This window comes from Numida meleagris, chromosome 1 (assembly GCF_002078875.1).
Source record: "Numida meleagris isolate 19003 breed g44 Domestic line chromosome 1, NumMel1.0, whole genome shotgun sequence".
NCBI lineage: Eukaryota > Metazoa > Chordata > Aves > Galliformes > Numididae > Numida > Numida meleagris.
This window is the reverse complement of record NC_034409.1, coordinates 74,048,298-74,120,218: the sequence shown is the minus strand read 5'-3', so window position 1 is coordinate 74,120,218 and position 71,921 is coordinate 74,048,298. Positions and strand designations below refer to the sequence as shown.

Genomic DNA, 71,921 nt, shown 5'->3' with positions numbered 1-71,921 from the left:
ATTACAGATGTTTTGCAGCATTAGAAATCAATGTGATCTAGCACTATCTACCTCAGCTACTTAACTTGTGATCTGACATAGCGCTCTGCCGCTGCCCACACTGTGATCCAGGAAACAAGTTATTGGAACAATTATTACCATCATCCTCTCCCAGAATCACCTCATTTTTAGTCCTTGTCTGAGACTCTAGGCTTCAGTTACAGCACAGCACTGTTCAGCTAACAGCGCTTATGGGTTTCAGCAGTTAGAAGGGTAAAACTTAACCTCAGTTCTAGCATACCACTAGGCATGCCTAATCCCTACATGTTAGGATCATAATAAAAATCTCATGGAAGCTGAGAAGAGCAAAAATTGATAGTCATGTCTGCCATAAGAAATAGAGAAGAAGGAAAAATTTAACTCCAAGCACTAACCTCACTATGAACAACAGTGTAGTTTCACATTTATCATTAATGTGCATGCCTGTTTTTTTTTCTTTTTTTTCCCCCTACAGAACAGCGTTATTCGAGTTGGAAAAAGGAATTTTGCTTTACATTTCATCATGAATAAGCTAAGGCTTGAAACTGTGCACGTACTTCCAATAAACCAATTTTCTCTACCATTACAGCAGTTTCTAGAATGCTGTTTAGGAGGCTGCACATTAAGACCTAATGAAGGCCTAAGAACATTCGACAGATACTCCTAAGTTACATTAATGGTGGTACCTCAAGGCAGAATTACAATGGAAATGTTAGATACAACTAGGACTATTCTGAAAGTAATGCCTCCTATTTTATTATGTTGGCCCACAACGTCAGAGGCAGATGGTGGTGGTATGGCAGTAGAGGCTGAGTTTTCCCACACATATTCCATTACATTTTGTTGCCGTGCAACAGATGACAGCTGAGGGACAGTCTGACAAAATGGCATCTGACATGGAAGTGTGTATGAAGCAAAGGTGCATCACTGAATCCTTCCTTGTAGAAAAAAATTACACACACTGACACTCATTGTTGCTTGCTGAATGTTCCTGGAGACCAAAGAGTGGATGCCAGCACAGTGAGGCAGTGGGCAATGTGCTTCAGCAGTGGCGACAGCAGGTAACCTCCACAGGTGTAGATTTTTACGAGCGCTACGTGCAGGCTCCTGTTCATCGCCGTTGAAAATGCATAGCTAATTGTAATGACCATGTAGAAAAATAGTGTTTTGTAGCTGAGAATTTTCTCTATCAAATAGTGTTACTGCGCTCTTTGTATCTGCTGGAGTTTCCATGGAAATAAACAGGAGGCACTACTTTCAGAGTGAGCTGTACAGACTGGTTGATTAGTTAACTAAGGTCTGTATGATGGGTCGTATGCTGCACGTGTGCCACGGATATCTGTCTCACTCTAGTGAGGAGAATAGAGCATTATTCCAAACACCCATAAAGACAACTTTCCTATGTTATAGGGAGAGCAGGTCTAAAAATGGTTCACATCTCTTTCTAGCATAAAGAACAATTAATCCTGTTCCCCACCCAGATACCAGAATAACAATTATCTAAAGAAACACTTAAGGAAATATTTATGGTCGAATATAGAGAGATAAAACTGACATCTTAAACCACTTCTAAAAGTGCTTTATAAAAATAAACGCAATGTAAATCAATTCATTCCTGACACTGCTCCTCCATGGTGATGCTTAAGGACAACCTCAAGAAAAATTCCTCTCCTGCCTACCAGAGACTAGTTTTCATAAAACTGCCACATAATTGTTTGAGCATCTTCGGAGAAAGCCTATTTTTAAAAGTGAAAAATCTGAAAATCTAGAATATTTATTTAAATGCATTTTATATAATATACTGAGCAACTGCAGTACAACTCATCAAGCCCTGCTGCATTATCATCCACCCTCTGTACATGCACTGTAGAATTTAAAGTCACTGCAAGCAGGCAAACCCCAAACACACCTCCCCAAAAGCACAGCCCGATATTCACCTCCCTTGCCATGCAAGATTTGTAGAGTCATAACACATAGAAATGTATTAATCACTCTTATTCTTCACCAGTACAATCCCCCACTCCCATCGACTGGCAAATGCATTCCTTACGATGGCGTTCACCTGCTCTCCCCTACCTTTGCACTGAGCAATGTTAAAGATGCTAGTATAGCAATCCTTCTAGCCACAACTGCCTCTAAAACGTGGGCATCCACACCACCAGCCTTTCCTCACATATGTTCACGCCTGCAAGTAGGTGGTAACATTCCTCATTCACACACCCCAGGTCCTAATCTCCAAGGAATAATCTGCCCTCTTCCCTCTACACCAGGCAAGGCAACATCAGCTGGTCAACAATGGCCAAGATCAGCTATCTTTCCACTTCAATCTCAGTATTTTTTTTTGTCTATAACAGGCTCACAGATTTTTCACCCCCCTTCACCGTGCGTGTGCACACCCACGCAAATAAAACATACGTTTCCTCCCACATCAGCTGTTTTTCTGAAAGAGAGGTTCTTCCATCTCTGTCCAGGTTCCTCTGCAGTGTGGTACCGTACGCTCCTCTCCTCCTGATCTGTGTATGCAAGCCTGTTCTCCCTCCTCCCTTCCCCCACCCTACTCAGTCTGTGCATGCTTCTCCTAGTGCCTGTGGTGGGGGAAGGGAGACATGCACTGCATCAATGAATGGACTGAAAAGACTTACCCGAAATTGGGTGAGGAAGGAGAAGACGACAAAAAAGATGCCAAAAGATAGGTGGGCGCTTCCTTCGGTGTGCCAAGTGCTGCTTCAGTCTTGGCTCCTTTAACGAGGTCACGTGTCTCCGTAAGCACCCCTTTTCCTGAATCCCCTATTGCTCAAAAAGGGAGGGCAAGGAAGTCTCCTGGATGCCTCTCTATGCTGCACTCCAAATATACTAATAAAGCTCCTGCAGCAAGCAAGAAATAACGTTCTCCTGGTACTATAACAGGCAATGCTTAGGTGATGCCTTAAGGACCAAGGTAGATTTCTGTGGGGAAGAGGGTGAGTAAATTCCCAAGCCGTACTCCCCTATGGGAGAAGAGGGATAGGAAAGAAGAATAATACTGGTGGAGAGCAGTAGCTTAGTATGTAATCCTTGTGTCTCAACTTTATCAGAACTAAACCTCTAAATTAGTCTGAAGACACCGACACCTAGGGAAGAAAAAGAAACACCCCTATTAGACATAAACAAACATACAAAGACATATAGTAAACAAATTTCAAAGGAAGAAAAGGTATTATGCAAGACAACAAGCAGAACGAAAAGAAAAAGATCTGATGAACCACTTAGGCAAAACGTGCAACTTCAAATGATTTCCAGAAATACAATATCACAGACACCCATTTTAAGAGGGAAGAAAAAAAGGAAAAAAAAAACAGAAACTAAAGCAGTTTGTTCACTTACTGAGGAATGTGTACTTACTTAAAGGAAAGATAAATCTGTATCCACACATAAAACATGAAGAACTATTTTAAAATCTAAGAAAAGCATTCATGCTTATTTGCGTGACTCTTTAAACACCCCCCCAAGAAGAGCATTTAGAATTTCAATATGAAGACTGCAGAAAAGTACATTACAGGACAGAAGCATAATCCTACACATTAGATCCCCCTCTCCAACAGAATGCATCCTTTATAAACAGTGGCACAAAAAGAGAATTTAGAAGCTTGTTTAAATGACTGAGTTAATTAAAGCATAACAATCGCACACTCTGAAGATGGAAATCCTGGTAGATCCTAAGCCATCAAACCATCAACATGCAATTAGTTCCTTAAACGTTAGGGGAAAAAAATAAAAAAAGAGAAGAAACCTAGTTGTAAAGATTCCATTCTAAGTCTCAACGACAGACACACACTCCCACCTAAATCACGTGAAAAGCTGTCCCCAACAAACACAGGTTTTTGCATTCAGGCACACGGGAGCGGTTTTCGCCCCACCTCAGCGGCTGCTTATACACACCAGCGCGTGTGTGCACGCACAAGGCGTGCAAGAGCGCGTGTGCAAGCACGGAGAGGAAGGCAAGACGCGAGCAGACCTACCCCAACGCGCACACGCGGAGCACGATCCGATCACAGAAAGCGCGGGGTGCGGCGCGCCTTACAGCTGGGGAACAGGGAAGCACGAGGTGCGACCGCCCGCCTCGCGCAGAAAGACCCTGTTTTTCTCTAAGAAACGGCGTCGTGAAGCCACCAAGCCGGTGCCTCGGCTGGCCTGTCCGCACGGGCGCGGTGGGAAGGGGCGGGCAGGTCGCAGCGCTGCCCGCCTGGGCGCCCGGGGATGCACAATCACCACAGGCACTGCGCTGCGCGAGGCGGCGGGGCGGAACGATCCCAACCCCCAGGCAGAGAGGACCCCACCCCCGGGCTCACATCCGCTCAGCCCGATGTCTCACCCACCCCGTGCTCGTGCTCACACGGCCCGCACGCCCCGCCGACGCCCGCCTCAGCGTCGCCCGCGGGGCCGGACCGAGGCCCGGGCAGGCGGCGGCGTGATAAGGGCTGCGGAGAGGCTCGCCCCTTCCTCCCCCTCCTTGCGGGCAGCAGTCACTCAGCGGCGCGGTCCTAAAGGGGAGTGGGCTCGGCCTCCGCCTTCTCCCTCCTCGGACTCCCTCCTCCCCGCGGCTGGGGAGAGCGGACGGCCCGTGCCGGCTACTCCCCGCACCGCCGCCACCTCCGCCCCCCGCGGTCGCCGCTCCGGCCAGAGAGCGGGCGCCGCCGCCTCCCGCGCTCTCTCCTGCCGCTCGACTGACGGATGGATTGAAGCGGCGGCGGCGCTAACGGCCGAGTATGGCCAGGACGCGCGCGGAGAAGAGGGCGCGAGGCGGGGCGCCGGGAGGAGGCGGGGGAGGCAGGAAGGCAGGCCGCGCGCTCCCGCCGGTCGCCACGCGCGCGTCCCTCAGGCGCAACGGCCGCCACTGCGGCTGCCGCACCCGCACGGCCCGGCCGTCCTCCCGCCCCGCCCCGACTAAGGGCACGCCTGCGGTGCCTTGCGCCGCCTCCCGGCTTCCGCGGCCTGGCGACGGCAACGACCTTCCCTTTGGTACTCTTCCGTCTACGGCGGGCTAGATATGCGGTCGTACTGCGCTCGCGCCGCTGTGCCCCAGGCCCGGGACGAGACAAAAAGGGCTCAGGCAGCAGTGGCGCGGCTCTGCCCAGCCTCTCCAGCAGCTATGCGAGGTACTTCCAGCCAGGCTGCTGCGTTCCACGGCTCCGGCTGCTTGCTCCCAGGGCGGACGTGCCACTATCACCCTGCCACTGCGGGGTACTGGCAGCATGGTGCAGGTTAAGCGGCAAACGTCAGGTGGCATGACAAAACGTATGATGACTGTCGTGCTTTTCGCGGCTGCTGCTTCACATGGCACGTACAGCCAAAACCTTTGTCCTTTGTACAGCAGATAAACGTGTGACATATCCCACACACTACTGCCATACATCATCATGTTTGACATAACCAGTATATCACCTGGGCTGCACTGTTGCTATCATTTGTCTAACTGCTGGCAACAAATTAGTATGACACATTCAGTGTGTTAACCAACACCTTGTTTATCAGTTTCTGTAGCACACCTACTCAGCTTCCTCCATAACACACTACAAGACACATATTAGTGCATATTAGGTATGTTTCATGGTGAAAGCGTGCTGCCTCCCAAATGCATGCCGGGCACACTTTGACATATCATATCTGACGCATCAATGACCCTTTCTCTTCCCCATCTCCTATACTTTCATGCAGGATTGAATTTACACTTTCAACATGGCAGTACACATTGAAAGTCCCCTAACTTCTACCTTACATCTGCTAATGATCTTAATTCCTTCTCAGGAATGGCATGACTAAAATACTCCCTGTATGAAACTCTCATACCTTACAACCCCAGTACAACTGGCTGGCTAGTCACCACAACTATTAATAGAATAGTCCCAAGAATTTCTCAACTATGCTATTAATTCATTTGACATGTGCTGTGTTTACAGCACACCCAAACTACTGCCCCTCAAGCACCACAAGGCATGTACACAAATTGCACACAACAGACTGTAACACAGTGGTCTCCATTCCATCGATCACCACAGAACGATGGAAGAGCTGAAGGTGACAGGCATCTCTGGAAGCTGTTGAGTGCAGCCCCTTGCCCTCACTAGGGTCAGACAGAGCTGATTGTCCAGATTCATGCCTAGTTCCATCTTGAGCATCTCCAAGAAGCTCCACAATCTCTAGGATTTGACCACCCTCACATTAAAAATATTTTTTTTTTAAATCAGCAACTTTTAAATGGAGTTTCTTGTTTTTCAGTTTGTGCCCAGTGAATAGACTGCTCACTAAGTACCACTGAACAGTCTGCTTTCACCTTCTTCACTCCCTCCCTTCACATATTTATACATAGTGATGAGAACCCCTGAGCCTCCTTCTCTCCTCCTGGCTGAGCAGCCCCAGTTCTTGCAGAATCTGCGTGTATGAGATGCTCCAAGTCCTTATCCACTGTATCTAAAGCAGTCTTATCTTTGCAGGACCTGTTGAATATGTCCATGTCTCTCATACCGAGAAGCCCAAGAATGGATAAAGTCATCCATATGCAGCCTCACCAGGCTTCAATACACAAACAAGACATATTCAACTTAATGTCCTGACCTTGTCCTGTAGGAAATTCTTATTCATCAAACTTAATAATCTCTGGATAAAACACAAAATATCTGTGTCAAAGGGAAACAACATATATATTGTTTAACAGTGTGTTACACTCTCAACTTTTCAAAGATGGGACATACCCACTTGGTCAAATGTGCTGTTCCCTAACACTCATTCTAATAATCTTGCAAGTAAACAACCTGCTCTCCTCTGCCTTTTAAGAATTAACCCTAACCACCTTAATTCTCCCAACTGAAAGGCAGACACTTATATACTCCATGTCTCCCCCGTGTAATTCGCCTACACTTGATGCATCCAGAACTGTTTCAGAGAGGCTGTAAAACCTGCAGTTGCAGGATAAAGAGATGTGCCATCCAAACCTCTTATGCAGTACCCTCTATGTTTAACTGACATGGTGGAATTGATTTCCACAGCGCTCATGTATATATCCCTATTACAGAATGTCCTAAAATCTGATGCAACGTTCATTCAGTCATACTGCAGAATGATGTACCACAGTATCATACGTTCCTATTTTGTTACACCTGCTGCAGTGTTACAGCTGATAGCTAAAACACACCAACACAAACATCACTGAGCATTTTTAAGACTGCCTTTACTGAAGGGTATGTATGTTTGTTCATTTGGTTCTGCAAACATGCTAGTTCTACTCCCCAAACCTCAGGCATGATTCAGGCAGCTCTTCTGAAAACTTTCTGCCTAGTGAGTAGGCTATGGAAAGGGCTACCTCATGGATGACACTGGTGACCAGCATCCCCATTTACCCAGAATATCACCTGATGCACTGCCCTCCTCTATGCTTAGGTGGCTTGCCAATATTTCTGGCTCCTTAATAGTCAGTCTATGGCTGCAAGCCAGAGATCACTTCTGGATTCCAGGTTCCCATCTGCCTGACTCTGCACAACAGTAAAGGAAAAACACACTACTACTCATTTAAACACCAAAGAAAACTACTTGAGAGAAGGAGGTAATTGTAGGCAAATCCCCCTGGGGTAAATAAACATAAATAAATAAAACACAAAAATGCCAAACAGTTTTTGGTTTTTTTTTAGTTTTATATTAGCAAAACAACATATTCTTTGGCAGAATTACTGTATTCTAAGCTTTCTGGAATAGAGTTCACACATACTTCAAGTTCACATTTTCAAAAGCTCCAGTTTCACCTTGTGAGGTGGAAAGGTTTGTTTACACAAGAAATTTACTAACAAAAATCTACTGCGCTATTACTACTATACTGAAGATGTGTGTAACGAAGACACATTTAGCATACGTTTCAGAATAAGAATTCTTCTAGATTAATGTTTGCTGTTTTAAAAACAATATAAATCAAGAAGAGAATGTGCACATTAGGATTTACATAGCTGTAACTATAGTGATGTATGCCAGATACATAGCAGATTTTTTTTCTTTTACATTCCCTTAAGCAGACAAGGTTTAAGGCAGGCGCCCCTGCTTCCCAAACATAACTAGCAGTTTGTAGAAAGAACTGCACAGCTGGGAAATTCTGCAATGTAGATTTTGGTGCACAGAAATACATGTTTGGTTATAAGACATCTGAAAGAAAGTCATTCCACAAGTACAGGAAAGACGCTCAGCTTGGTGATGTTAAAACATTTGATCTACACCTCAAACTGTTCAGGATATTTCATATGGATCTCATGATTATTAGCAAGAATTTATTCCACCAACTAACATTTGCCTTCTCAGCTCTCTTCCATGCAAAATGTAGCCACTGATTACCTTTATTACTTTTTTTTGAGCTGCTAGAGTTCTAGTACACTGAACTCGGGCACAGCCTTTGACTTTGATGGAGTCAGTTGAAAGAGGAGGATGGCTAACACCTCTCTAGAATAGTTTCCCATGATCTAGAAACTTAAGTTATTTTGGAGGGTGTCCTCAAATTCTTTTGCTTTTTCTCTGAAGCACTGAACAGATGAAAGCACCAATTTACTGCTCAGAATATTCTCACCCAGGACATGCCCACTGCTTCAGAAGCTTTTGAGGTGTTTTTTCTAAACAGTTGTTACTGCAGCTGAGCTGTGTGTAGATGTTATACTTTTTTTTTTTTTTCTTTTTTTGGTCAGCAAAGGTGAGGTCTCTAATCACTTATAAATCTGTTCTTACAGATTTATTCTGTTCTCACTGATAGCGGAAGGAAAACATTTTCTAGTGCCCTCAATGTCAGTGGTCCAGAAGACTGCCTAGTTTTAGTTTTACCCTTCAGGAAATAAATTGTATTATCAGCAAAGAATGGATGCCTCTGCACACTAAGCATTCCTGACACCCTTCTTTCGAGATTTTTCCCATGCACTCTGAAATGGAGAAGGACTAGTCCAAAGCCTTAATGTATGCAAAATCTGATTTCACGGTTGATTCCATGAAACATCTTTTGTCACTGGGTGTACTAAAAATGCAGAACAGCTGTTTAGTTCTGAAGCCAAAGTCTGCAGGGCATTATTCTGTTACTGACATCAGAAAGTTCCATATACTGTCTCTGTTTGAGTGTATGAGACTGTGATGAGAAAAATGGTAAAAAAAATCTAGCCTGCAAAAGTTGTAAAACCTAACTATTTATATCAGCTTGCTTAAGCCCGTACATCACCAGTGTCTGCAGTGGCTACAAATTTGGCCAAATCTCACAGTGATGTTTCTGCTTCCCACTTGGATGGCTAAGTGATAAATAAAAAATATAAGGCAAGGTAAAAATGCCTTTGTTCACACATGAATGCTTGGGTTCACACGTGGACTCAGATGCTCCCATGGAGGGAAACAATTTTTGGACTGTCTCTCAGTGAGAAAGTAGCTATATCATTCTTGTTTCACACTAGGCAAAATGAGAACGATACATAATTGTGCAAAATGACCTTGAATTTCACAAAACCACAGACTCTCCTTGGTTCCAACTCTTATACTAGTTCTTGTTCTGAATAAGCCACTGTATGACAGCAGAAACAGAGAGACCGCAGCCAGGGGAGCAGACTCACGGTGAGAGCAGTGTGCCATGAGCTCCAGGTTCCTGATGCAGCCAGCTGCTTCCAGCTCCAACCTCTAGGACTGTGACAAACAGCACCACACATCCCCTTGAAGGGCAAGGCATCCAGATTTGCGCACTGACCCACACCGCACGTAACCCACCCTCATCACGCCAAACCCACCGCTGCGACCCAGCACGTCCCGCCCGCCGCCCCCACACCGAGGCCCACACTCCCAACTGGTTGCCCTTTCCCCATTGGCCGCACCACACCTCGTTGCGCGCAGTGCTCCCAGCGAGCGAGCAGCATTTCTTCCCGTAGCAGCCGCAACCGCGGCAGGCAAGCAAAGGCCGGCAGCGGGCCGGAAAGACCGAGGTGCTGACGGCAAGAGCCACGCGGTGCGTGCACCGGACCGCAGGCAGGCACCGCTCGACGGGCCTTGAGACCGCATATGCGGCACACACACCCTCGGCAGCGGAGCACGCGCGCGCCTATCTGGCCTGGCGCGAGCGTGTGGAGGCGTGTGGTTGCGTGCGACTGCGGACCGCCCCTGTGTGCGGTCTCAGTTGTCAGCCCGCTCCGCTGGCGGTAGCAGCCGGCTGGAACCGGCGGCGGTAGAGGTCGGTCTGCGGTCTCCCGGTCTGCGGTCTCCCGCTCCGCTGCACCGTGTCCCCACCGCGTCAGGGATCGCTGTCTGAGCTCAGAAAATGCTTACGCGGCAGAGGCGCCGACGGGTTGGGACCGGTATACAGGAGTTGTATACCGGTCGTTTGTCCCCGTTTCTAACCCTTTCTTTCCTCACTTAGCAGTGGGGAGGGAGCAAGCAGGCTGATCAGGCGGGAAATAATTCCTGTGGTGTGAACGCTGAGGCAATACAAACGGCAGGAGAGGGACTGAAGCCGTGGTACAGTTCTTCCTAAGGGAGGAGTGGGAGCCCCGTTGTGCCCCAGAGCCTGAAACCAGGACTGGAGAAGCCTGAAGAGCAGTGCTGAGGGGCCGGCAGGGCTCCTGCATGGAAGCGGCCGTCCGGAGCTGGCGGGGGAAAGCACGCATCGCAGTGATGGGTAATGGAAAGGGCAGGGGCTTCTGCTGCCCTCCTGGGCACCGTCTGAACGGAAAGACACAAAGCAGCTGAGACAGGCAGTTATACACGGAAACAAAGGGGCGGATGAACAACAGCTGGCGGGCTTCAAGCCCTGCTGCATAGCCAGCTCTAAAAGAGAGCAGTACATCTCTCCCTGCTAAGTGCAGTTACACTGCATAGAAACAGGGAACAGCACTGAGGAGCTGGACAAAGGGGAAAAGGTAACCCTTGAGGGATGTGATAATTCAGAAGGAAAGTGTTTCCTGTCTCCCTTCTGTCTCTTCTATTCATCTACCTGGCTCCTCTTCCCCAGCTATTTTTCTCACTCTATCCATTTTTCCTCTACCAAGTTGAGAAAGTTTTTTTTTTCCCCTTCTTTCTCCCTTTGTTTATTTCCAGATCCTTTCCCTCTTTTTCATTCCTGTTCTGCCCTCTTCTGTGTCTCGTTCCCCATTTTCTTTTGATGAATGCTGTTGCAGTGATGACTTGCAATTTCAGTGCCTGTTGGGAAGGTTATGATGCAGCCACAGGGTGGCTATACCTTGCAGGCACTTTGCCACATTTAACCTGAAGGAGAGATGTTTATGAGTCTTAAGAGCATGCTGTTTCTCCCAGTCGTTTTGGTGTTTTCCTTCAGTGCCCAGCAATTCTGTGTCCGGAACTGATGAGTCAGTGTTACAGGAAATGTTTTTCTTCTCCCATTTGTGGAGAGCAATTTCTTCTGCTCTGCAGTAAGCCAGTGAAGGAGATGAAGGGCGGCAGGCGCAAGTACCTCAGCTCTTGCTCTCCCCCCTTGGCAGGGTGTACACCATGACAGACTCAGTGCCCCGAGGCTACCCGCAGTGCATGATCCCCTTTCCCCGCTCTCCTTGCAGCTGGCATTGTGGGGATGGAATAGTCCTGCAGGGGGGCAGAATTGGGTCAGCGTGGCTGGAAACCGCAGCTGGTGCAGCGCGATTCCGGATGGCGGGGAGGGAGGTGGTTGTACAGGCAGCCAGCAGGAGCCAGAGGGGAAAGTACGAGACAGGGCTTCATGTCGGAAGGGGGTTTCTCCGGCAGGTTGCAAGGGGACAGCCTCCTGCAGCTGGGCAGGCACTCTCGTCCTCCTGAGCTGCAGCTCTGCCGCGTGTCAGCCCCACTCCCTTTGAAAGCGCTGCACCGCAGCCCTGCAATCCCCGGTCTGGGGAAGGCACAACGGAGACCTGACACTGCACTGGCACTGAGCTGGGTCTGGGTGCAGCAGGAGGAAGTCCACCGAAGGAGAGAGGATGGAGGGTGATGGAGAGAAAGATACTGAGGGGAGAAGGGAAACTGTGTGGAAACAGAGAAAAATCTGGCCAGCGAATAATGAACATATGGAGAAGCATAGAGAAAAAATGAAGAGGAGAAGCACAAGGCAAGAACGAGTAATGTTTCAGCGCTTGTAGTCGGTGCTGTGGAGACGTTGTCTGCATTCCCTGTGGTGCCCAACAAAAAGGGCACACCCTCCTTGCCAAAATCCACATGGCAACAAAGCTGCTGCAGCCAGATGCTGCCACCACGCTTACCATCACCAGTACTCAGAGATACTAATGTACCTCACTGCTGCCCAAAGGCACCCTTCAGAGTACAATGGAAGCGAACTTCAGTAAGGTTTGCAGTTCACCTTGTTTGATTGACCTTTTAAACGTACCTACATTTCAATGTTGCCTCCCCTGTTACAGCTCCAAAGAAATTCAGGTTCTAAGAGCTGTGTTCTTTTACCATTGCTGTGCAACCCAAGCCTTACTTTCTCTCTCCCCCCTCCTCTTTCTCCCTCTCTTCCATTTTCCCTTTGCTTTTCTATTTTCTGTCTGTCTCCCCAGCGCCCTGTGGCAGCCTTGCCTATGCTGCTTTTTCCCATCTTTGGCTCAGCCTCCCTTCAGACCATGTCTCTCCAGGCTGCTCAGCCAGAGCCAGAAAGGTGCAGCCTGCAGAAACGCCCTCCTAGACATCCCCCCCTTCCCCATATTGCACTCCCTCTCCTCTGTCTCCACCACTCCCCACTCTACCCTTCCAGTCCTGATACTGGCAACCTGTCTTCTCCCTTCACTCCCCATCCCTCCCCTCCTCTCCCTGCAGTACTCCCAGCCCTTGCTGCAGTGTGATCCATCACTCCCAGCCAGGGTCCCCATGCAGGGCTGGGGGTGGGCAGGAGCATAACTGTCTTCTTTGCTGAGTAAGAAATGCCATGAGAACACGGAAGCTTCTGCAACTGAAACCTTCTGTCTGCTTCTAGCTATTTATTCAGTTACTTATTTAGCCTCTTTGTTTTCAAAGACAAAAAATATTTCTGCCAACATTCCAGTGGAGGTTACTGAACAGAAACCGGGGAGACAGAGAGAAAGCAGAGTTGGAAAAGCTCAGACAGAGAAACTGGGAGAAAACGCAGGAGAAAAAAAATAGAAAAGAGAGGGGGAAAAAAGGCATGCACAGAAGAGGAGAGAAACAAAGGAAGAAATATGGAGATAAAGAGGGGAAGAAAAAATATTAAATACAGGAAAAAAAAATGTAGGGGGAAAAATGGATGAAATTAGAGAGAATACCCAAGATAGCAGGTGAGGAAGTGGAACTAAAGGGTACAATAAGTAGCCAAAGGCTTGCTAAACAGACTAGGTTGTTATGAAGAAATAGCATTTGTATACTAAAACAGGCAAACCGAGCATGTTTTGATTTCAGTGCAAATATTCTATATAGCTGCATGCAAATGAAATTCTAGTACATTTTTATTCTGAGAACAATTACAAATGAGGAAATAATAAATTAATGGTTGAATTATTTTTTAATTACAAAATAGGTATTAGGGCAGCTGCATCACTGGATAAAAGCAGAAAATATTAGAATAAAAACTAATTGCTGGGGGGTAGTCACCTGTGTTGTTTTCTTTTTACAGATATCTTGTTTATATTGGTGCAGAATGGTCTACTTTTAGTGCTGTTTTAGCTGAGATTAGTTAAATTAGTACGGTCCCTTTCCCTTTAAATGCATGCATATCACATTTGGACATTTTTGTTAGCATCATATGCCTTGGTTTCAGTCTGCCTTCAAATCAGAATAGTGACTACACATGGGAAAGGACAGAGAAAATCTGAGTAACCTAAGCTATACTTATAGAAGAGACAGCAGTTTATGTTTATTGTAGTTGCAGTAATGCCTAAAATCTTCATTTGCTCAAATTCCCGTAACGTCAATTGTGGAATAAAACATAACTGAGAATTTAAAAAATAAATCAGGCTTTACAGTCTCTGTGGAGGAATGGGAAATAGAGGGGTAAAAACCAGAAAGGTGGTGGTTCCTAATTTTTCATATAATATAAACTCTTATCACTTTATCTGCTCACATGTAGCATCATTTGCATTTCTTCCACACAGTACAATTGCTGTTCTCCCTTCTTACCTCCTTCCAGCAGCAGGGTAAGTGCTGTCATCACTGACACCAAAAAGGACTTCAACTGTTTGTGTATTTTGGATGTGGACAGATTTTTTCAAAAGCCCTTACAATAGATGTTTTTCTAAATGTTATAAAATGTAAAGCAAACCATCACACTTGTCCCCATCTCTGATTATGTTTAAAAGCTTATAGGGGTATCACTTTTTTTTTTTTTTTAAACTAAAAAGTGCTTAAACTGGGCATTACTGGCTATCCTGCTTTCATTGCATCTTGTAGCAGCCAGTGCTTTCCCAGACTCCCACTACTGGAATCCGTGGTGAACGAGAAGCTGGACGTGAGTCAGCAGTGTGCGCTTGCAGCCTGGAAGGCCAACTGCATCCTGGGCTGCATTAAAAGAGGAGTGGCCAGCAGGGAGAGGGAGGTGGTGGTCTCCCTCTACTTGGCTCTTGTGAGGCCCCATCTGGAGTACTGTGTCCAGGCCTGGGGCCCCCAGCACAAGAAAGACGTGGAGCTCTTGGAACAGGTCCAGAGGAGGGCCACCAAGATGATCAGAGGGCTGGAGCACCTCTCCCATGAAGAAAGGTTGAGGGAACTGGGCTTGTTTAGCTTGGAATAGAGAAGGCTCCCGAGAGACCTCACTGTGGCCTTCCAATACTTGAAGGGAGGGTATAAACAGCTGGGGGTACAACTGTTCACATGGATGGATAGTAATACGACAAGGAGGAATGATTTTAAAGTAAGACAGGGGAGGTTTAGGTTGGATGTTAGGAGGAATTTTTTTACTCAGAAGGTGGTGAGGTGCTGGAACAGGCTGCCCAGAGAGGTTGTGGATGTCCCATCCCTGGAGGCATTCAAGGCCAGGTTGGATGTGGCTCTGGGCAGCCTGGTCTAGTGGTTGGCGACCCTGCACTCAGCAGGGGGGTTGAAACTAGATGATCATTATGGTCCTTTTCAATCCAGGCCATTCTATGATTTTATGAATCAGGAGGGTACGTGAGGATCCCAGGATGGTACACATCTCAGCGCCATAGCATCTGAACAGCAGGATGGCCTGCTGAGCATGTGATTTCTGAAGCTGCTTTGCTTGGGAATAGGGTTAGGCCAGCACTTGGCTTTGGCCTGCTAGAAGAAGTGAAACTGCCAAAATTTGTCCTGTCTACTACTAAACTAGGACTATTAAATGACAATAAAATGGTACAAAAGTCTGAGCTTCAACTAAGGCCTCAAGTAGTGATGAGAAAGCTCAGATGTGACTTTATCACCACCAGATCAGCTCTGGTGAACTTTCTGAGCAAGTTTAAAACATTCTTACTTTCTAACACCTGCTTCGCTTGCAGCCAGAGGATGGTTTTGCAGCCTCAGTACTAGATTGGTTGTTGAGCAGAACCAGAATAACCACTTACAGTCTGGAGTCCTGAACACACATTACATGTCAATTCACAGAAACAGCTCAGGAGATATTTCAAGAGAAGATCCTTTCCTCCTGGAGCTGCAGAGGCAGCTGGTTGCAGATGAGGTGTGAACAGGGCAGTGACTTCTTTAGCCAGATCTAATTATTGCTCTCTGATGGGAGGATTCATCCTGCTAACTTTGCTCCAGGACTTGTGAAGAGATGGGAGAAAGGGAGGAGGAATCAATGTCCAAAACTGCTACTGTCATTTAACTTGTTGCCATAGTATATCTGTACTTAAAACTGGCACTGGTTTGATTAAAGATGATGTTTCTACTTGGTCCAAAATCTATATGAATGAACATAACTGGCCTTGAAAGAGAGACTTGCATTTTTGATACACTTAAAGCATTATAATGTCTCCCTGTGAGAACAGTCTTGGAGAAAGGACCCTTAAAAGCCACTTTTAAGCTCAGCTGCTTGAAGAAAGATGAGTTCCCAAAAGACATGTGAAGTAGGCAGGAGAACACTGGCCCTGAGACAGTGTGAGGGACCAGAAAGGAAAGGTGTTTCTGGTAGTAGAAACTGCAGAAAAAGCAGAAAATGGAATGCTGAAGCAGAGCAAGGAAGAAGGAACATCCTGGCGACTTCTCCCTACAGGCTTGTTGGCCATGAGAAGCCTAAATAACAAGGCCATTATCACTGAACAGCCAAGAGCTCAGTGATTGCCTATTCTCATTCTTCACAAGTGTTGAACTGATTCAAAGAAGCTGAGCATGTATTAATTAGTTTCATGGATTCCCTTAGGGTATGATGTGACCGCAAGACATTGCAAGGCAAGCCTGCTTGTTTGGAAATGAAGTGGTGAGGAATCCCTTATCCTTGTAGACACAAACAACATAAAGCATAACTATCACTCAACAAGAGGTGCAGTGTTCCCCTTTCTGCAGTGAACTAGGTATGAAGTCAGAGTTGAACCTCCCAAAACTGGGGACAGATGGATCAGGCTTTGAGCTCATGCCCCCTCCCCACTGATGACCTCAGCTACAACAGTGAGACAGCTGCAGGATAGTCTCAAACCTCAGATGTGGAGCCCATCAGAAACAAGAAGTCATCAGTGTACATTCCAAGAAAACTCATTTCACCAGCACCAATTCAAATAACCAGCTAGTACTGCCTTACTGAATGATACACTCAAACATCTTAAAGCAGTTTGTTAATTTCTTATCACTCAGGTGTAACTTACTGTGAGGATATGCAAAGACCAGAGACAGACAGAGTGAATTCAGCTGGCATTTAAATGCCTCTCCAGGACCTTTGCAGATGATGTGCACCTGTCTGCTGAGATGCAGTCATCTCTGGGGGTGAAATGCACCAGGAGATTTTCATTTTTGGGAAGGCTGATTTTGTGTCTCATCCAAAATATCATGCTACCATTGCTATAGCATCCTCATGCCATACTTGAAACAAGCACTTACAAAGAACTTCTTGCTGAATCACTGTCATTGCATCTCTTCGTAGGTAAACACATACAGGTGCTGGAGTCATCTCAGTTTAGGGAATATGTGTATGGATGTGGACACATTTCCTTTATGAGTCACTCATGCTACTTGATAGAACAATTTTGTTAAGTTCATTGATGGAAACCCCTGCCCTGCAGTTTGTTTAGATAACAGAAAGAGCTGTGTCTCTGAACCAAGGAGATAAGGAAGGTCTGCTGAGTCTTTGTGCTGAGGAAATAGGAGGTCCTGCTTGGAATCAGTCACTGAATATGTAACATACTTCTGGGAAACCTCAGCATATGTAAAACAAGTAATGTATATAAGCTGAAGATCTTTTCTGTAACCCATGCATGATAGGAGGATAGTGCCTATGCATCCAGTGCTGATATTAAAGAATGCCTGCTTTCTAACACTCCAACTTGAGTCTTAGAGAGTTTCCCGATTGACTGATATATGGTATCAATTTACTGCAGCACAGTTCTTCACATTATGCTGTGGCACTGAGGTCTGACTTTTCAGAGGGAAGAATGTTTCACCTTGAGTCATCTGCCAGATTGCTGCAAATGTCCCCAAGGCACTTCTGTTCGAGAAGGACAGCTGCATGAAAAGCATTAGATAGTAAAGTGGATTAGAAGGGAAGGTTTAGAATTATGTTAATTATTCTTATCTACCAACATTGAGGGCTGTCTAGCCATCTTTGTGAATGTCACTGAGCAGGGACGGGGGGGGAAAATAACAGGATTCCCCTAAATCAAAACGGTTGAAGAGTTGTGGATCCAATGCAGTGAAAAATGGGAGAACTAAAAGGAGAGCCTTCATGCCAGCTAAGGGCCTGCAGACACAGAGCCGCTTCCCAAGAACGTGCTTGGACTGCAAGAGAAAAAATGTGGCTTGCCACGGTGATATGCTGCAGCTCCCTCCAGTGTCCGGAGAAAGCAAATACAGCAGTAGGCACCCATTATCTTCACTGCGGACTGACCGGCGTGTAAGACGCCGAGCTGCTTCACAGCCATCCATTCCAATGCCAAGAGCATCCACCCATCCGCAGCAACCTCTAAAAACAGAGGGGTGTTGCTAACAATAGTCCCCTTAACATGCACTGAGCAGCCTAGAGAGAACACAATTCTCCAGTATGAAAAAGGACTTAAAGCCCAAAAGTAATCTGAAGAAACCTTGCTCAGGACCAGAGCTAAGTTCTGCTATCTGTAGTATATAGTGATACGTCAGTACACTGCTAGACCACAACATATAGCATCAATGAAAGTTTTCAAATAAATGTGTTTCAGAACTCACACGGTCTTCATCTGCAAAAAGGAGGTCACTCCAAAAGTAATGCCTCCTATTTATTTCCATGGAAACTCCAGATACAAAGAGTGCAATAATACTGTTTGATAAAGAACATTCTCAGCTACAAAACACTGTTTTTCTACATAGTCTCCACAATTAGCTATGCATTTTTACCAGTGATGAACTTGCATGCCACACTCGTAAAAATATACATGGCCTTCTGGAACGTGGCATGTCTTTCCTGTCACTGTCACCACTGCTGAAATGCACCACCCACTTCCTCATTGTGCTAACATCCACTGTTCAGCCTCCAGGAACGTTCAACAAGTGTCAGTGAATGTCAGTGGGTGATCATTACTTTTGAAGCAGCTCTCAGATTTTATTTAACCGTGGTATTATGAAAGAGGCACAGAGAGAAACACCAAATCAAGCTGTGTGGAAAGTTATAGTCCAAACATACCACTACTTGGATCTGAGAGGATTCCTCTAACCAGTGAGCTGTTATAGCTTCCAGCAGTTTATTTGGGTTGTTTAATCGCCTTTTGGACATCTCCAGTGTACTGAGCTTTGGCCAGTCCCTACAAGTGGGACAGGTAGTATCTAGGTCCAGTGAAACAGTATCTAGCTTCACGCCAGAACTGACCTGTTGAGCAGGGAACTAAATGCCCAGTTTTCCCCATCCCCCCTACCCACGTCCTGCTGCCGCCCACCATCAGTGTTTTTTATCTGAGACCTGGGAGGACCAGGAACAAGCAAGCAGGCAGTTGTCTGTTTTTGTGAGCACTGCCGCAAGCACTGCTCAGCTGCTGTTAGGTAAGAGGTGCTGACTTCAGTTCTGTTGCATGAGGTAACACTTTGGGTCCCTTGTGGCAGCAAGGACACAGTGAGGATTTCCATACCAGTTCCTAGTTTGCAATTTGTTGAGAACAAGGGTAAGTTTTACAGGTTACATCTTTTCCATGCCAGATTCCTGTCTTCCATTGCTGAAAGGAAGGGAGCTTGGGCCATCCCCTAGCCTGGGAAGGCAGCAGCTGCCAGGGCTGCTGCTGGAAGGGTTGGGAGCTAGTGGGAACTCCAGTGGGATTACCTGGCTTGCTCCCTTTATTTGTAAAGTGCCATGTGCTTGGAGGTGCAGCAGCACAAGGAATTCTAAAGGATGGCATCAGTGAGGCTCAAACTTCCTTTCTCACTTTTCCTCTTGCAGTTTGTTTGTGTTCTTCCCATTTTTGCTACTTTTTCCCCTTTGCACACACTTTCCCATTCTCATCATCCTTCCCAGATTGGCCAGAACATGGCAAGCCCCATCCACAGCACCATTACCATCCCCTTCCCCATCTCCATCTCCATTGCTATCCCATCTGCATTCCCATCCTGATTCCTATCCTCATCCCCTATCCCATCGCTATTCCCACCCCCTTCCCCATCATCATTTCCATCCCCATTCTCACCCCTCTCCCCATCCCTATCCCTCTCCCCAACCCTAGCCCCATCCCACCCCAACTTCTCTCCTCATGCCCTTCCCCATCCAATCCCTATGTCCATCCTCACCCCTTCCCCTCCCCATGCCCATCCTCATCTCCAACCCCTTCCCCATGCCCATGTCCATTACTATTCAAATTGCCATCTCCACCCTATCCCCATCCACATCCCTACCCCCACACCCTTCCCCATCCCTACACACATTCTACCTCTATGTCCATCCCTTCCCCACCCCTTCCTCATCCCCGCCCCATTCTCATCTCCATCCCTTTCACCATTTCATTCCCTATCCCTACTCCCATCCGCATCTCCATCCAACTCCCAACTCCCGTCCGCGTCCCGCTGCCGAGGACTGGGAACAGGAACATTCGTCCCGCCCTGGCGCTGGGCGGCTATTGATGTCATCACTGTTCCTGCCAGCTGTTTGGTTGTCGGCCAGGCTCCGTCTGCGCGCGGCGGGCGGGGGGTTGGTGGCACTGTGCCGTCACCTGTGCTCGCGCTGCCCCCCATCTCGCGGCCGGGGCCGCCTTGTACTCCCCGTTGTTCTGCACCCCTCCTCGCCGCAGTGGGAACACCCTTTCCCGCCCAGCCACTCGTCCCTCAGCCCCTATCCGCCCTGTTCTCGAGCCGCAGTGCGCTGACCCGCCCGCCGCTCTGGCTTCGGGTCCCGCTGGCTAGATGGTTTCGGATTCCTCTTGGCCAGCGTCATTTGCAGCGCATGCCTGATGAGGCCGTCTATCTGGAATACTACAATCCCGGGGAACATGGGCGGAGACTAGAACGCATCCTGTCCCCGTGGCGAGGCGAGCGTGTTGTTTCGGAAAATACAGAGAGGGCTGCGTACTGTCGGTGCGCAGGGGCGAGACAGGGAAACGGTCAAAAAAAGACGATCGAGGGAACAGCTAAGTGGGAAAACGGGACTTCGTGTAGAAGAGGGAAGGGAGAGTGAGGGCACTGCATGAGAGGGCAAAGCAAAATGGGACATGAATGTGTAACGTCGGCACAAGAATCCATCTCTGGTCCTGGGCCATCCTGGGGGAATGGGAGGAGCAGTCTCCCATTGGAGTATAATAAACTCTGGAATGAGGGTGTGGGCTGCTGCTCCACACTACCCCCCCCCTCATTCCAACTGCATGATGACACCACATCCCACCATCTCACTGGCTTCTCCTTTTTCTTTCCTTTTTTTTTCCCCCTCAAAATTATATTTTGAAGACAACCAAAAGTAGAGCATGTTCTGGGTGTGGTTGCATTTGATTTACCCAATAGCCAAAGTGGGGGGAACCGCTAAAGGAGGAAGACAGAGCATCTGCTGCTGAAACAAGCGGAGACCGAGGGCAGCAGTAAGTGATGGGAATCCTATGTATTCTCTCAATTCCCCTTAAAACAGTGTTAAAGTCGGAGAGAGTGGAGGGAGACAAAAACATAACTTCTTTGCATGCTGGGGTTGCACGTGGAGGGGGCTTAGCCACCTGGATAAGAAAAGGGATGGAGGCTGAAACGAGGTGGAAAGAGGAAGAAGGCAGATGGAGCTTTACATTCAGTCCAAAATGTTTCAGAAATGTCTGGAAAACTGGTCAGATTAGGAGAGAGACAGGTGGGAGGGAAGCTGGGAACAACAAATGGTCTTTAGAGGGAAAAGGAGGCAGCAAGCAAAATTTCTGGGCTACAAAGGAGGGTATCTCTGCTCCCATTTTAATTTTCTTCTGACCCCTTTCTCCTCCTCTCCACAGGAATGAAGACCTCTGGAACCTTTACAGTCTTGTGTCTCTTAGCTTTGTCCTTGTCCCCAGCTGGTGAGTCTGAACTCCAAGGGGAGGATTTCTTCTCCACCCTTGCTGCATGGAGTGTCATACAGAGGCTAATGTGCAATGCTCTGAAGAGAAAGACAGAAACATGTATAAGGATGGTGAAGGGGGAAGGACTGAACAAGAAAGGCAAGGTGGATACTGGGGTATAAGGAAAAATGTAGGAACTAGGGACTGGTTCCCATATGTGTCAACCTCCCAGTAAGTAGTGGGAGTCACGAGACAGAGGTCCAAAGCTTGCACTACAGGAATGTTTGAGTAAGAGGAATATCCATGTCAGGAGTTTAGAAAGAGAATTAGCTGTGTTTTATGCTATAGATTGTGCTGTACTTCATATAGCTGACAACCTGTGTCTGCACGATCTGCAGAGCATTTCCCAATACTCCACAAAATGTGTTCTGTCGTAATTGTGAAAAGGTTAATGTCACCAATGGTTACTGCTGGAGTGTCCCCACTTCTAGACAGGTCTTCTAGTTGCCAGTAAATATTGTCCATCTTTGTGTTGCTGTTTTGAAAACCTAGCCTCCACTTTCATTTGGTTTTGTTCTGTTCTGTTGCTTCATTCCTTTGGTTGGTGTATCTTCGGCAAAAATTCAAATGGGATCAAATTTCAAAAAGAAAAAAAAAAAGGAGAGATCAGCATCAGACATTAGAGTCAGAATACTCAGAACAGACAGCAAAAGATTAACTCCAATGGGTAGAGAAAGCTTTGCCCCAGAAAGACTGCATATAAGAGACAGATGACTGCACCTATTACATTCAAATCAGGTCATTCCAGTCTACTCTCTTCAGTCCTCCCCTCATGCTGAATGAGGTGGCTTGAGATGGACTTCCTCTGTTGTTTGGTGACTGCATGGGGATATAATTGGAGTTCAGTTTTGCCCCCAGTAGCACTTTTTTTCCTGTAAGCACCCACAGTAGTTATCACAAAGAGGCTGTCATGTTTGTGACTACAAATTAGAGAGGAGAGGCATCCAAGAGCTGGCCCATGAAGTTAAAGGTAGGAAGAAAAAGTCTGTGATGCATAGAAGAAGACCTTAAATGAGGATGCCTTACTTTTCTGTATTTTGTTTTAGGAATTCTGTTATTTATATTTTATCTTGAACAATAACAGTAACCACCATCTGGTCTCTCAATGTCTTTTTCAGTTTTAGTTCAGCTACAGTTTGGTGAGTGAAGGTTGCAGTTTTCTCAGACCTCAAGGATGCATTTACTGCAACCTGGATAATACAATGCAAGCATTTATAAAGCATGTGAATTGATTACCTGAACAGATGCAAACTGAACTAATTGAAAATCTGTCTAGAAATTCACCTCTTTTGTCCCCTCTCCTCCTACTCTGAGGTTTCATTTCACTTGTGTCCTGTTTTAGAATTGGTCCAGTTTTCTAGTCACCTTGCAGGGGGAAGAAAGGGTAGTAAAAGCTGTCTTTTCAATGTTAAAAATTTGGTTTTAGGTCAGAACCTCAGTCCTTCCTTTTTATCAGAAACCATCAAGAAAGTGAATATCTTTTGCCTATGCTTATTACCATTAAGAGATTAGCCAGAACAGGAAAAGTGCGGGGCTCCACTACCCTGTATAAAAATTTTATGTATCTGGCTCTCCCTGGATCAACAACCAGCAGCTGAGCTCTTGCTGGCAACTGGGTGTGGAACAAAATAGTCCTTTAAAGCCACAGAATATGATTAAATAGAAGTCCCAAGAGTCCTGCAGTCTGCAAGTAATGGGTCTTGAAATGGGGAAGGATGAAGAAGTTAGGAGTAGCTAAAGGCTTATGGACTCAGCTTTTAGCTGAGTCCATAAGAAGTAGCAGGATGTACTGTGCTTTGGGCTGGTCCTGCACACATCCCTGCAGTGCCCCAGATCACTGGCTTTTTCCTGCCAACTCTTTCCTTCAACCCATCCCCAATTATGCAAGCATTTCCCCTCTCTGTGTCTAGTAGGAAATATTTTCGTATTCCTGGCTGCTGGAGGAAGCAGCTCTTTCACCCATTATGTTTGGATAAATGAGCAGTCTATTTCAATTCCTCCTCTGCCACACAGCACATACAGCCAAGCCTTCCTGAGTGCAGAAAAGATCTTCCACTCCACTCAGTACTCAGGGAGGATGATGGACCAGATAATTATTTGCTAAAAGAGGCATGCAATCTGTTGCTTACTGTGTCAATGACACACTTCTGTGACCCCAAGCAAATAATTTCTATGACTCGGTTTCCTCTTTTTTCTCTAAAACACAGATAGGGATTTTGATCAACCTCAGCAAGGAGGCAAGGAGCAATTTGTTATCAAAATACATCAAGGAGTGTTGCAGAATTGCAAAGTCAGGTAGATTTAGAGGTGTTTACAGTCTCTTACTCTGCCCAGCCTTCAATTTTGGTGGAAGCAGCAGGTGTTGAATTGGGATTCACTGTATTCAAATGTCTTTAAGAAAAACAGCCAGCAGTGGGGACTGAGTCAGAGGGGGGAGCATTTTTCCCTTCAGCAGTGGGTGTTGTCTCCTGGACAAACAAGCATCTCATAACAAATTTCACAAAGACTTCTTACAGAAATCCCTCTCCTTTCTTCATTCTCCTCTCCTTGCAGGCTGGTTTGCGTGGGTGGTCAAGGGACAAGAACTGGAAAGTGTAACTGGTAAGTATTACAGGCTTGTTAGTATACTAAAGACTGCTTGTGTGACTTAGTTGTCCTACACAGTTACAGCCTGGTTAGTTGCAAATACTGTTCTTTGTTTCTTGCCTCTGACACTGTAGCTTGTCTTTCAGGGAAGATTAAACGAGGCTTGTAAAATAACCCGCTAAATGTTACGTGCTCTTTACTAGTAATGCTGGGGTTTTGAACACTTTGCATGAAGTTACGTCAAGGGCTGCGAGATCGCGTTTCTTTAGCAGTGAGAAGCTGGGGCAACTTCACACCTGCTCAGGAAAATCCTGAGCAAAATGGTGCATAAGTGATATCATACGTCAGCTGCAAGAGTGCTGCAAAAGGGTATTAACTGGTTTTCACGCTGAATGTGTTGTTGGGGGGTAAATTGTTTTATCCCTTTGTACCTTACTTCTTCCATTTCTGTGACATGATAAGATAAAATAAATGTATATTTGCATCATGTTTCAGCACTTAGAGGAACCACAAGAGCCTGACTTTTCTTCAAACTGAAGGAACCGAGTAAGCCTTTAGACACCTAGCAGCCATGACCCTTTCTGGAAAACGATTCAGAGGCCAGTCGAAAATGTGTCAGCCAAGATCCCCTTTCCTTCACACTTCGTCCCTCCATCACACCTACCTCAGCTTTGCCATCAGTTGCCCTTCAGAGAAACTCATCTGCTGATGAATTATTACAGTCTAGATTTTAGAGTTGCCTTGCTCCTAACATGCAGTGAGTACTCCAGCTGTCTGTCCTACTGCTGTGGAAGCCATCAGTGCCTTGGTTTTAGATGACTTTTCTTCCGGTCATGATGCCTACAGTGGCCATGTCTGAGAAATCAGAATACGAATCCAGAGTTCAGTAAGGGTTTAGTGCAACATCATAGAATCATGCATAGGTCACTCCAAAAGTAATGCCTCCTATTTATTTCCATGGAAATTCTAACAGATACAAAGAGCGCAGTAACACTGATAGAGAAAAATTCTCAGCTACAAAACACCGTTTTTCTACATAGTCTCCACCATTAGCTATGCATTTTTGCCAGTGATGAACAGGAGCCTGCATGCTGCACTCATAAAAATCTGTGTGGCTGTCGAGAACATGGGTTTTCTTTCACATCACTGTCACCACTGCTGAAACACACCACCTACAGCCTCATTGTGCTAATATCCACTGTTCAGCCTCCAGAAATGTTCAGTAAGTATCAATGAATACCAACGAGTGCAATTTCTTCCAGCAAGGAGGAATTCAATTACACATATTTGCTTCATACACACTTCCATGTCAGGTGCCATTTTGTCAGACTGCCCCTCTGCTGCCACCTGCCACACAGCAACAAAATGTAACAGAAGATTGGTGGGAGGGTTCAGCCTCTTACTGCCATACCACCAGCATTCACCTCTGATGTTGTGGCCACCAAAATAAAATAGGAGGCATTACTTTTGAAGCAGCCCCCATAGAATTGCTTGAGTTGGAAGGAACCTTTAAGGATTATCTAGTCCCACTCCCCTGCTCAAGGGACATCTACAGCCAAACATGAATGCTAAGAATTCCAGTTCCATTTCAGTCACTGAGGATAGCAGTGGATAAGGGTGGAATGAGTTCACTGTGTTTATGTACCTACTGGATTGAATCTCGCTGTCTCCTGAGCCTACCACAGTAGCCAAGATAATTCAAGCTAGCTATAGCTTGTCATGTAAGGAACAACACAAGTAAAGACAAACTCTCTCAGGACATAGAAGGACCTAGGTGTCCTGGTGGACAATGAGATCATGAGCCAGGTGTCCTTGTGGCCAAGAAGGTCCTTGGTATCCTGGGGTTCATTAAAAGGAATGTGGCCAGCAGATTGAGGGAGGTGATCCTTGCCCTCTCCTCTGCTCTGGTGAGGCCACATCTAGAGTATTTGTCAATACCAATAACCAAAAATCATAAAACCATGACAGTATTGTGTCCAGTTCTGGGCTACTCAGTTCAAGAAAGATGGGGAACTTACAGAGAGAGTCCAGTGGAAGGCTACAAAGACGATTAGGGGACTGGAGCATTTCCCTTAGGAGGAAGGGCTGAGAGACCTGGGCCTGTTCCACCTGGAGAAGACTGAGGGCAGATCTTATCAATGCTTATAAATATTTAATGGATGGGAGTCAAGTGAATGGGGTCAGGCTCTTTTCAGTGTTGCCCAGTGACAGAACAAGGGGCAATGGGAACAACCTAGAACATAGAAAATTCCGTACAGACATGAGGAAAAACTTATTCACTTTAAGGTTTACAGAGCCCTGGAACAAGCCCAGAGTGGCTGAGGAGTTTCCTTCTCTGGAGATATTCAAAGCCCACCTGGATGCTTTCCTGTGTAACCTACTGTAAGGAACCTCTCCAGAGGTTCGTTCCAACCCCTATAATTTTGTGATTCTGTGACATTCTCTCTTTTCCAGGTGATGTTCACACCAGCTCTCTCATCAGTACCCCTGGTAAGTTCTTACCTCTCAGCAACTTCAGGCTTCTTTACCCCTCTATTCACCTTTATTCCCACTTACATAGCCCCAGATGTTAAGAAACCCCTCTTCCCCACCTTTGACATCTGGCAGTGCTCTTCCAGAATTTATGGCTCTCAGGGAGTCTTTTCTGAGCTCCATGCAGAAAAGTGATTCAAGGTAGCTAATGATCTGTTCTCCAAGAAAATGCTGGTTTCACCTAGTGTACTCAGAGCTGTCTGAAGTTGATTGCACTGCAAGAAGCCATGAAATCTGAAGCTTACACAGCCTGAGCTTCCAGGGGAAGTTGTAGGAAGGAGACTAAGTGACAAGGGAGAGAAATTGGCGAAGTTCACCTGTTAATGTAGTAGTACTGTCCTTCCTGCCGTACCTGCAGCTAATGTCACTAGGGAGTAGCAAAATGTATATGAAAGATATGGTAAATGGAGGACGCTTCAGACGAGCGCTTACCCAGGCACGTCCAACCCGCGGCCCGGCCCGGTTCGGCTCTCAATGTGCCCCGCCCCCTGGCGGCGGCTCTTCCGCGTCGAGTGGCCGGGTGCGCGCCCGTCACTCTCAGCAGTCAAACGTCGGTGTGCGATTGGCTCTGTGGGCTGAAATCAGGGCACGGGGAGAGCGCAGTGCGGTGCTAACTCAAGTGCTTGCAAATAATTTTCTGCATTTTGATACACTGGCTAAACATAGTCCCGGGAACAGCGAAAAATGCACAGCTGTGCTTTCTGTTTTGATACAGGAATTTGAGAATAGGTTTCAAGATTGCAAAAAAAATCATCAATCTATGTTTGTGACTCCATTTCCAGTTGACATAAATACACCACCTGCAAACTTTCAAATGGAAAGTATAGAGATGCAATCATATTTAACTCAAAAATTTGATAATATTTCTTTATTAGACTTTTATATGACCTCTCTTAACAGAGAAAAATATCCCTTGTTTCACAGTCATGCCTTATTCGTGTCATCGCTTTTGGCAGTACGCTCATTTGTGAGTGACTATTTTGTGAAGGATGAAGGACAGGAAGAGTAAAATTTAATTAAAAATCTCCAATGAGTACATTGATAATTCACAAAGAATTGCAACCAGTGCCATCGAGCCAGACTGATGCATTAGTTTCACAAAAACACGGTCAAATATCCCAGTAGCTTTATGTTTTTGTTGCTCTCTCTATAGTATATATTTTACGAGGGCTGCTCTGAAAGTAATGCCTGCTATTTTATTATGTTGGCCCATGAGATCAAAGGTGGATGTTGGTAGTATGGCAGTAGAGGCTGAACCTTGCCATCAATATTCTGTTACATTTTGTTGCTGTGCAACAGATGGCAGCAGAGAGGTGGTCTGACAAAACGGTGTCTGACATGGAAGTGTGTATGAAGCAAAGGAGTGTCACCTAATTCATCCATGTGGAAAAAAAAAAATTGACTCATTGGCTGAACATTTCTAGAGACCAAACAGTGGATGTTAGCACAATGGTGCATTTCAGCAGTGGCAACAGTGGGTCACCTCCACTGGTCCAGGATTTGATGAGCCTGGCATGAAGCTTCTTGTTCATCGCTGGTGAAAATGCATAGCTAATGGTAGTGACTATGTAGGAAAAATATTGTTTTGTTGCTGAGAATTTGCTCTGTTGAGCAGAATTACTGTGTTCATTGTATCTGTTGTAGTTTCCATAGAAATAAATAGAGGCATTACTTTCAGAGCAACCTGTGTATATGCAGCCCAAGACAATTTCTTTTCACTCACTGCAGTCCAAGTAAGCCAAAAGGTTAGACACCCATGGCTTACATCGCGCAAACATGCATGGGGAGCCAAGCCTTGCTATGTAGATTGCCCCAGGGGAAGGACTCTGGTCTGTGACTAGAATATTGTGGGTCATGCAGAAAACACTGTGAAACCACTGGGAGAGAAAAGTGGAAGCGCAGTATCATGTACACATGGTTCATGATCTTCCTGGTGGCTGGTGAGAGGTGTCTGCAACATATGTGAATCTCACATTCGGTCTGTGAGACCTGTCAGTCTGTAGGAGGATAGATAAAGGCATTCTGTGTCCACACCAAAGTGGCTGTGGCTAACTTGCTTCCAAACTTGAAAAGGCTAAATATGAGGCCTTGACAGAAAACTTTTCTTTCAAAATATGTATTGAGGAGGGATCAAGAGGAAACTCTTCAGAGTGGATGTGCCATGGAATCCATCTCTGCTTTACAGCATCCCACCAGCTGTAGAAAACCCAGCGTATTCACAGAAGCCTGCTGTTAACCTGGTGAATCAGATTGTTGATGATACTGTGAGCAGCATGTGTGATGGCTACAAGTCAGCAGTGATGAGCCATTGGCAGAGCTATGAGAGGGAGGAAGAGGCTGAAATCTCAAATCTTTCAGAACATCTTCTCTTTTTCCAGCAGCAGCTGTAACACCACCTGTTCTACTTAGTCCTTGTTAGTTTATTGTCGATTCACAGCTGAGTGTTGCAGACCCATCTTCCCTCTCCTCGCTCTGTCCCTTGAACACTTAGAATTCCACATTCCCTGAAAGTCCCTCACTGGAGTCCCAGTGCCCAAGATACTCCTTTTCTCTATGTCCATGTATGTTGTCTGTGCTTCTGGTTGACACAGGAAGAGTGCAGGATTTTTCTATTACCAATGATGAAAACTTGCACCTGACAAGTCCTCTGAGTCCCTTTCCAGTGTGTCACTGGGTGAATAATAAGATGTACTGTTTTACTGTGGTACAGGTGGATTGGTTTATAACAGGGAAAAATAAAACCAACCTTCTTTTGCTCTCTTGTCATAAGCATTAAAGAACCAGCTGGTCTAGCTGGTCTAGCCAGTCACAGGCTTCTTTGCTTTGTCTAAATGGATGGCAATTACAGTGACATGTACTCAGCCTTTTGAATTATAAATCAGGATGCCTTTTATGGTGTGATTTTGAACAGTAGTGGTAATGCTTTATGGTAAAGCTTGGACAGATTTTTACCATTGTTGGCTGGATAGCTGACACTAGATTCACATTGGGTTTGTACCTTCTTTTACTTTGTGCAAGTAACAAAGAAATCTTTTTCCACATCTGAAGTTACAAGGGAAGGTTTTCGAAAGAGCTTTCCAGTTATTTGTTTTAATAAGCCAATGTCTAGGAAGAAATCATGGTAAACCACACTAATTTTGCTACCTTTCTGTCTTTCAGATCAGTCTCACAGTGAAACTACAACAGCTTCATCAGGTATGTTTAAGTTTGCACTTTCACCCACCTTGCTACCTCTCCAGGCAGGTGCTGGATGAGCACCAAACTTTGTCTCCTGAGAGCTGCTGGAAAATTCACTTCATCCTGTTCCTTGCATTAAGAGTACTGGATAATGGCAGGAGCGGAAACTGAAACCTTTCACTGCGTGGCTTGCCCAGGGTGGGAAGAATTGACAGATCACTAGACCAGGCATGCTGAGTGGCCAAGAGCTAGTATTTCAGAAGGAAATTCAAGAAAACTCATCATAGTTAACTATGGGGTTGATTGTCCAAGTTTGTATCCCAAAGTGTAAGAATGTAGATCTATTAGAAATGTGTTAAATGTGCAACTACAATTTATGTTTTATTTATTTGTATCTGTCCTCTTCAAAGACTGTGCCTTCCGTGTTGAGAATTCCCAGTAGGCTTGTTTTGTACTTCACTTTCCCTTACTTTTATCTTATGAGGCAAGTTGATCAGAAATATTTGCCCTATTTTCCCCTTCTCTAAAACGTTCGCATCTCTTACATGAGAATGGAAAATAGATGCTAGCAGCTTTCACTAGAAGCTTGGAGGACAGTACCTAGTAAAACAAGATGTGGCCAGAATGCATACACCTGCCAATTATGCTGGACTCTGTGTGTTCTCAGATTGTCGTGAGGAGCAGTTCCCTTGCACTCGCCTGTACTCTGTTCACAAACCAGTAAAGCAGTGCATCAGCTACCTCTGTGTTACCAGGTAAGAAAACAGCAGTCTCCAAGAAAAGCCCTAAAAGCCGTCCAGAAATGGCACATCCAGTTCAGCAATTGTTTCCTCTGGAAACTACAGCTTCCTTCAAGGAACCACTTGGTGAGATTAATCCTACCCTCAGAGCTGCCTTTTAAAGTGATTAATTAAAGCAGCATAATATCTATTATCTGAGCAGCACTAAGGAGCTACTATGTGTCCTGTATTGTAATCCTCGTGTAAGTCACTTGGCCGTACCATGAAGTCTTGACAGAAGTTACCATTCTTTTGACAATAGCCTTATTCTGGACTAATTATTTTAAAATATATAAACATGAGTTTATGTTTATTTCCTGTCTCTTTTTTGTTTCTTTTTATTCCTGTGCTTCTCTCTGCTGTCCTTGGCATATTCCCGGTGATCCCCCAGTGTGCGTCGCATGTACGTTATAAACAAGGAGGTGTGCTCTCGCATGGTCTGCAAGGAGAATGAGGTCATGCAAGGTGAGCTACAGTACAAGATAGCCCAGGAGAGGGAATAGAAGAATAACTGCATCCATCTGATACTGTCTCCAAACTAACTTTTTTCCCAGCCCCAATCTACGTATAATATGTTCCCTGGACTAATCTGGGGGGAACTCTGATTCCATGCAGGCTTGCACCCAGTACGCATGCCATGAAAACCACTGGGAGGTAGATATTATGCTATGAAAATTTTGAGAACCCTTGTTTGTGCCTTGAATTTGCTTGGTTTTCATCACGCTCTGCTAACCCCAGACAAGCCTTTACTCAAATTCCTTTGAGGTTAAAAAGTAACTCTCAGTATTTCTATTCATAAATAAATAAATAAATAAATCCAATCTAGATTTCTTATGTAGTCTTTGCTGTTGCAGCAAAAGATGTGTGATTTTTTACATATATTATGCATTAATAAAGTGAGAAGAAAATGAAAAAAAGCCTAAGGTTTTATTCACTTGCCTCCTGTACGTGAGGAGTCAGCAGTTAAAACAGTTTCTGTAGACACAGTGAAGGATATACTACTAACTTTTCTGGTAGTGACAAGTGTGAAGGAAACTCTGATTATCTGTCAACATGTGTTTATCTGCTTTGTCTTCAGATGAGATCTGTCGCCAGCTGGCTGGCCTTCCTTCTCGACGTCTTCGCCGATCTGGGCAACTCCCACATCTCTCTTGCGAACAGCTCCTGGAGCAGCAGCGCAGGAGGCCTGATGCTCTGTGAGCTACCAACAGTAGAAGAGAAAAAGAAGAGAGAGAAGAGAAATCATCACCCCTGCCTACAACCCAAGACAAGTCCTTCTTGCTTGTTGTGATTCCCCCACCATTTCCTTGCTTCTGTGCCTTCTCCCACATCCTCTTCTTCAGGTGCTGTAGTGCACAGAGTCCCCTGTCTGTCATGGTGGCTGCTGTTGTCTTTTAAATCTGTTGCTGAGGATGTGGGATGCTCCCCTTTTCTCTCAATTTCTGTTTGGCAGGCCATGATCTGCTCATTTCCCAGAGGTCCTTATAACTGTGTATTGTCTCTGCAGAGAAACATGAATGGAGATGAAGTGTCCTCTCCAATGGCAGAAATTCCCTAAACTGCGTCTCATGTAGACGAGTGCAAGCCTTTATGCATGAGGCTTTATGCCCTGGCCTAGGTTTCTTGCATGGCACAAGTATGAGTTCTGATATGCTTAGTCAGACTGTTCCTCTCCAGTCCCAGTCTCCAGCTACTGAGTTTACTCTGTGTCTGCTGGACTCAGAAAAGTGACAGGACTGTGAGATGAGCTGACCTCCACCCAAGGCAAACCTCATTGTCCCTGTATGGCAGCAGATGATTTATAACTACCTCTGGGAAGTTCTTCATTTCAAGCCCACTGCCTCCCTCACAAAAATACTACCAAAAGAAAGAATTCTGGATTTCATATGGCATTATGTTTTTCTCAAGAAGATTATGTTCTCAAGAAGAGAGATCTTTCTCCTCTTCTCATCTCTCCTCTTCTCTCCTCTCCTCTGTTCTTCCCTTTCCACTGAAGAAAACTCTTGATACCCATTTCAGCCAAGTTTCAGGAAGCAGGAAGTATGGCTACATCTGTTCCTAAGCCCAAGAGAGCCTGAAGAACATGTGTGTCCTTAAAGAACTGGGAACTTGCTTCTTCTGGGGTGAAGGACAGGGCAAGAGGCAATGAATTAGCTCGTCCTGATGACTTGTTTGATCTGTCTATATCTACACTCTCCAGTTGCTGAGTCTGCTTTCAGTATCTCCACTTGAGTTCCTACCTCCTGACCTGGTGTCTTCTACACAGAAAGGAGTCACAAACTGGAATGAGATGTGGTAGAGGAATCATTATCTGAGATCCTTGGATTTTCCTGCAGGTTCTCTGTGTGTGCTGTATTGTACAGAGCCAGGTGCTGGTGGGGAGGTGGACATATCCTCAGGTATGAGCAGGCCAACCTTGGGAAAATAATTCACGCTGGTAGCATTGGATGTCTGTTGACTGCTAGAGAACTTCGCTTTCCAGCTGCACAGAAAACATTTCCAGGTATATGGTCAATGTTCATTATGAGGTTGGATAGGGGGAGTGGGGAAGAGCTGTCTGAAGTGTCTTAATCACACTTTGTGGGTTTTGGTAGCATGACCAACTGTTCTGTAGAGCACCTGAGCTCAGCATCTATCTCACTGCAGCAGAAGATCAGTGAGGATCTCTGAGCACTGTTCCCAGCTCTAATAGAAAGGTAGCTTGCTAAAGCAGATATTCACACTCAACATAATATACTCTGCTACTAAACTGAGTACCATTCAGCCTGGCAGGAACAATGGTCTGCTGAACGGCCAGAGTAACGCAATATAAGGAACAATTTGCTGTGCGGAGGTAGAATTCTCAGAAAATTGAGGAGAAAAATGTTTCATGTAAGAGCCTCTCCACAGTACTTGGATTTCTGTTGTATGCAGATAGAAGCTGCATTACATCCTCCGTTTACAGAAGGACACCCTGCAGAGACATGTTTGTTCTATATAAGGTCAAAATTGGCTAAATGGGCTAAATCTTTAAATGTTAATCCATTTTACAGGACAAAGAATTCCAAGTTATGCAGTGACTGCATATATATACATACAAGCATAGCCCTCCTACACAGAGGATGTTGCTCCTCTTGCGTACTTATTATTATACTTATTATTAAACTGAGTACACGTTTCTGTAGAGAGAAGGGCACCAAGTACTTTATCTCAAAGCTAATCAAGTAACTTGCAGTCACTGGTTTCTCTGCTGGGATGCCTGTGAGGCCTCCTCCTCACATCCTACCCCTCTTGGAAACAGGACTAGGGCAAGTCTCCACCCTGTATTTAGAGTTGAATATAAGCTGATATATGCATATATAACTGCATAACATAGCTACTGTACAGAATATAGAAATATAACATTCATACAATTTGGGGAATAGATAGAAATCTTTCTATTGCTTGCTTTCAGCGGGGATAGGAAGAGGTGCTCCCCCCCCCCCCCCCCAGAGAACACTGTTTTAATGCTAAAGTCCATATAATACACACAAAACATTAAAAGAAAGTTTATTTTCTGTTGTTCTTGGCAAATCTCATGTGTCTGAGTTTATTTGTGTCTAGCTGTATTTCCTCCAGCTTTGTGGGCAGACTTGACTCCAGCCCAAATCTGCCATTTGGACCTTTTTACTCCCTGCTAGCTCATTCCTGAGCTGCTACCTACCCTTCACTTGTGAATCATAGGTCTTTCTAGGAGCTCATTATTTTTTCTACAGATAGAGAAAATTATCCTCAGCTATTTTTCTATTTTTTTTATTTCCCATGGATGGATGCGCTAGATTTTTCTGACAGTTCATAGCTGGGGAGCACAATGATAACTCCTCCCAGCCCATGAGATGTGTGCTGAAAACATGTCTTCTAACTAAGCATGTGCCATGACATACTCGTAAAGAATTACTGTCTCCAAGTAAAATGTTAAGTTGGTATGGTGGTAAAATGGTAAAAGAAGAACTGTGATACATCACCCTGTAAGCAAAGAATCTGTTCTCTAGTTACATTTAACTCATAAATAGGGAAAACTGAAAGATGTACTACATTAAATAGCATACATATAGGTCAAGAAGATCAGGAAATTTTTTGACTTTCATGTGGATTCATCAGATGCTAACTGTACATCATATTTCTGTTACAAAGATGGAGCACTCAGTGCATGGAGGATTCTGAGCAGTGTCTATTCTTGTGCAAGCAGTCAAGAGGACTACATTTAGATAGTATTTCTAGAACAAAAATGGCAGTGGCCCAAATTACCCATCAAACTGCATCTAATGGCATCCCATCATTCTTCAAGGCTGAAGCACACAAAGCATATTGTTGCACAACTCTATCCACTAGAATCAATGTTTCTTCCTGGCTGGCACTACTGAGTCCTTATTTCACACTGTTACAATAAAAACAACCTCAGCCTGAGTGACTATAAATGGAGCTCTCATCTGCACAGGCCTGACACTGTGTAGAGTCAGGCTTTGACTCATGAGCTCTTTTGTATTTGCAGTGTATTTCTGTCAGCAGATCAAAGGGCCGGAGCACCTCTTCTATGAAGAAAGGTTGAAGGAACTGGGCTTGTTTAGCTTGGAGAAGAGAAGGCTCTGGGAGACCTCATTGTAACCTTCCAATACTTGAAGGGGAGCTTATAGGCAGGAGGGGGACCAACTTTATACATGGTCTGATAGTGATAGGACAAGGGGGAATGGCTTTAAACTAAAAGAGGGGAAATTTACGTTTAGATGTTAGGAGGAAATTCTTTGCTCAGAGAGTGCTGGGGCACTGCAACAGATTGCTCAGAGAAGTTGTGGATGTCCGATCCCTGGAGACACTGAAGGCCATGTTGGATGAGGCCCTGGGCAGTCTGATCCAGTGGGAGACAACCCTGCCTGTGGCACGGGGGTTGGATTTGGATGATTTTTAAGTTCCCTTCCAACCTAAGCTATTCTATGATTCTATGATTTTGCTGTTAATGAAAGCGATTTTCTTTTAATAAAAATGTTTTCAATAATGTATCAGTTAAAATGCAAGCTGCATGTTTTTCTTGCCAATCTGTTGCAGTATATCAAACAACTGAATTGGTAAAAGTAATCCGCAGAGCAAGGCTTGATTTAATGACTAAATGCTCTTTCAGACCATTGTTTTGGATATTTTAACAAGATTTCACTTTCCATCCAAATACAGTGTGTCACAAATTAGACATTAACAAATAGGTACAATATAAATGCATTATTATTTATATAAATAACTATATGCATTAAATGTTTCTGAGTAAGAAGAAACACAAGAACTCACCTGCTTAAATGTAAGAATAAATGTACATTAAATGTACAGTTTTTTAAATGTGTCCTCACTGAGATCCCTATTAAGATCATTGATTAAACTATGTTAACAGCAATCAGAGCTAACCAAGACTAATCAAATTACTCAGAGCCCAGGTCAGCTGAGCTTGAAGCAACTGGAAAGGATGGAGAACCCACAGCCTCTCTGGTACAATGGAGAATATTTTCCTGATCTTAAACCACAAATTCCTTTTTTTCAGCTGATCTGTTGCCTCTGCTCATTTTGCTGTGCAACTTTGAGGAAAGACTGGCTCTCTCTCCTTTACAAGCATAATGTAGAAAATAGAAAAAAAAATACAAAACCTGAGTTTTCTTTCAAATCAAGATATTTTAATTATTACAGTTAATTTTCTTCCTTTCGGGGAACTGCATGAAAAAATGCAAAACCTGAATGAAATGAATTAATCAATTAAAGAATTTATTCTCTGTGTCCCTGAAGCAGGACTCTTTGCTTGTGCTCAATACAGCCCATTTTTCTCATGCACTGCCCTCTTAGCCTGGGCCACTTTCAGTTTCTCTGCTCTACATTTGGCAGCCTTGATTTTCGCTGTGTTGCCCTTAGATGGGACCTTTGCCTTTTTTGGTCTGTCAGCTTTCATATTTTCTAGTCTCTTGATTGTTTTCTTGGCTATCATGGCTGCCAGCTTGTTGGCTTTCCTTGGGACTATTCTTCACAGTAACAGCTACTATGTGCCAACCAAGGGTCAGGTTCTCCTTGGTCTTCACTGCTTTCTTGGCACCTTCTCCTTTGCTTTTTGTTGAACTTTAAGGAGCTAGAAGCACCAAGTTCACTTCTGCTGCCCTTGTCCAGGCTACGGAGCCCCAGCTTGGTGATGTTGTTGTTTCTGTATACTAACTAGACTTCAGTTCCCTTTTTGAGTCATGTGTTATCTCATTCATTTGTGCTTCTTGTAGACAGACATTGCTCTCATAATCAGCTCACCTGGAGACTGGAGGATTGGAGGATTTGGATCCTCCTGCCACTTTCTCTGGCTTCTTAGCTTCTTACCATAGGGGCTGGAGCAGCAGTGGAAAGTACAGCAGAAAGTTATTTTGAACATGAAAGCCAACAGTCTACCAACATGATGTCTTGACTAAGGTTGTGGTTTCACACCAATACACATGTCAGCATGCTGTATTTTGCAATGGGTATGTTGTATCCACAAAGCATTTCTATGCTCAAAGCATTCCTGTGAAACTTACTGCATAGATTATTCCCTTGTAGCACTGAAGTCAGACTGACAGAAAATGTACCCACTGAAAAATGCTTACAGCTCTCTGTGTCTCTTGTCTGGTATTCAAGTGGCACAGAGCAGCTACAACAAGCAATGTTTGCCATTTTACTCAATTACAAATTAAGCATGCTTTTTTCCAAGCTGAGTCTTACCCTTCAGTTTTATTCTTGCTGCTGAAGAAGGGTTCAAAAGAATTTCTTTTATGCATGGTGCAGGGTGAATGTTGATCCTGTTATTTCTCATCAGCTCTTCTTGAGCCCAGCATCATAATTACTCCATTTCTCCTAGATCCTTTGTCTATCAGCTGGTATCTTGGTAACTTATTTAGTTTGTGTTAGGAAAGGCAGCTGAACTCCTCATAGTCTCTGCCAGCTCCTTTGCCATTTGTCTTCTTTGAGAGTACTGCTAGGAGCATTACTTCAGGCTTTCCAAGCCAAATCCATGATTTTGGCTGGAACCAGAAAGGGTATTTTTAAACAATGAAATCAGCTGGGAAGTTTTCATACTTTTGTACGCCTTCCCCTGTCCGGACAGCTAGCTCAGCGTTTCTTAACTCTAACCTCAGTGCTTACAGCAGAAACTTGGGAGGTTCCCATTTAGTCATGGCTGAAGAAATACTGATGATAAGAGTACAGTACAGCCAGACATAGCAGTGCACTAGTAAGGAGGTAAGGCAGCAAAATTATCATAGCAAAGAACTTCATCATGCAATGAAAATCACTTTTCACCTCTCTCTCTTCATTGACCTCATGATGGGTTTCTCATTCCAACTCCATGGACCTGAGGACTGGGCCTCCTAGAAGAGGGCCAGGGTGTCAGTGTACTAATTGTTCTGTCTGACCTTCCATGTTGCCGTTAAGGAGCATAATGGTGGCATCCCACCATCCTTCCGTGTGTGTCAAGTGATAAGAACATATGAGCAGCTCTGAGCTCTAAGGAAAGTAAGAAAAGAACTAGCAAGGCTATCTTGAGTCTTCTGAAAGCACTTGTGTTTTGTTTTTTTTTTCTTAAGAAAAATTTGCAAGATGCAAGAACACTGTTCATGAGGACCTCCAGCCAAGAAAAACTTATAAAACTGCAGGGAATTCTCAACTTATCACTGCAAGCCAAGAAACATGAAACATACTGCTCTTTAGTGAGCTTCCAAGCACTTTTGTCACAGCCTTTCTCAGAAATAAAATTTACTGAAAAAGGAAAATAAAAATCAGGATTTACCACCCAGGTGCCAGGTGCAAGCTCTTTTTGCAGTGAATAGCATGAGCTGCAGCAACTGCACAAACAGGATCTAATAAGAGACAACTATAGTCTGTGAAACCATAACCACAGTGAAGAGGTGACTCTCATTTTGAAAAACTGCGGTGCAAAATTGAGTTTCTCTCCGTGACTAGCAGAAGATTGTAGAGATATGGAGCCAGTCACTTGCACTAAGGGAAAGGCATGACTCGGAGCAGGCCTGGGCTGTCCAGACCAGGAGGCTGTGCTGCAGATTGGAGTAATGCTGGAATGTCACCTGCAGTACCCTGTGCAAAAAGGGGATGTTCTCCAGGTCTGCACAGTACAGAGTCAGAAGTCAAGTCAGATGGGCAGGGCATACCTGAGGCTGGAGTTGCACGCACTGTTATGGGAAGTAGCAAGGTGCAAGCAGCTCTGCTAGTTATTTCCCCAAGTCCAACTCTCAGTATGGGGAAGGTACATTCTCCTTTGATTTGCAGACTACGTGGTTTTCTTGCTGTAAATGAGATAAGCTGTCATACATGTCACAGAGCTGGTGAAGGCATGTGAGGATATTTCCTGCATTTACTTGGTTTCTAGTCTTATTTTTTACCTTCGTGTATGGTGCAGAAGACATTCAGTACTCTCATACTCCTCAACCAACCTGGTTCCTTTCCTTCTACAAATAGTGATCCCAGAAGTTGTCGGTTACTCGTTGCAAGGGATGGAGCTGTTGTGACCTGGTGGCATGATGGAGGGATTAATACAAGAGGTCAGAGAAAAAATGTGGTGTCATAAAAGCAGGATTATGTTCATTAGGCAGGGCTAGCAGAGAGCTTCAGGGAAGGAATGAGAGGCACTCATAGGACTGCAGCTGAAAACTGTGTACTCAGTTCAATAACTTTAATTTGCCTCATCCTCCAGCAAAAACACATACTCAGCAGCAGAATAAAAATAAACTATGGCAAACCTCTAGGTAAAAGTTTTGCAGTTTGAGCCTGGAAAGCCAAATTACTAGTGACATGCATAATAAAGTATGATCTTAGTGCACACCCAGCAACCAGCCCTCAATTCTACATCAATGGCATCATCTACAATCCTGCAGCATGCAATAGTAACAAGGTGGAGGTCAGTTACATAAACCCACTCTCTCAGTAGCACTTCCACGCATCCTGAATTTCCACCTTCTCTCCCTCTCACTTCCTTCTTGTGATTTTGGCTGCTGCTCTCATCTAACACAGATGCCTTTTCAGTGGCACTTGCCTCGTAGTGCTTTAAATTTTCATTTGCAGCCTACCCCCACCTAACACACACTTCTCCCAGTCACATCCACCCCAAGTGGACTTCACACACATCCTCAGAGCTTTCCTACATCTCTGTGGTGCTGTATATTCCGCACCATGAAAGGCAGTGGTTTGCCATACCACTGCTGAAACATTCTTCCCAGTCATGATGTCCACAGATGCATCACAGGAAGAGGTGGCAGATGTAGGGACAAGGCCCTTTGCCCCATGGGGCAAACAGCCTCCACATGTAGTGCTGATTATTTTCACACCTGAGATTTGAGCAGTGGGAGTGGTCTGCTCAACAGAACTGTTTTACTTCTGTGTTCAATCTGTCCTTCAAAGTGGGACAATGAATCTTAGTGGAATAAACACAGAGTACAGTGTAATGTGCTTATAAAAAATAAGCATATCGACTTGTATATTTGCCTGTTTCTAGATACAAGGAGCTCTGCTTTTGCCCTCTTTGAGGCATCTGTGCAGGCTTGCGTCTATGGTGCAGCAGCACTTTTCAAGAAGAGAAAGTTTTTTGCTTGAGAATTTCGCTTGAGGCAAGGGAAGCAGGTGGTTGCAGTTCTTATGCTCAGTGTAGGAAATAACCAACTGTTGATGCTGGCGGTCGTTTCAAAATGTGATTTCTGAGCAGGAGGTGAATGGAAAAAGTATTTATATCAGTACACAACAGCACACAACTTCCTGTTGACTAAACAAGCAACTTCTACTCAGCTTTGGGTTTAGATAATTACTTTTAATTATTCACCACATTTTTGCTCTCTGATTTCTTCTCTTTTTGCTTTCTGGTGATGTTAACCTTCCTTCTCGTCCTCTACTCCACTCTTCAGTCTGCTTTTAATTCTCTGATGTTCTCATTTTTATGCAGGGAATAAATCCCTGAGTATGAGATACCTGAAGGGGTGCTGGGGCATCATTCTGTAATCATGATAAGCTGGATCAGTGCATCTTTCTAAATAATACACCAAACACTGCAATACAGAGAACTTTCCTAGCCTTCCCCATTAGCCTTGTTTAACTGACCTGAGCTTTAATCAGAACACAGATTTAATCATAATTTGCAAAACCCTTTTGCTCCTTCACACCCAGTCCCTTCTCCAAATAATTTTGCATTGTGCAGAAAGGAAAGAAAAAGTGTGGTCAAAATCTCTCCGCATGTACATTAGCTCCCCCCTCAAAAAAAATCCCACCAGATATTAAAGATTTGGCAATTTACAGCCAGGGAGGAAGATGGACTAGCAAATAGACCAGGGGTCAGTGACCTTTCCACGCTTTTTTGCTAAAAACTTTTTAACCAGATCATAGGTGACCTCTGCTAATGAGCAAGAAAGGTTGCGTCTTCTGCCATAAGAAGAACAGCAAAGGAGATGAGGGTCCCTCTCAAGAAGTAACCCTAGACTTGCTATGAGACATCCACTGCTAGCTTTGACACCAACACATTCCTGCTCTGGGAATTAAAGCTAGAGGCAGAGAACTGCTGCTACTGGCTTTGGGCATCCACATTAACAGTGAGAGGGAAGTGGCTGGTCAAAATGAAGGATATTAGAAAGCTTTCATCAGCAGTTAGACTTGCCAGCACTGCCAAAGAGTGATATAACTCATCTGTTTGTTCATTTGTTCTTTCTTGTCTCTGTGCAGAATATCAAAGTTTAAGGAAAAGGACTGAGGTTTTAAATCTTGAAGAATACATTCCAATGGTTTGCAGAACCTGAGAAAGAATCTATTTCAACATTTTATGAGAATTGACACATAAATCTCACAAATTTAATTTATTGGTACAATCTAGCTGACCAGAATTTTTTTTTTTTACTCATTTTAATGCGGAAAAAATTCTGCAAAATTTTCCATAAATGTTTGGATCTAAAAATTAGGAACCAGAACAAGAGTAAAGCCAAAGCTACCTTAATTTATCTGATGAAACATAGACAGTCCACCTCAAGAAGCAAATTTCCAAGGGTGTGGGTTGTTTTTTTTTTTTACTTTTCATGTGTAATAGACATTCTCCTTGCATTACTGAAAGAAAAAATTAATAAGAAAGCAGGATAAAATGACTCTGGTACTGACCTGGGATATTTGTCATAAGGTTCTGCCAGAGCAAAGGCTGAAAGGGAGCAGCTGTTTTAGTAGCAGGAATGTCCTCTATTAATCTGTTACATAGGACAGGGATTGATAAGGGATGCAGTCTGCTCTGTCATTGGGTGAACACTAAAAGCCAGATCTCCAAGGAGCATAACTGCCACAACTCTTGGCAATGAAGCTGCTAAATTGTGTGTCTGTTGAGTATGTGCCCTACTTCTGTGAAGCCAGGAATACATTTCCCCAAGGAGTAGGACAGTCCAGTCCTGGACCTTCCAGGACTTCTTCTTTTCTTGAAGTATACATTACCAGCCACTCTTAAAGTACTGGGCTAGAGTAGTCTGTTCTGGTCTGTCAACTCATGTTTTTGCATATACTGGCTTCATGCAGTTCTAGCAGCAAGCTGAAAGCCGGTAAAATTAATAAAGAAAGTAAATCAAGCAGAGAAAAAATGAAGAACTACCGTAGCATGAGGTAAACAAAAGGGCTGTAGTGCTCACAGTCATGCCCAGCTTGAGGAAGAAATGGAGCAGGATAGCCCCTGCCTGCCTCCTCAGCACCCATGCCTGGCTGGACGTTCTCCTTGGCTGTCCCTCAGCCCTGGGGAGGGGATGGTCGCCTCAGCAGTGCTGCAGTGGAGCAGAGCCTGAGAAGTAGAAAACTCTGTTAGCAAAGTGAAGAGTGCACATGGTGAAAGCAAGCCTCAGCACACCTGCATGTAACCACAGGCTTGATGAGTGAAGGCAATGCTGCCATGAGACATCCAGAGGAGGGATTCTGCACCCCATCCCAAGCTTGCTGGTTCCAGTACTGTTTCCAGCTGTGTGTGCTCAGTAGGATAGGGGCCTGAGTCATGCTCAGCGGGTTTTTTGCATACAGTTCTGTGATTTGGCTTAGTGCCTGCTCCTTTCATGCTGACACATCTCAGTATACATGTCACTCAAGCGTCAAACAGGGGCCACGTGCCCAATTTCTGCACACCACCCCTATGCCTTTTCCATGAGCTAGGTAGGTCTCTTCTCACTCCTCTTCGTATTTGGTGATCCCACATGCTGCTAAGCAGCTGCCAAACCTTTCTGGAATAAATGGAAGAGTCAACAATTTTGTGCTCCCTGAGCTTTTTCCACCTGGATTCACAGGGCACTGTCACAGGCCACCCCTGCTGCTTCCTTGGTGGGGAAGGTCAGCATCACCATCATCACTGCACAGCTGTGTGAGCAGAGGCCCAGAGGGGTAGTGTGGTTTTGCCCACATTCATGTTAGTGATACACAACTCCCAGGCCCCCCTCTAACCACTAGACAATGCTTCCTGCCTCGTTATGTTATTGATATTAATTCAGAATAATTTTGCAAACTGGGAGGGCCCAATGGCAAGTGCAATGAGGAGAGGCAGCCAATGAGTGCAGAGCATCTTTCAGAACTAGTGTCCCTTCACATTTTAACCCTTTGCTCTTTGGCTCGTACAGCTCCAGGGCCCCTTCTAACTCCTCCCCTAGACACACCGTCTGAAACCCAGCAGGAGTAGATAGGGGTGAATGGGGAAGGGAAGTACAGGGCACTCCTCATTTCTGTGCACCCAGTCTGAGGGCTGAACAGTCAGAGCCTGTGAGGCAACTTCTGTGCAACCCACTCATCTGAGAGAGGACCCAGCTGTCATGGACAGGTAAAATGAATGCCTCCAATTTCTTGCTGATAGAATAAATTAGGTCTTAGAATTAAACTGCTGTCCATCTGGTGCTTACTGTCCTTTTCCCTCTCTCCGTATGACTCAGTGATCTAAATCCCCTCCCTGTTCTACTCTCACACCTTGCAGCTCTCTGTACCCATCACTCTTTCTCTCTTTGACTGTAAACCAGCCTGTATCCTTTTCTCTTTCTGTCATTTCGTTCTTGTGACTATTCTCTGTTCCTTTTCGTTCTTTTTCTTTTCTAGAAACAAACAAAAATAAATATAACAGAAAGATGAACATTTAGATGCTGCTTAAGTATTTTGATCCCTGCCCACTCTTCTGTCTCCACCTATTCTCCCTCTTGCATCATGTCTCAATCTTACTGTTTCTGCTGCTCTCTCCTTGTGCTTTTAGGCACAAACTGTTCCAGCACTGGATTCTTCTACTTGCTCTTAAATTACTCTGCATAATTGCATATCATTCGCACACTCAGGGGCTTTCTCTCTGACTCCAGGATTGCTTCATGAATCTTTATTTGAGGAGAAAATCCCTGTTCAGTGCTTGTGTACAATCACAGCTCCCGTGTCTTTGCTGCTTTCTCTTGAACTATGCAATGTGCTTCTATGCTGTAGAAGTTGCAGCCATCACTTTGTACTTTTAGCTGCAGATCTTCTCAGTTGCTTCCCATAACATCTGTTCATTCATTTTTCTTCTCATATGGTCATTCTTCCTAGTAAAAATCCTCAGTGATAGTCAGTTCTGGAGAGTAGAGAAAACAGGAATAGTTGTTAAGGAATATTTCTAGACACACAAATGGCTCCTTGTGACTCAAAATGTTCTTGTTACAGTCTTCACTTTGTCCTGACACTGAAAGGGCCCAAATGTTCTTTTCTTGTTGTTGCTGTTACTTCTCATTCTTCACTGGTTTTTGCAACACCATTCTGCCCTGCAGGAGTAAGACCTTTGAAAAGAGGAAAAATAGAAATATGCAAGGAAAGGGACTGTGGGAAGGAAATCAGAAACATTTTGAAAGCAAATATTTTTGTGGAAACTTTACTGTTTTTTTGCTCTTGTTATATACCCCAGGTAAGAGCTTTGCAGTTCTCTGAACTATCATACCCACTTATTTACCATGTAATTTTCTGGGTTGTCCTCCCTAAACCACCTGAGGATCTGCCACACATAGAAGGGGTGTGGGAAATAGATAAAGTGTTTATATAAGAAATATTCCTTGCTTAGATTCTCATATTTAGATCAGGAAATTCATAACTAATATGAATTCCCCTTTCCCACACCCCAGTGGAGACTCCCAGAAAACTCAGCTCTACATCTCTTACACTGGCCCCAGCTCCCGGCTGAACACCAGCTTACTAGAGAGAAAGATAACAAAGGACATTATTATTTTTAACACATTCACTTCTATTTTGCATTGCTGTGGGGGAGGTGAATAGCTTACCACAGTGAACACAGCAGTTCTCAGATGTACCTCCACTTTACATTTAGGCTGTTGAATAAGGCTCAAGACTATCTTATCCTCCCCATTTTCTTGCTACCTCTCCGCAGCAGGACATCTGGCATGGGATCAGGCCCTTACCAATCTCTTTGCTTACCTAGTGTGGGAATGGAACTAACACACAGAGGTGTGTCAGCATGCCTACCCTAGTACTTATTTCTGTCAACTAGCATATGGCGCCCTGCCCTACCTTCTAATCCCTAGTCTTGAACACTTCCAGCGACTCTCTTCCTTTGGGAAAGGATAGAAAGAAACAGTCCAGTCTTCTCTAAAAAGTCTCTGATTTGATCCTTTAATTGCCCCAGTGCTTATAAGGGTTTCACATAGCAGAAGGGATATACTTTGATCACTGAACTCCAGACCCTCTCATCTTCCCACATCTTCTCTTCCCAGATACCCTCACACGTTGCTCTTGTTTGTGTCCATCCTTGGGACATTTGAAGATACTTTTGCACTCTGCTCAGACATGGTTGCTGTTTGATTAATCACTACTAATTCACTTACTGTTTCCACTCACGAGGTCACCTCCTCACCTCCTTCATACCCAGTCATGCCTGCACCCTTTCCTTAAAATACTGCATGCAAATTACTGATGTTTTTTTCACACTGGGAGGTCTGAACTTGATGGAGATATTTTTGTTGCTGAGCCCTCAACATAGGTGTGGCCAGCTGCTGACTCCAGGATGGGGCTAATCTAAATTCTCTCATCTTCTCCTTCAGCCTCTTGATGAAGAGGAGGCTCTTCCTCTACAATTTCAAGAACCTGCGCTGGGCCAAAGGCCGTCGTGAAACCTACCTCTGTTATGTTGTGAAGCGCCGTGACAGTGCTACTTCATGCTCCCTGGACTTTGGATACCTGCGTAACAAGGTATGAGGAACATGCTGGCATCCTATTCTTATATCCATGTTAAGGTTGATGCAGCTCTTTCACCTGGGGCAGCAGGGAAAGAAGAGCTGCAAGCAGCAACATCTCTGGCACGTGCATCCACAAGATTGGACACTACACTGGTATATAATGTTTATGAGATGCAGCCTCCAGGTAGATCTGTATCTCGTGCTACCCACAAGTATGTTACTAGCAAGACATCCATATAGTCCCTGCTGCTTTAACAGTACCTCAATTTTTCTACCTTGCTCCCACACATTCCTATTCTAGTCATCCAATTACATAACACTATGTCTTCTTCTTCTGCACACTGACCCTAAGATCTCCCTCTCACCTCGTTCACTCTCCTCTCACACATCACTCAGCTCAAACCTCCCTCCTTGCTCCCCTAATAGCCTTCTTCATTCCCGTCTCATGCTTTGTCCCTCTTCCTCTTTCATGAAGATGGGTTGCCATGTGGAGGTTCTCTTCCTACGCTACATCTCAGCTTGGGACCTGGACCCAGGCCGCTGTTACCGCATCACATGGTTCACCTCCTGGAGCCCCTGTTATGACTGTGCCCGCCATGTGGCTGACTTCCTTCGTGCCTACCCAAACTTGACCCTGCGCATTTTCACGGCCCGCCTCTACTTCTGTGAGGATCGCAAGGCAGAGCCTGAGGGGCTAAGGCGCCTGCACCGGGCTGGGGCCCAAATTGCCATCATGACTTTCAAAGGTAAAATGGGCAGGGGAGAGGTAACTGAAAGCTATGTCAGGATATGATGATTTAGTGATCCTAGGAGAGGTTAATGTGCTCTCTGGAGCAGACCTGAGCACGCTTTAATGCCCCTGTGCCTTGCATAGATTACTTCTACTGCTGGAACACATTTGTGGAGAACAGGGAAAAGACATTCAAAGCCTGGGAAGGGCTGCACGAAAACTCTGTCCATCTGTCCAGGAAACTCCGACGAATCCTCCTGGTAAGGACTGATTCTTCCTCTCCTTCCTGTGCCTCTTCCCTTACCTTCTTCCTCTCTTCCTTGCAATAGTTCTCTGCTTTTACTACTCATCTCTGCCATCTGTCATTTCATTCTTTCCTGTGCCATCACCTTTCATGCCGCTTATACCTCTTTCTCCTAACTTTGTTCATATTCCCACTCCTCATCCTCTTCCACCTCTCATCCCATCTCATGCCATTCTTTTGTCCATCTTTATAGGCTCCTGGTTACTTGATAAATGACCTATCGCTTATATTTTGTTCTGCAGCCACTGTATGAAGTAGATGATTTACGAGATGCCTTTAAAACTCTGGGACTTTGAAGTGAAAGTCATCAGCAATGAGAAGACTTCACAAGCATTTGTTCTTTGATATTTAACTCTCTCCCTCACAGTGTATCTTTCTCTTCTTCCTTCTTTCCATCTCTCTTCCTTCCATACCTGTGTCCAGAAATAAGATCATTTGTACTTTTCTGTCCTAAAAGCCAAATTGAAAAACTCTCATGAGAGTACTGAACTGAATCCTGGACAGCTCAGTTCGAAAACCTCATTTGAAACCAGCAGGTCTTCTAAGCGGTTTGTGTGCAGATCTGGGCCCTCCTGCCCAGAATGAAGGGAGCTTGGATAGCTGTAGGTCCAGATTTCGTTCCCTATGACAGGTTGAAATTAGACAATAAAAGCCCAAAATGAAAGCAAAAGATTTTCTGCCCAACATTTTCAAGTGTGAGCTTCAGAAATAGGAAATCCACTCAATACCTACTCACTACATTGAGAGCCGTGGCAGCTCCACATCAGTGCTGATCAGTGTATGAACCTCTCACCCAGCCAGGAAAGGAGCCTCCAAGGCATTTCACTATGGCAGTGTTTTTCCAGCATAAATCTTCCAGGAAACACACTTCATTTCTAATTTGTATCATCCCTCAGACATATAGGTTGAGGTTCTCATTTATATAGGTTGAGACTGTACCATTTTAGATGGTATTTTGGCATCCACAACAGGCACCATCTGTTTCATGACATACTGCAGGGAGGAGCAGTACAAGCTTCACTAACAGAGTACTTTCCAATCACAGAGCATTTCTTCCTAGATCAGACCTGCACCATGCTTCATCCCTAGGCAACTGTCCTCTGATGGAGGCACCTTGCTTGTTCCAGTTTTACTTGGGCTTATGTGAGTTCCCTTGAGTATGGCTTACACAACAGAAGGCTTTGGCTGTGTACTGTGTTTAAAACCCTGGTAATTTGGAAAAGTTAAGGATTTGCTCTCTGAGCTAACTTGGTTACTCAAAACTAACCACTCTGTAGTTTCTTACCTGCTCTAGGGAACCCACTTTAGCAGGATGGTTGGACTATATGATATCCAGAGGCCCCTACCACCCCCTACAATTCTGTGATTCTTGAAATGTCAGGTTAGAAAGCAGTTGGAAATGGTTGCTGTAATTGTTTCTGTCTTTATCCACAAGCATGGAAAGAAAATGAGATTCTTGAGATACAGCCCTCTTTCTTTACAGGCTTTTTTATTGACTATGACACATCTAGATATGGCTAGTTGGTGACTAGGCTGAGCTGACCAGAAAAAACACCCATCATGAGTGAAGCTGTACAGCTTGTAGATGTCTTTTGTAGGGGCAAAACCAAACGATCTTCCTCTCTGACGTTCACTGTGTTTTCATTAAGGGACACAGTTAGTACCTGGTTTTGTGGACAGTCTTTATTAAGTTGAAAATATTGGCTTATGGTACATACCAACTTCCTGGATTGCAGGTGGACTGTCCTCTTCAGTCCTTAACTTCCTCAGGCTTCACCAAGGCTAACAGTGTGTCTCGTACTCTGGAGGTGCTCTGTCTTTTCCTTCATGATGGCTGTGAGTTCTCTGCTCCATCCTGTTCCTCTTTCTGGGTGATGGGCCAGCAGCAGGACAGCACACAGCTCTTCACCCACAGTGCCTCTTTCCCTGAGAAGTAAGAGCTGGGTGCAGCATGACCTTCCTACAACTCAGACTTCTGATGCACTCTCAGTTTGAGGAATTCAGACCAAGAATAGCAGTGAGAGATCTTTGCAAAGCATTAATTTGCAGATATGGTGTTGTATATTTGTTTGATAGCATATTATTTATATTAAAAAATGTCTTGCAAAAGAGCATGTTTTTTTTGTTGTTGTTTTAGTATCACTTGGTGAGAGAAATAAAAATTAACACAGAAGATTGACATGTAATCTATCCTATTCAATTTCTGCAGAGAGAAGCTGGCACTGTCCTATTAGACTGTGTTTATAATTTTTTTCTTATAACTTCAGATCTATTGACAGTGTCATCCAGAAGATCAAGGTTGGTAAAGTCTTCAGGACATAGGCGCTTTGGAAATACTACAAAAAATCAGATATGTAAATACTGAAGTTCTCAGGATGCTTCATCTGTTGGTTACTAGCCCATCATCCAAATTTATGACTCTTAATTGACCAAACTGTAAACAGAAGTATTGAATCAACATATATTGCAAAACAAGAGGTGTAGAAGAGGTCAAAAAAGGATTTCTGTCTTTCAGCTTCTGGTATTGGCCTATCCAACACCATTGTCCTGCACAATGAAATGGCTGGATAACAATTAGAAGAAGTAGTATTTTCTAATAAAGGAGTTGAGACAGTAATTATTAGTGAAGTTCTATCAAACAAACATTAACTCAAATATATATATTGAAACATGGAAATTGGTGTTGTTATACAATAGGAGAATAAGTGTAATGAGTAAATGCAAAGAAACATGCACTGCATTCCAAGCTGATTCTTCTGAACCTAAAGAAGATTAAGTGAAGTGTAGACTATTTAGTTAATTTATGTGATTTATTTACAGGAATTTAGCTCTCCTGCTATGAAGATTTTTTGAAGATTTTTCTTCTGGTCTTGCATACTAATTCTTATTACTTGCTACAAAGTATTCCTTGAACTGGCATTATAAATTCTTTCAGCCTCAAATGAATTAGGCGTGTCTGCCAAGAATAACTCCTAGGACAATTACTATTATGTAGCAACATTATTTTTTCAGCCTAATAATTTTTTACTTGTCTTTTGACTGTGTATATAGGGAACATATAACTACTACTAGTGTAGTGGTTATCACTTACATTTGTAGCATGTCCCTTATGGAAATAGTGGATATGCTATTCTGAGTCTCTCTGTCCTTGATACGCACCTCGAAAAAAGCTAATCCCTCAAGAGGAGTGAGGAGAGTATTCTTCAGATCTCATTGCCTGAGCTGTGGGAAACAGGAGCCATGCTTGAGATTTCTGGAAGTAATTTTCCTTCCGGGAGGGTGGACAACACACAGAGAAAGGGCCTGTGGTGCTAGCTGAAACTCCAGTCTCACTTGTTCCAACATCTCACAGCTTGAAGAGATGCACAAGGCATAGATTGAATCCATATAACTGTACACTGATGGCCCAAACCATGTTTTTCATGATGGTATCCATCTCTGCATTCTTGTTACTCTCATCATAAATATAGGTACAATTAACAACAGAATCCAAAAGACTGATCAGCAAACCTGGCAAAAAAAATTGAATTCTCAACAGGTCTGCCCTTCAGAAAGCTCCATGACTGGGTATGCAAAGTTTTGGGTGCTTTTTCCATGCTTTATGAAGCCCAGGGTGCTGCCCACACACTGGGGATAGCTCCAGCATCCTTACTGAACGTGAGCTTGTATTTCTGTGCATGCGGCTACATGAAGGACAATCAGAGCCCCAGGATGCATCCAGTCTTACAGCAACTCACATCTGCTTTATCACTTGGATAACTGGGACATAGAGACCACCCACTCTGTCAAAGCTCCATCTCTGCAGAGGCTTGGTCTTTGATAATGGAGAAAACAAGTCAAAAAGGGGATTGGATGGTTATTGGTACTGTATGTAATAATGGGCATGGAAGTATGCGGCACCCTCTAGGAAGGTGTTGGCTGGAGAGATACTTTTACTCTCTGCAAATGGCTCCTGGGCTCCAATTCTCAAGAATCCCCCAAACATGTCCATTTAAGAGCAGGACGCTAACATCATTCCCACAGCTGCACATAGCATTACGCCAGGTCAGCACACAGCGTCCTTGGACATCATTTTGCAATAATAAGAAACAGATTACCATTGAACAATGCAAAGACACGCTCCAGGCTCTTACAAATTCCAGGGAGGGAGGAGGAGAGAGAGGGAAGTTTCTCTCTCTCTTCTCTTTCTATCCCTTCCCAGTCCCTCCGTGTTTGAACATGTACAAAGATGATGATAGAAAGAGACTTCAAAGCCATGGAGTCCGGTCCCCCGCTACATGTCTGATCAAAGATTTTTAGCCTAGAGATATTTGTGTCCATCACTGCTCTTGAAATCAAGCTGTTTTTTTCTCATCTCCTTGGTATCGACCTTTTGGTGTTTCTGTGGGCCAAAAAAAAAAATCACTGTTTAATCACACACATATTCAATACTCATGGTGATGGGTATCAGATTTGGTCCACAGAACAAATGCAGGAGGCTTGGCATAGAAGATGCCATTTCTTCTGACAAGCTAGGAGGGATAGGCAGAGCCTCTGAAGGGAAAGGAGAAAGTACGTTTCTGCAAGAGCAGCAGCCAGTGTGCAAGGGCAGGAGCCAGTGTGACAAGTAGGCTGCAACTGGCATTTAAATCTCTCATACACTTCTGATAAGCAAATTTTCTTTCAGACCCTAAGTATAGCTGAAATACCAATGTTATTGCTGTCATTGCCACTACTGTTATTAAGGATATCAGCTGAAGGGTTGATGTGACTTTTCAAGGTCTGAAATTAATACTACCTGGAGAGAAGTAATCTTCCTGTCTACTAGGTTTGTCTCCTCACACTGGAGAACGCAGTTGGCACTCAAGTTCAGGGGCAGGAAGGATACTGATGTCTCCACGTTATGACCTTTTTGCTAATCACAGTTAGGAACCAGCTAACTCTACAAGTTGAAACAATGCTTTTACTAGTACAGAGAGAAAGAAAATGAAATCAGAGCAGCTCTCTTCTGTGGTTTTATCTAGCAGTGGTAGACTCACTGCTAGGGCTTAACATGTCAATAGTTGCAGAGAAGTGATACAGTGGATCACTCCAGCAGCTTGGTGCAAAAAACTCAACTTTGAGCTGGCAAGCTTCTAAGTGGACCAGAAAAAGTTTGTCTTTTGCCATCAGTGGTAAGGGATGAACCTTTCATAAACAATTACACACTCTGGCTAATTCATAAGATGAGGCCATGCATTACAGATAATTCAGGCATTTCTGTGCAACTGAATGACATGGTAATGTCCAGAGCTGACATGAGTGGTGGCAGAACTGTGATCTATTATGTGGATGGGGATACCAGAGAGCTCTGTCTCATTACATCTTGGTGCTGGGCTGTAGCAAGAGACTATTCCCAGTCAACTGTGATTCAGGCAGGCTAAAGCACCAGCCTGTGACAGACTGGTGTCCAGGTACCACCTGGAGTATGACTTTCACACTTGCCTGTTCATAATTTCTACTTTCATCATGTCTCCTCTTGCTTAGTGATAGTCCTATCATTATAGGGCCATAACCACTTCAGAGTTCTTGCTTAATGAACTAGAATTGCTGCTGAGCAAATGGGCATGTCTCTGTCTCATCCCTCTGGCCACTTCTACTGATGCAGAGCCACAGGACCTCGTCACTTTCCAGTTGCAGTTGTTACAGCCTCCATAAAATGCTGTCTCTGCTTTCAGTTGGCTCCAAGATCCCCCTTCAGTTTTTCTCCAAGAAGGTAATGTAATTATTTACACTTTAGAAATGGCTATTAAATAGTCAGAAACCACATTTGGCAAAGGAGGAGCTGAAGAGAGCTGGAGCCTGGGAGTGTGTCGAGTGAGAAGCATTCTCACTTTTTTCTTCTCTAAGATTTCACTTTCAGGAATCTGTTGTTGATGATTCTGTTTTGGGACTCCTCCTAGCAAGACTTATTAACCTCTCAGAGGAGGAGGGACAAACAAGTACATGGGCAGTAAAGCTGATAATTACAGAGAACAACAAATTAAAACATTTTTTAGGGGAGTGAAATTCAGAGAGGAAAAAATGCAGTTATAGACTGTTGGAAAGAGATATGAAGCAAGACATCCCTACACAGGCACACACTGCTCCCTAAAAATCTCCAAGGAGCTAATGGACACTAGTCAGTATTGCTCTGAGACACTGTAACAGAATAGGAGAAGGCCCAATAGCCTCCAGGACATGTCCAGAACTCATCATGTCGCATACCCATCTCATATTCTTGCTAGTGACCTGCTATTATTAATATCTGAGACATTACTCGATGTCCTGATTTTGGTGGGGATAGAGTTAATTTTTTTTATAATGGCTGGTATGAAGTTGCATCTTGGATTTAGGATGAGAATAATGCTGATATCTTACTGATGTTTTAGTTGTTGCAGAGCAGTGCTCACTTTAAGTCAAGAACTTTTCTGCTTCCCACACTGCCTTGTCAGTAAAGAGGCTGGAAGTCCACAAGAAGCTGGGAGAGGACACAGCCAGGAAAGCTGACCTAAACTAGCCAAAGGGATATTTCATACCATGTGGCATCATGCTGAACAATAAAACTGGGGCAGTTGGCAAGGGGGACAACTGTTGCTCAGGACTGGCTGTACTTCAGTCAACTTATCATGAATATCACCATTACTAATATTCAACCTCTGAAAATGTCTGGAATTAGAGGTTTGAGAAAAGATTTTGTACGGCACCCAAATGAGCCTATTGTCATCTGATTACTTCCATGTTAGGACACTGGGGCCAATACTGTGTTGCTAGACAGTAGAGAAGCTCGCCAACTGGGAAGCATTGCTAAGGACTCAGCCATTGACAGAGGGATCAGTAGATGTCTGGATGGAGCTGCCACCCTTTGGGAACGAGTGTTATTAGCTGTGAAGGAAAAATACCCCTTCAAAAAAGATCTGATGCCTGAGGTGAAGAAATGGAATGCTATGGAAAAAGGTATCTATTATTTGAGAGAATTAGCTATGGTGGAATTGTTGTATGACCCCACATTCATTCCTGATGATCCACACACATGATCCAGAGAGAGTCAAGTGTACAGCAAGTATGTGGTGGAAATTAACAAGAACAGCACCAGAAAATTATGCCAGTACACTAGCAGAAATGTACGAGAGAGAGCAGAGAAGACCAATTATTTGAACTGATTATTACACTTCATAAGTTTGAACAGTATTTAGCCCCTACACAAGCTTATATTTCAGCCATTTTGAAAGTAACTGAAAGACTGGATAAAATGGAGAGTAATCAGAAAAGTCTGAGGAGGGAGGAACTGTCTGTATTGCTTAATCGCGATGAAGCCAGTGAACCCAATAAACCCACAGTGGTATCAGAGACACTTGATGAGAATCAGGATGATCAAAACAGTCTACTGAAGGAGCTGACCAAACTGATTAAAGGCGATGAGCCCTGCTCCCCTCCTGTATCATCCAATATCTTAGCTATTAAAAGCAGACGTCCTCCTGCATGAGTAAGTGGCAATAGTAAGTCTATGTCACATATTGACTTGTGGCGTTACCTAAGTGAATATGTAGAAGATATGAAGAAGTGACACCAAAAAACCACTCCTGTAATACGAGCATCGGTAAGAGAATTACAAAACAGATCAATCACCAATGCAATCTCCTCTACAAAGGTGATTTCTTCAGTTACTGAGGAACACAGCAAAAGCTATAAGGGTCCTGTTTATGACTCACGAGAGAAGAACAATACAGGAACAGTTAGAGGGACCCTGCACACAGCCAGGGGGGTGGAAAGGGATAATAGAATGTATTGGACTGTGTGCATTCGATGGCCTGGCACATCAGACCCACAGAAATATAAGGCACTGGTGGACACTGGTGCACAGTGCACTCTAAAGCCCTCGAGTCATGAAGGGACAGAATCAATTTATATTTCTGGGGTGACTGGGAGTTCCCAAGAATTGACTGTGTTGGAGGCAGAAATAAGCCTTACTGGTAAAGTCTGGCAAAAACATCCTATTGTGACTGGCCCAGGGGCTCCATGTGTACTTGGTATTGATTTTCTCAGGAAGGGGTATTTTAAGGATCCAAAGGGGTATCAATGAGCCTTTGGAATAGCTGCTTTAGAAACAGAAGACATTAAGCACCTGTCAGTTTTGCCTGGCCTGTCAGAAGATCCATTTGTTGTGGGGTTGCTATGAGTGAAAGAGCAACAGGTACCGATTGTCACAAAAACAGTGCACAGACGGCATTACTGCACTAACAGGGATTCCTTGTTCCCCATTCATAAGCTGATTCATCAGCTAGAGAGCCAGGGAGAGATCAGCAAAACTCACTCACCTTTTAACAGCCCCATATGGCCAGTGCGTAAAGCCAGTGGAGAATGGAGGCTGACGGTAGTCTACCGTGGCCTGAATGAAGTCACACCCCCACAGAGTGCTGCTGTGCCGGACATGCTAGAACTCCAGTATGAACTGGAGTCAAAAGCAGCCAAGCGGTATGCCACCACTGACATTGCTAATGCCCTCTTTTCCATTCCTTTGGCCACAGAATGTAGATCACAGTTTGTTTACCTGGAGGGGCATCCAGCATACCTGGAACCGTTTGCCCCAGGGGTGGAAACACAGCCCAACAATTTGCCACAGGTTGATCCAAACTGCACTGGAACAGGGCGCTGCTCCCAAGCACCTGCAGTACACTGACAATATTATTGTGTGGAGCAATACAGCAGAGGAAGTTTTCAAGAAAGGAGAGAGAATAATTCAAATCTTTCTGCAACCTGGTTTCACTATTAAGTGAAACAAAGTGGAAGGACCTGCACAGGAAATTCAGTTCATAAGAATAAAGTGGCAAGACGGACATCATCACATCCCAACAGATGTGATCAACAAAATTAATGCTATGTCTCCTCCCACTGGTAAGAAAGAATCTCAATCTTTTCTGGGTATAGTGGGTTTTTGAAGAATGCATGTTTCCAACTATAGCTTCAGTGTTAGCCCCCTTCTCAGGTGACACAGAAGAAGTAGTATTTTATATGGGGCCCTGAGCAGCAGCAGGCTTTTGAGCAAATTAAACAGGAGATAGCCCATGCTGTGGCCCTGGGGCCAGTATGGATGGGACAGGATGTAAAGAACATCCTCTACACTGCTGCTGGAGAGAAAGGTCCCACTTGGAGTATATGGCAAAGAGCCTCAGGAGAGACCCAAGGCAGACCCCTGGGATTCTGGAGCTGAGCGTATAGGGGGTCTGAATAGTACTGCACTCCAACTGAGAAGGAGGTCTTAGCCACATATAAGGGAGTTCAAGCTGCATCCAAAATAATCAGTACTGAAATCAGCTACTTCTAGCACCTCGACTGCCAGTGCTAAACTGAATGTTTAAAGGTAATGTTAACTCCACCCATCATGCTACTGGTACTACTTGAAGTAAGTGGATTGCTCTGATTACACACAAGCTAGGATGGGGAACCTACCATGGTTATCTCTAAATCTATCTGTGTTCATGACAGGGGGACAGCAGCCCCACAGGCCCACCAGTCCAAAAAAAGGGGGGGGGAGGAAAGGCAAAAGGGAAGAGGGAAAGAAAAAAAAACAAAAACAGCAGCAATGATCTGAGGAAACAAATTAATTTACTAATTATAATAGCAGAAATACAAGTTAATTGGGATGGAAGCTAACAAATAAAATAAAATGAGAATTTCTGAAAACCGAGATTCTTACTCTGATCCACCAGGGAGCAAAAAGAGAAAGTCTTGTGACTTTCAGTCAGTTTTGTCTGCAAAGTTTTCTGGGAGCTGTAGTACATCTCTTCTGAGATGTGACGATGTGGAATACTGATAACAGAAATCATAAAACCATGACAGAACCTCAGTTGTCCAGGAATCTTAGAAGTGATCATGGACTGGCCTGAAGGTAAAACGTTTGGAACATCACCAGAAGAAGATGTATCGTGTGCTAAAGAGGCCCCACCATAAAATGAAGTACCAGAAAATGAAAAGAAATATGCCTGTTCACTGATGGATCATGTTGTATTGTGGGGAAGCATCGAAGATGGAAAGCCACTGTATGGAGCCTTACAAGATAAGTTACAGAGGCAACCAAAGGAAAAGGAGAATTGAGCCAACATGCAGAGGTAAAGGCTGTCCACCAGTCCCTGGATGCTGCTGAATGGGAGAGGTGGCCAGTGCTTTATCTTTATACTGACTCATGGATGGTGGCAAATGCCTTATGGGGGTGGTTACAGCAGTGGGAACAAAACAACTGACAATAAAGAGGTAAACCTATTTGGGCTGCTGAACTGTGGAAAGACTTTGCTGCCCGAATAGAGAATATGGTTGTAAAGGCATCATGTAGATACTCATGTGCCCAAGAGTCGAGCTACTGAGGAACAACAAAATCACCAACAGATAGACTGAGCTGCCAAAAGTGAAATAGCTCAAATAAATTTGGACTGGCAACACAAGGGTGAATCATTTCTAGCTTGGTGAGCCCATGAGACCTCAGGCCATCAAGGAAGAGATGCAACATATAAGTGGGTTAGAGACCAAGGGGTGGACTTAACTATGGACACTATTGCACAGGTTATTCATGACTGTGACACATGCACCACAATTAAACAAGCCAAGAGGATGAAACCTCTCTGGGAGAAAGGGCAACGGCAAAAGTATAAATATGGGGAGGCGTGGCAGGTTGATTATATCACTCTGCCACAAACTCATGATGGTAAGCATTGTGGTGGTGAAGTGGTGAAGGCAACCACTGGGTGGCTTGAAACATATCCTGTACCTCATGTCACCGCCCAAAACACCACATTAGGTCTTGAGAAACAAATTCTATGGTGACATGGCAATCCAGAAAGAGCTGAGTCAGATAAAGGGACTCATTTCAAAAATTCTCTCGTAAACACTTGGGCCAAAGATCATGGCATTGAGTGGACTTATCATATCCCCTATCCTGCACCAGCTTCTGGTGAAATTCTCTCTGGCCTGGGGCTAACCAGCTGAGTGTTAGCTGAAGTTCAGAGCAAGAATAAGGCACTTTTTTGGGTGTCAAGAATAACCCTTCTGTCTGCACTAAAGACATTGTTTCCCTGTCTTGACTGCAGGAAAAAAAATTCATTGTAATAGCAGCACTGAAATGGGCTTTGACTGTCAGGAGCAAAGCTGCAGGATTCATAGTAGGCTTGGTACTCATCCTTAGATTATACTGCAGGAAAAGCAATTCATTTGGAGCTGGTCACCATATTTCTGTTATTTTGTGGTGATATATACTTTATTGGAATACAGGTCGTGTAGAACAGTGTGATTGGAGGAATCACATAAAAGAAGTTAAGCAATCCAGAAGGTTCTTGGAATGCATTGAAGTTAACTTCCTCCTCCAAGTGACAGATAAGGCGAACTGCTGGACCTTATATTCACCACCTACGAAGATTTTGTTGAAAATTTGAAGGTTAAAAGCATCCTTGGCTGCAGTGACCATGTGTTGGGTGAAATTCAGTATCCTGAAGGCAGAAAAAAGAGTAAACAGCAATCTCACAACGCTGATCTCAGGGGAGCAGACTTCTTCAAATATCTATTTGGAACAGTTCCATGGGATAAGGCCCTGAAGGGAAGAAGGTTAATAAAGAAAGCTGGTTAATATTCAAGGATCACCTCTTCCAAGCTCAAGAGCTGTGCATCCCAACAAAGATGTAGCCAGATGAAAATGCCAGCAGGCCTCTGTGGATGAACAAGGAGTTCCTGGACAAACTCAAACACAAAAAGAAAGAATACAGAGATTGAAAGCAAGGACGGGTAACGTGGGAGGAGTACGGAGTCATTCAAGTCCAATCATTCAAGTTCAGAAAGCTAAATCCCAAATGGATCTTATTAATGTATATGAATACCTGAAGAAAATGGTGTGAAGAAGATGAAGTCAGGCTTTATTTTATGATGGTCAGTGTCAAGACAAGAGGCCTATGAACTAGCAAATGTGTATTCCATACTGTTATGGGTAAAGCCATCTCTGTGCTAAGCTAGCCTTTAAGCAAAACTCTTTTAATGTTTGAGGAATTATGACAAGATACAAGGATGAGTCTTCAGGTGCTGAAGATTTTCTTAAAAATTTTTAGTGAATGGTTTCCACTTTGTACTGGCCATGGATTTTCCATATTTTACAGTTTTATACCATTGTACTTTCTGGATTCTTAGATTGGATTCGGCTAATATTTATAGCATAATGAAGTTTCAGAGTAAGACACAAATGCAGGTTTTTGAAGATGTATGTGCTGATTAGGCTCAAAGTCAACTGCCACATGCCACAGCAGCCCTGTGAATATTTATTGCTGAGTGGTTATGGATTTCAGTATACGTAAATACATGCTGATCGAATTATTGCATTTCTCCAAAGGAAAAAACAGTTAACACTAGGTTGGTCAGAAAGAAAGCATGTGACATCCTCCCTCAGGACCTAGAAAGAAGGGAGGAAAACTTTGGCCATGCTGTACATTTGTTGGAATAATTTGATTATGTTAGTGTAGGAGACACACCTCAGACACCTTTGCTCAACTTTAGAAGCTCCTCAGACAGCAGGTACCTCCTCAGCCTACAACTTTTTCACTCTCTTGATTGTCCGCTAGAAATCTTGAAACCCTGACATGGACAAATTCCATTTATCAAATAGAAGATAGAATCATGATTCCCACTAGCCTCTGCCTTACTCTTCACATAATCATTTCTGCCTGTAATGTTTCTGGTCTCAGCAGCAGCACATTCCCTAGTAGCCTAGTGGGATGACAGGCCTCCTGCTTGGAGGCACTGGATATCATGAAACTTAGTGTTCCCAACATGGTTCATTCCGATATTTTGCATGATTTCCAGTGCAAAGTATAAACTGTAGAAATGCCCAACATACCTGTATCTTCTCTTTGTCTTCTCCCTTTGGAGATACCTCAGAGCTTTCTATATATTCTACCCCACTATTCCACTCAAGGCTACCAGCTGGAAGAGCACAGGCTTTTCACAGTTCTCCTCAGTTTGCAATGAACAGCTAGGACAGAGTTACAAAGGAAGGAAGCATGCACAGGATTTGAAGAAGAAAAAAAAAGCTTCCACAGAGTTGACATTTTCCCTTTTATTGTGTTGTTTCTACATAGTCATAAAAATAGGAAGAGGAAAACATTCAGGAAAAAAAAAGCAATATAATAACTTGTGATGTAATTGTATTATATTGTAATAAAAGCAGTAATATAATAACATAACTGAAATACAATAGTATGAAGTATTTTCTGAATCATGAAAGTAATCTTCACTAGAAACTCTCAAAAAAAAAAGAAAAAAAAATGTACTGCTCTGATCAAATCTTTGAAATGGACCTTCTGAAGACCCAGCCTTTTGGGCATAAGGGCCTTCTGTGTTGACAGTATGGAACTTGTAGTTCAAAGCTGTAGTAAGAAAGACTGTCAGAGATTGACTTTTCAAGTCTTGTAAGTAACATGCAGTGCACAAAGTGCAGTGCACAAATCGAGGGTGTCAGGTGAAGTACCCGGGAACTGGAAAAAAAAGGAAACGTCACTCCCATTTACAAGAAAGGGAGGAAGGAGGACCCAGGGAACTACAGACTGGTGAGCCTCACCTCTGTGCCTGGAAAGATGATGGAACAGATCCTCCTAGAAGACATGTTAAGGCACACGAGGGATGAGCATGTGGACCGAGAGAGCTAGCATGGCTTTACCAAGGGAAGGTCATGCCTGACCAATCTGGTGGTCTTCTATGATGGAGTGATGATATTGGTGGACAAAGGGAAGGTGACCGATGTCATCTACCTGGACTTGTGCAAGGCCTCTGACATGGTCCCACACCACATCCTTATCTCCAAACTGGAGAGATACAGATTTGAGGGGTGGACTATTCTGTGGATAAGGAATGGGTTGGAAGGCCATAGACAGAGGGTTGTGGCGAATGGCACTATGTCCAGGTGGAGGCCGGTGATGAGCAGTGTCCCTGGGAGTCTGTCTTGGGACCGGTGCTTTTCAGCATCTTCGCCAATGACATTGATGACAGGCTCGAGTGCACCCTCAGCAAGTTTGCTGATGACACCAAGCTGAGTGGTGCGGTTGACATGTCTTCCTTTCAGGAAGGGATGTCATCCAGAGCAACCTCAACAAACTCAAAAAGTGGGCCCATGTGAACCTAATGAGGTTCAACATGGAAAAGTGCAATGTTTTGCACTTGGGTTGGAGTAAACCCAGACTCATACACAGACGGGGAGAAGAACTCCTTGAGAGCAGATCTGCGGAGAAGGAGCTGGGGGTCCTGGTGGATGAAAAACTGAACTGAATGAACCAGCAGTGTGCTCTTGCAGCTTGGAAGGCCAATGGTATCCTGGGTTCCATCAGAAGAGGCGTGGCCAGCAGGGACAGGCAGGTGATTGTCCCTCTCTACTCTGCCCTCGCGAGGCCCCACCTGGAGTACTGCATCCAGGCCTGGGGACCCCAATACATGAAATATGGGAGCTGTGGGATAGGGTCCAGAGGAAGGCCACGAAGATAATCAGAGAGCTGGAACACCTCCCCTATGAAGACAAGCTGAGGGAGTTGGGCTTGTGCAGCCTGGAGAAGAGAAGGTTGAGAGGAGACCTCATTTCAGCCTTCCAGTATTTAAAAGGGGATTATAAAAAGGAGAGGAAGCAACTTTTTACAAGGGTAGACAGCAATGGGACAAGGGGGAATGGTTTTAAGCTCAAGAAGGGAAGATTTAGATTGGATGTCAGGGGGAAGTTCTTTACAGAGAAAGTGGTGAGGTGCTGGAGCAGGCTGCACAGAGAGGTTGTAGATACTCCATCCTTGGAGGTATTCAAGACCAGGTTGGATGGGGCCCTGGGCAGGCTGTTCTAGTACCAGATCTGGAGGCTGGTGGCCCTGCCTGTGGCAGAGGGGTTAGAATTTGATGATCCTTGGTGCCCTGTCCAACCCAAGCGATTCTATGATTCTATGATTCTATGATTCTATAATGTGTCTGAGTGGTCAGAAGGACTGAGCACATACAGCTTCCATTCCTTCTGAATGGAGTTGCTGACTAGTCAGATCTACTGGTAATTGGCTCCATTCACCTTTTTATGGCTGGCTTAAGTTTGGCTGAAACAGCCAATTGAGTAGGCGCTTGACTTTCAACATGAATGACTCAACAGAGGCTTCCCAGCCATAAGGACTCTAGAGTTATCAGTAAGGTTGCCAGGGGCACAGGGAGGCATGGGTTATTTGAAACCAAGACATGAAGGCCATATTCATCTTGTATGGCTGCCTACTGAACTGTGCTAAATCTGCTGCTGATTGCCCATACACACAGGCACGTAGAAGACAGTTATGTCCAGCTCCCTGGTAAGCAACATGCTATTCATTTGTCACAGTTTTTATCCCTAGATCAGTGTCTGTGACAAGGGGTTAGCAGGCCCAGAAGCCCACGGGCCCAAAAAGGGAAAGAAAGGAAAAGGAACAAAAGGGGAAAAAACAGCAGAAATGATCTGAAGAGGAAAAGAAATTTAGTTTACTGATTATAGTAGTGAAATACAAGTAAATTGGGATTGAAGCTAATAAATCAAATAAATGAGAGAGAGTGTGTTTCTGAAAGCTGAAGTTCTTACTCAGATCTGCCAGAGAGCAGAGATAGTCTTGTGACTTCCAGTCAATTTTATCTTTCCCTCTGAATGGAAAACAGAAACAGAATACTGAAGTCTCTTGGGATCTGTAGTTTACTCTTCTCTTATGAGAACCAGGTACACAAAACTATCAACAATCCACAGAACTGCAGCATTAACTCTTTAACTCCCAGTAAGCTACATGATACTATGATGCAGAATACCAATAACAAAGCACAAAACCATGACATCATTTGTGCATGATCTACTAAATTATTTAATCTCAGATAGTAAGAGACTGAGGAAGGCTCAAAGCCAAGGGAAGATATCTTCTAAATAGTTACATTGCATTAACTACTTTGACAGATTAGCTTAGTTGACTGACTGCATATCACTGACTACATATCCTGTCACTTGAATTGTCTTATTCAGACAGTCAGAATTAGAAAGGTTGGGTCCTGAGATATTTTAAGATCTGTGTAAATTTTGGGGTGGATGAAACTGAAATGAAATCTAATGTTTAATTTTTCCTCTGTCAGAAACAGCAGAAACAGCATCCTATAAATAGGTTAGTTTTCCTTCTTCTACTCTTTAAATCCCTGTCTGTATTATGCAGTTTTCTGTATCTCTCCCACTGTCTTTTGCTGTCCAGCTGTTTCTGCTAGTCCCTCTCTTACATACCTTATATACAGGGAACGGTTCAAACAAGAACTACTTTTCCTCACAAAGGATAGCTGAGCTAGGAAATTAACCCCAGTCCTGCTCTTCTTTCCTGTTCAGTAGACTGATTTCTCTTTCTTGCATAGTGGTCTATCAGACCATACAAATAACTTCTGTAATTATGAAACAGCTAGCAAGGAATGTAGATCTCAGTCATGTAATATCTTTATATGTAAACTTTGAAAGTGAATCCATATTGCTGGGATTTTGAACACACTCAGAACTTCGCTGAAATTAGTGGACCTGTCCTGAGATGCAAAAAGAGTGTACTTGAATCACATCCCAAAAGATGAACAAGCTTTTGGGATCAAATAGTTTCAGTAAAATGCAAGCCAACATACTGCAGTGTAAAAAGTTGAAATACCTTACCCTATACTTAGTATAAAGTTTTGAGATTTTCTCTCTCTCTTCTCTGTTCCTGGCTACAAAGAAAGGTACAATGTATCAGCATAGTCCTTGGCAATATCTTGCCACTCTGCTCTCTCATATGGCACCAAACCCACACCTAATTTTCCTACTACAGTTTCTGCTAACATCATTGCCGTGATCCTCCAAATTAAATTTGCCTAAGACTTTATATTATTTTTGCTCTCAGCATTTTCTTCAAACTGTCTACTAACCAACATGATATGACAGAGCCCTACCCAGTGGAGAAAGATGTATGGAGCGAAGCTCAACGGACAATAACCATCTTCTCCATGTTGGTATGCAACCAATCTTTTCCACCAGTAATCGTAATCTGAGAAAATAAATATACCGTCACTCTAGTTGAAAGGCATGCCCAGTTCTTTCTTCAGAAGTATCAGTAAGTTAGTCCTTTCTCGGTAAGACAACTGTTGAGGTCAGGAGAAAGATATTCATCTGAGGGTATTCATGCAAGGAGACAACAATGACCTGCAACTACGCAAACAGTTAGTGGAAAGGGGAACCAAAACTATACAAATAGCAGCATGTCTAAAAAGGGGAAATACCATACACAAAGATGACTAAGGTGGCTTAGGCAACCCATACCACATAAGGGCTTAAGGCTAGAGAAACTTTGCCAAGGGAGAAGGAATATGAATGGTAGGCTGCTTCTTTGGGATGTACTGAAAAGGGAAGCAGAACATGCAAACAGGGCTGTTCAGGCATATCTTTTAGCAGCCTTGAGCTTGATCACAGCTACTCCAGGTAAGAAAATAAACTTACTTCATTCACAAATCTGTCTGACTTACCTCTATGATCAGAGATATGAACACTAACATTTATGAATATTAACAGTTTCATATTGATCTTAGAGTTGACACAGCAGCCAGAGCTTCTGTCAGTGGCCTGGTGGTATAATCACAGGGACGAGTGTAGCCGAACACAGGCAACCCTCTGTATTTCGTCCTCGTGCGCTGAAACCAAAAGTCTGGTCCGGGCCAAATACTGCATACAGGCACCAATATGATGTACAGCAAAATGGCATTTATTGGTAAAAGTTACAGAACTATATAGTATTTCTTATCTTTTACTAGTCTGTTCCAGAAGCTCACGCAGGCTCCTGGCCAATCATATTGAATATCCCGCTCTGTCCACTCACTTCCGAAAAGCCATATGCGGGGTAGTTATACTCCTTGTTATGAAAACAAAGAAGTACAGCCTCGCCGTCTTACGACACGGGTTCAAGTAAGTAGGACAACCAATAGAAAGCAAAATGGGGAAGGGCCTTCCACGTTACAACCGGAGTGCTCCGTTATTCGCATAATACAACAGACAAGTATCTCAAAATAATCAATGTCTAACTTAAAGTTTTTGTTTGACTTGGTAAGTTTTGTAACTGCACGCTACAGTAAAAAGTATCCAGAAACATACACGGGATTCATATCTTCAAATGTACATTCCTTTCTGCGAGTTACTTCCCTAGATTTTTTTTACAACCAAACATCAACAGGCATGCAATACATACAAAAAACACAAATGCAAAAGACACCATTGAAGTTTGTGATGCATCATCTGAGAGTCTCCTTTAGATTTGTCTCCTTCTCCAGCTATCAAGAATGCAATTACTGGGTGCAACTAGAAAGCTGATGTGCACATACATGCTAAGAGAGACAGGATCTATTTTACTGTCAGACTTCCACACTGTATAAAATAGAGGCATTGATGGCTAGAGAATTTCATTACTCTCCGTGTTCAGATTTGGCAAGAGGAAATGACCATGCTGATCTAGAAGCTGGTACGGGGGAAGAAATAAGGCAGAAGAGAGTGTGTTTGTGCACTCACTAGTCCTTCCCAGTACCAGTCTATTACAAAGCATAGCAACTGATAGGGCAGGTACCATAGCATTTGATCCACACCCAGACAAAGATGAAGAGTAGTTGGGTTACCTTCAAGATTTATAATACATATGATGATGCCTTCCATCATCAGGCTCCTGAAATCTTGCCAGTTACAAATGTCCAGGTTTTTTAACAACTTGGTTGTGTATATTTCCAAGGTCACATTGTGGTATCTCCTCTGGGACTCTGGAATTTTTCTAGAGTATTTCCCACAGGGGGTAGCAGATAGGACCCAGGTGGTAGAGCAAGAAACTGACAGAAAGCCATTGAAGCAGTTTTCCAAGAAGTTGACTTGAGTGTGTTGGGTAGAATTCATAGAATCATAGAATCACAGAATAACCTGAGTTGGAAGGGACTCATAAGGACCACCAACTCCAATTCCTGACTCCACATAGACCACTCAAAAATAACATCATATGTCTGAGAGCGTTGTCCAGATGCTTCTTGAACTCTCGGAAGCTCAGTGCCATGGCCGCTTCCCTGGAGAGAATGTTCTAGTGCCTGACCACCCTATTTTGAAGAACCTCTTCCTCATACCCAACCTGACCCTCCCTTATCACACCATCATTTCTTTCCCTTAGGTTCTATCGCTGGTCACTAGAGAGAGGAGATCAGCACCTGCCCCTCCACTCCCCCTCATGAGGAAGTCACAGGGTGTGATGATGTCTCCCCACAGTCTCCTCTTCTCTAGGCTGAACAAACCAAGGGATTCCAACTACTCCTCGTCCATCTTCCCCACTAGACCCTTCACCATCTTAGCAGCCCTCCTCTGGACACTAATAATTTTATGTCCACCTTGTACTGTGGCACCCAAAACAGAACACAATGATCAAAGTGAGGCAGCATCAGTGCACTGTAGAGTGGGACAATAACTTCCCTTGACCAACTAGCAATGCCATGCCATGCTTGATGCACTCCAGGATGCAGTTAGCCTTCCTGGCTGCCCAGGCACACTACTGACTCATGTTCAAATTGCTGTTGACCAAGATCCCCAGATTTCTTTCAGCTGGGCTGTTCTTCAACATCTCATCCCCCAGTCTGTATGCATAGCCAGAATTACTCCTTTCCAGGTGCAGAATCTGGTGCTTGCTCGTGTTAAAAACTTCATGTGGCTGGTGTTTGCCTAGCTTTCTAATCTGTCTAGGTGTCTCTGAAAAGCTTCTCCACCCTCGAGGGAATCAGCAGCTTCTCGTTAGCATCATCAGCAAACTTGCTCAAAATACCTTCTAGCCCTCCATCCAAGTCATCCATGAAAACATTAAAGAGAACTCGCCCTAAAATGGAGCCCTGGAGACCCCTGCTAGTGAGCAGTCACAAGCTTGATGTAACTCCATTTACTTACATTAACCTTTTGAGCCCGACCCAATCTGTGCTCAAACCCAACTGTTTTAGCATCAATTCCTCCAGATAGTACCTGTACTACACCTAAGTTCATAGAAAAGGTACAACACCCTTAGTTGTTGGCCAGGCAAATATTTCATTTTGAAATCATCTGGCTGAATCTTCCAGCTGAAACAAAAGTATCAGCAGTTATCTCTACGACTCTAGCGCTTAGTTATGTTTGGCTGTACTGCGCATTGCCTGTTCTCAACATCAGCCAACACTTTCTCCCACTCTCAGCCTTCTGTGTCACAGAGGAATAGCTTGAAAAATGTTACAATCTAACCATCTAAGTCTGGAATTTGATGAAGAGCCCAGAAGGATTCCCCTGGAGCGACCCTGGTGAAATAGCCACACCACTGAGAAAAAGGTGAAACACCTCATGGGGAGGTGTTGGGAAGGTGAGTGATCAATAGCCATCACCATGCTGAGATCAGCACTGGTCAAAGCAGCATGACAACTAGAAAGGAAGATCCAAGAATGGAATGATGAGAAGAAAATGAGAAGAAAGGCTTTTTAATTTTGTCTGTCTCTGGAGATTTCCATGGGCCCCAGGCAGCACGTAGTGATGGAACAATATCTCTTACCCTCCATTGTTCACTCTGAGTGCAGGACCCATGCAGAAAAAAAATTGTCAGCCATGTGGGGACAGTAGCTCAGGAAATGAAATCTCCTCTGCACCTCCTTTTCTCATCCCTTTCACTCCCTTATCAAATCTCTTTTATATAAAAGGGTTTAAAAAGTAATCCATGCACAGCACACTAGCAATCTTGCTACTCTGGGACCCAGAAGTGGTGGGTTTCTATCTGGTAGCTAAACTTGGTCATTAAAACCACACTGAAACTTTGCATACTTTAAGGGTTTGACTTTGTTCTCACTCAATTTCAAATTCACTAGAAGCTAGAACCAGCAGGTGAATTATTTTTGCAGTGCACAATAGAAATTTTATCTCTTTATTACCACTAATCTCAGGCAAGAAAGCTGCTCTTCTGGACTCAGCAGTTCTCTTTCTGTTTCCTGTTGCACTGTTACTGAGCACTACTGCTAATCAAACCATTCTCTGTAGGTCAGAAATCCACATTTACAACTTCATATTTTTAAGTATCTACCACAAAGAAGGAAATTAAAGAATATTGAAGTATCACTTCATCTCTTTCTTATGGTGGTTTAGTAACCTATATAACATTGAAGCAACAAATACATCAGTTGAGATGCTTCCCTCCATCCCAGTTGTTTGTCCTTTATGCTTTGTTAATGAAATATTATTTTATTGTGCTTGCTGAGATGCAACTAAGACATGCTGCATCTATTTTTGATTACATATACAGCCCATCAGATCTTCTGAACAAATGGTGCCAGGAATATAACAGCAATGAAAACTGACGGTTGTCACAGTTACAATGGGCAGTGCAGGGAGGGGGGGATAAGGGGGGAACACAGAGCTCTGTCATCTGAAGGCTTTCAAGCAGAAGTTCCAGTTATGGTCGTGCCATGTTTTACCATCAACACTACTATTCAACACCATTGTGGTACATGCTGACTAAACCTCATATTTACTCAAATGGCCGTAATGAAAATATTTTTTCCAATTTCTCATAATGTCAGTTATATCCATTGCAGAAGTTGCTTAAGGTAATGTTAGAGATTAATGTGAAGATTGTAAAATGCTGAGCTATTGGTAGCATCTGAATATATCTCACCTACTCCAGCAAATGGATTTTTGAAAAAAAAATAACCACTACCCTCATACACACACTTCCCAAAAATAAATACACATTTTGGAGGAACATAAACTGCAAAGGGCACACAGAGTGGACACCCATTAATGACTCTTTTAGACACCAGGTTCCTTAGACCTTCATGGTAATATTCATTTCAGTGGTAATAGAGTCATGTTGTGTTACATATATATATATATATAAAACCAGAGTCACTGGAGAAAATCATCCAGAAACTTCAGAGATTCTTGAGAACACTTTGCACAGGGACTCCAGAATATACTCCAGGTAACAAAGAGCTAGACAGAGCATCAGAGAGACAGCTCCATACAGATGTCTCTCAGGAAAGAAACTTCAACATGACAGTCCTGCAACTTGACAGTATTACAGTATCATTGTCTACTAGACATACCATTCCCCTAATTTATCTCATTGAGAAAGTATGTCTTGAGGGAACAGACATATGACATGTAATTTTTTTCAAATGTCTCTTGGCTTATTCACTGTTTGAAACTCAAGTTGTATGTCTGTTAACATTGACTGAAAGCAAAGAGGAAGATGAAGTATAAATATGAGTAAAAGTTCAGGGCTTATGCCACAGAGCCTTAGGTATCAACCTCCACTTACAATTTGACTCTGTAATTCAGTTTACAATGGCAAATTTGGTGTTAGTTTAAGCATAGATTCTACTGCTTGAGCATTTGACAGTAAAAATGAAAATCCATTATATGTTTATGCTTATTGGACTTTTCTCAAAAAAAAAACCCTACATTTTTTATAAAAAGAAAAACCACAGATTTTGTTGAAGTTTAGTCTATGTGCTGCCAATTTAAGAAAACCACCCACTAGGTCAGGGTGCCTAGGGCTCCATCCAACCAGCCTTGAATGCCTCCAGAGATGAGGCATCCACAACTTCTCTGGGCAACCTGTTCCAGCGCCTCACCACCCTCTGAGTAAATAATTTTTTACTAACAACTAACCTAAACATTGCCTCTTTTAGTTTAAAGCCATTCTCCCCTGTCTTATCACTATCAGACCCCGTAGAAGTCAGTCTCCTTCCTGTTTATAAGATCCCTTTAAGTACTGGAAGGCCTCAGTGAGGTTTCCTCATAAGGCAATAATACCCACAAAAAACAAACTTGTAGACATACAATTACTCAACCCTAAAAGCATATGAGTTTAAAAATCTGACCTGTATGGACACCCACCAATGTTCTTTTTCCCTCTTCAGCATTTTTGCTGTCCTTTCCTATAACTGCAGGTTACATAGCAGCATAATTTACTGAGACTCTTTTTCAATTTCTGTACCCAGAGTAACAGATTAAGATAATTGGTAGCACCCTGTTATTACTCAGTAAGCTTTACAAGTCTGACTCTGAACAATGAGCCAGCTTTGGGCAGCCATGAGGGCATGTGGGCAGAGCCCTGACCCAGGGAAGGCTGAGAACACGGTTAGTGGGAAGAATTTACCTGTGTGCTTACTTCAATATTATTTTTTCTTATGTAAACAAATATCCCAATATCCTTATGACACAATTTTTTCATATTAACGGGTGATGCTATAGAAATCAGCAAAGTGGATCAAATATATTTCATGAGACAGTGTGAAAAAAAAAAAACAAGCAAACAAAAAAAGCTTTAATTGAAAGTATCTGTACTTTGGACTATGATTTTCTATCCTTATCAGTCCTTCTGCAGACATCACACACACTGCTGGTGGTGATCGCTTTTGCATAATTTGAGGGATTTGTTGTTGGTTTTTGTTTTGTTTCCTTCACTTTTGTTTCCCAGCCAACATAAAATAAGCTTGAAGATGCCCTTGCAAATAAAATCATTTACGCAGAGACTTGCAATCAAGATGCCCTTGCTCTCAAGTTGTTGTGCAGAAGCTTGCAAATTCCTTTCCACTGGGTCTGTACACTCTCATCAAATAAGGTTTTAGTTACAAAGGTCTATAGACAACTTGAAGTTATGAACTCTGGACTTACTGTGCAGGCCTCAGAAGTTACATACAAGGGGAAACATGTACTAGGTGGACCGGGAAGTCTGTAATCTGCAAGTACTTCAGACAATGAGGAAAGCAGGTGGGACAATGCAAATGGGAAGATAAAAGGGAATCTACAAAATCCGATACTTTGAGAGATCCTATTGGGAAAATGTCCCCAGTAGACTCTCCCTTTATTCAAATAAAGAAAGCTAAAGACTCTCCTCTGTCTCTTTTTGGGATAAAGATATTTGAGCAAGCCTGTTTGAGCAAAGTTTTCCCAACACCAGGCCGTCCATTCTCTTGCTTTTGGTCTTCCAGTTCTCTTCCCAAAATGTGAGCTGGGGCAGGGAGTGGAGTTTGTTTGGTGCTTAGCTGCTTACTAGTTAACCCATACACAATCTGTTGTTCACAAGCTAGAAATCTACCTTACCCATCCGCAGGTAGACTGTTAAAGAGGTCTTCAGAAGACAGCAGAGATATGGGCCTTCTTTGCCAATATTTTCATGATTTGGGCCCTATGCTACTGTGTAAACAGTCTCTCCATCACAGCTAACACTCCTTTTCCTCTCACTGCCAGAAGGAGGCTGGGGGTGCACAAAGAGCTGGAAGGGGAGAGAATCAGGACAGTTGACCCCAGCTGACAAAAGAGATGTCCCATACCATTGCTGGACATCACACTCATCAATAAAATCTGAGGAAAAGAAGGAGGAAGAGTAAGACATTCAAAGTGATGGTGTTTGTCTCCCCAGTAAACTGTTACATGAGATGAGCCCTGCTTTTCTGGAAGTGGCTGAGCAGCTGCCCGCCAATGGAAAACAGTGAATGAATTCTTTGTTTTGCTTTGATTGCATGCACAGCTTTCACCTAGCAAACCGTCTTTATCTCTAACTGCAAGTTCTAGCACTTTCACCTTTCTGATTCTCTCCCCTTTGGGAAGAGCGAACAAACAATTGTGTGGTGCTGAGCCGCCTGCTGGATTATAGTACAACAGTGACTGAGTTCGAGCGCAAATTTCAGTCCATGGGAGACTAAGATGTCCTATGTCCAAAGTAGGGAACAGAAAAGCCACAGTACATAAAGTAATAGCAGTGACCATAAAGAATCTACATGGGACAGGATTCGGCTCATTTTCTGTGTACATGACAGCAAGACATCCAAGAAAAGAACACAACCCCCAAGTTTCTAGATCTTTTCCACAGCCTCATATGCTTGTGTCACGTGGTCAAATGGCAATGGTCCGGTCACCTGTGGCAGCAAAAAGAGTATTTTCATGTTTCATGAGTTGATTTCTGTCTGTGATTGTTCAAGAGAGATTGATTCTGCTTCCTAAGTTGT

General features: G+C 44.0%; 3 protein-coding genes across 12 annotated transcripts in view; 2 read left to right on the top strand and 1 right to left on the bottom strand.

The window, feature by feature from the left end:
- The window catches only part of RIMKLB (ribosomal modification protein rimK like family member B), an 89,958-nt gene extending 80,385 nt beyond the window's left edge, over positions 1-9,573 (bottom strand). For 8 of the 10 annotated variants that reach the window (XM_021394619.1, XM_021394529.1, XM_021394607.1 and 5 more), the window contains exon 1: positions 2,661-4,367. The gene's annotated coding sequence lies outside the window, so the exon portion shown is untranslated. The other 2 variants (XM_021394538.1, XM_021394547.1) reach the window with 2 other exon arrangements.
- On the top strand, positions 20,862-34,213 carry MFAP5 (microfibril associated protein 5). Its single transcript, XM_021394632.1, has 8 exons — positions 20,862-21,092; positions 21,483-21,545; positions 24,141-24,188; positions 26,628-26,663; positions 29,865-29,900; positions 30,550-30,637; positions 31,053-31,126; positions 31,740-34,213. The coding sequence occupies exons 2-8, from the start codon at positions 21,485-21,487 to the stop codon at positions 31,859-31,861; spliced, it is 465 nt and encodes a 154-aa protein (XP_021250307.1). The 5' UTR covers positions 20,862-21,092; positions 21,483-21,484; the 3' UTR covers positions 31,862-34,213.
- AICDA (activation induced cytidine deaminase) lies at positions 43,190-48,964 on the top strand. Its single transcript, XM_021384693.1, has 5 exons — positions 43,190-43,484; positions 45,724-45,871; positions 46,334-46,604; positions 46,733-46,848; positions 47,135-48,964. The coding sequence occupies exons 1-5, from the start codon at positions 43,477-43,479 to the stop codon at positions 47,186-47,188; spliced, it is 597 nt and encodes a 198-aa protein (XP_021240368.1). The 5' UTR covers positions 43,190-43,476; the 3' UTR covers positions 47,189-48,964.

Coding starts and splice junctions, on each gene's coding strand:
- AICDA (XM_021384693.1), top strand. Junction 46,605..46,732: donor TGCCATCATGACTTTCAAAG/GTAAAATGGGCA, acceptor TGCCTTGCATAG/ATTACTTCTACTGCTGGAAC. Junction 46,849..47,134: donor AACTCCGACGAATCCTCCTG/GTAAGGACTGAT, acceptor TTTGTTCTGCAG/CCACTGTATGAAGTAGATGA.
- MFAP5 (XM_021394632.1), top strand. CDS start 21,485: ATGAAGACCTCTGGAACCTTTACAGTCTTGTGTCTCTTAGCTTTGTCC. Junction 29,901..30,549: donor AACTACAACAGCTTCATCAG/GTATGTTTAAGT, acceptor GTGTGTTCTCAG/ATTGTCGTGAGGAGCAGTTC. Junction 30,638..31,052: donor AGCTACCTCTGTGTTACCAG/GTAAGAAAACAG, acceptor GTGATCCCCCAG/TGTGCGTCGCATGTACGTTA.